General features: G+C 31.8%; 1 protein-coding gene across 2 annotated transcripts; it reads right to left on the bottom strand.

Annotated features, from left to right (window-relative positions):
• Nucleotides 1-21,419: 21,419 nt before the first annotated feature.
• Nucleotides 21,420-56,520, bottom strand: LOC132748255 (G-protein coupled receptor dmsr-1-like). Of its 2 annotated transcripts, none has more exons than XM_060737838.1 (2): nucleotides 56,484-56,520; nucleotides 21,420-27,667 (listed from the first exon to the last, which is right to left on the bottom strand). In XM_060737838.1, the coding sequence occupies exon 2, from the start codon at nucleotides 26,759-26,761 to the stop codon at nucleotides 25,568-25,570; it is 1,194 nt and encodes a 397-aa protein (XP_060593821.1). In that variant the 5' UTR covers nucleotides 26,762-27,667; nucleotides 56,484-56,520; the 3' UTR covers nucleotides 21,420-25,567. The 2 variants fall into 2 exon arrangements, with proteins under 2 accessions (XP_060593821.1, XP_060593814.1); XM_060737831.1 differs by lacking the exon at nucleotides 56,484-56,520 and adding an exon at nucleotides 37,477-38,061.
• Nucleotides 56,521-72,089: the final 15,569 nt, after the last annotated feature.

Here is a 72,089-nt window from a genome sequence, read left to right as displayed (position 1 = left end):
GGGCTTCAATAGTCTCAAAATGTGTACTTTGCTAATTCTAAATGGTATCTATGGGCAAAAACATTTGATCTACGGAAAACAAATACCGGTAGTGGAATACAGCGTCTGAATTATTTATAGGGGTTCTACGGCGCTTACACGAACAAAGAGATAGGCGGCCTGAAATCCCTCGCTTCAACGCTGCATGTTTTTTCAGTTAATTTTTACTCTAATTTACCGTTTTACTTACATATCTGGACCTGTTGCAGCCACGCAGAATAAAAGAATTGTTGCCCGCTACAATTATTTTCTCTACCTGCTGTTGCTCTTGCTATTAACCATAATAGACATCATATTTAGTTCCGCTCAGTCCATAAATTTCAACTGCGAATTTTCAAGACGTGACACACTCTTATTTTGTCGGGGAATAGACGCCCAAAAATTTGTATTTTTTATTAATTTGATTAAACTACGTACGGAGTTAGCAAAGGAGAAAGGTCCAACAGATTTTTTTATGTTGAATATGTAAATTATTTCAGGCATGTTAGGTTCACTGGCCATTTTTCTATTACTAATACACGACGAGCTGTCTCACTGAATGTTTTGGAGGGACGCGGCGTCAAGACGATACCTATTTGATTGTTGAAAAGTCCTCACGCTGCGATGCATTTTTTATCGCCTTTTACCACACTCATATTTTGTTAGTGGTGCAGCGCAATTAAGTTGATGGTCCGATTGTTCGCCTGGCGATAATCAATATCGATATATAGATATCGAGTGTCGGTGAAATTTAGCGTCGCGTCCCTCTAGTAATTCCGATTGTGGTCGAGACAGAAATCGAATTGTCCGTTAGTGTTAATTTTTGTTCCCTTTGTAGGTAGTTCGCGTTTTTCGGTATTTTTTTACGGCTCTCCTAGTGCTCGATAAATTCTGTGATATGCGCTGCACAACTCTTGCCAGGAAAGCCGAACTTGGAGTCATCGGTCGGAGGAAAACACCAGCCGCGCAGTATTTTTAATAAGTTCGTCAAAGCAAGTTGTATGTCTTTCCTAATACACATGGAAATAACATTCGCATCAAATGTCTGGAATCATTTTGGTTTCCACAAGCTGGTAATATTGAAGGGTACCCGCTACCCAAGGGAAGGGACGATGATAACTTGTGAGCATGGCTTTAAAGTTGAAGGATTTGTTTTTTTGTAATAATTATGTTAAATAGACACTTAAATAAAAACAAAACTTTAATTTTTGATTAAATAAGTAAATGCTGACAACATGGACATATAGATTTTTCTGAAATATGAAAATCATTACATGTATACTATGTAAACTGTGGTATGACTGAAGAATTTGTATTTTGTAAACTATGTTAAATAGACACTTAAATAAAAACTTTATTTTTGATTAAATAAGTAAACTGCTGGCAACATGGACACATGGATTTTTCTGAATATTGATAAGTTTAATGGTATGGTATAGAGATGTAGTTAAACACTTGGATGTACTGTCTATGTAGAATTTGTTTGTATTGATGAATATGTAATAAAATTCACTTATAGTTAGAACTACTTTTTTTGATTAATAGTATGCTGGCAACAAGCGGAACAAATTGATTTTTTCTGGAATAAAATACATTAACAATGTATGTGAAAGATATTCCTGTTATTTCTTGTATATTACATATTAAAACAACAACGTGAATAAATAAACGCGACTTAGGTATTTATTTGCTAATTAAAAAAACAGTTTATATATAAAGGGATGAAAATGTCATTTTCTATTTTCGTAGTGTTAGGTTAGTGAGCATGTGAGTAAACGCATTCAGAATATACGGAGAATTGATATCGAGGATTATTGAGTCACGGGAGAGCCCTGTCGAGTTCGCCGATATACCATCGATTACTGAGTTTGTCTCCGATTCCTCAACATAATGTACAAGTCAATTATTATGCAGATTACTGCCATGATATTGAGGTGACAAATCATGATTTGATGCATTTAGCTCAAACTTTCAACAGAAAATTTAAAATAAATTACTAATATATTTTGAGGCGTTCATTTTTATTGTTGTGACTGTACGTATGAAAATTGAGTCCACTAAAAATTTCCAAGTCAGAAATTAAAGTCTTCTTCAGGAGGTTATGTATATCAGTGTTTGCTTACTTTCTTTTAGTGCAATAGGGATGGTTCCTTCGTAGGATTCATGTTAATGACTTTTTGTGTTAACACTCGGTTACCGTCATATAGCTCTCTATTTTAAGTATGACCGATTAGACTTGGTAGAATGAACTCTTTGATTTTGCCAATTCTTTTTTATAATCTTTCTTTAAGATACAATTTACTGTTATTTGGAAAGTGTAAGTGTAGTCATTCTAGACTACAAGTTTAGATCGAATTCCGTACTTGGGATGGCGGGAATGAAACGGTGCAGAAAACATTTAATACAATTTTAAACCCTTGCAAGATGAAGGTATAACAAGACCTTAAAAAGTAATAAAATCTTACCTTTATTTATTCAGAAGAAATATCAATAATTGCAAAGAAAACTTACGGATAGCCAATGGAAATTATAATGTCTAAAATGACAGCAGTTAGGAAATAAAACGTGGATATTGGTACATTTTTTCCATAAAGGCTCTTACTAAACAAGTATATGTGTGGTTATTTAGTACAATATTGTCAATCGCTTTGACATCATGTTATCTCGTGACATTGTGCGGTTTAAATAATTTCAAAACCAATTATATCAAAGCGTTGACTGATCTTCACCGTTTACGAGTTACAACATTGCAATATAAAGTTGTCATATGACTGGGTGTGAATTTAAAAAATGCACCAGGAAGAAACATTACAGGCAATATATGCGTTTATACATCCTATCAATTTCAACTACAGTAAACTCCGCTTATAACGATATTCAGGGGACATACAAAACTATATCGATATATCCGAATATCGTTACAACCGAATTTTCGTTTTTCTGACATGTTCACTGTTTTAGCTACATGTACATGTATAACTTATTTACAACGAAAATTGTTATTGAAAGGAAACAATAAAAGGACAAAACCATGCTTTTATTTTTTGAGATGAATTCACCTGTATTGAGAACAAAACGGTAGTTACGTACGCACAGAACATGTTCCGCGTAATTGTATTTAATCGAGCAGATATTTATGCATTAAAACAAGCAGACCGAGACCGCTCTTCCACAACAAACTTGTGCAGCAAATTATCGTTTTAAGAGGTAATATATGTGCGTTGGGGTTGAAAATCCACATCGATATATCCGAAATATCGATACATGCGATATCGATATATGCGAGGATGCTTCCGTTAGGTTATAATGGAAGTTGGCAGGGACCAAGACAAACGTATCGATATAACCGATATATCATTACAAGCGATATCGATACAGTTGGAGTTTACTGTATGTGTAATCAAGTTTAATAGGTACAATGTACAAATGGTAGCATTGACGTATCTTGTAGTGCATTGTATAACTTCAGTTTCACAGTCTAACTATATAGTAACTTTTGATAGAACAAAACAAGTGATTAGCTTCTGGTCCTTCGGGATCATTGATGTCAGCACTATTAAGTTTTGACCGTTCCAAGGCGGCGCCCGTCTGTGTTCCACAGATCTTTGTTGTTTCATACTGTTTTCGCGACACTTTTGTTTCCCTTAATGTTTTCCCGTCTACGGTAAGTATCTTCCCTTTGCCCCCCTTTTTTTATTTCTGTTATTTACCCTCCCCCCTTCCCCGGGTCGCCTGTCACCTTCCCCTATGCCCCTTGACTTAAAGGGCCTATTATTCAATCAGTTATTTGTTTTTGTTTTTTTGAGTTCCTTATCAGTTACTTATTATTTCATCTTATGGATGATTTTAGTGATTAACCTGCCAATGCTCTGCCTTTTGACCCGTCCTGTTTTTGTTTGGGTCCTCCTGGGCTCCTTGCCACTAGCTCTTGTTGCTGGATCGTGTTCATTGAACGCTGCCTTTCCTTGTTGATCTTGTTTATCATATTTATGATGTCACTATATCATTATATGATGTGCATTTTGGAATATATTATGTGGAACCGTCCTTATATAAGGTCAAAATAACTAAATATTATGTCAGTCTGTCCTTATATGATGTCAGTCTTTCATTATATAATGAGGAATTACGAATATATTATTTTGAATCATTCATATATAGAGTCAATACAACACTATATTATTTAGAATCGTCTTTATATAGTCAACTTAACAATTCGTCAGCAATTTAGAACCTCCCGGGATTCCCTCAAGTCTAGGTTTTATCACGTGTACTTCAACTGTTGGGATATAGACAGTCCCCGACACGAACGGTGCATAGTGAGATATAACCCGGTAAATTTAACCCCATCAGTATAATGACAATAGCACATGATATAATTATGTTTGCACTCATATAAAGCAGCGGTCGTATAATAAAAGATTCAAATCTTATTATGAAAGATTGACACGATATATAATATTGATAAGATGACATTATACAATGATGCAACCACATAATATATTCATAAATGCACACAGTATAATGATTGGTCGGCATCTTATAAAGACACATGGACATAATATATTGTTCAGTTGAATTCATATAAGGATGCATCCACATAATATATTCATGGGTGCACCTTGTATAAAGAGTGACAAAACAACGTTCATTTTTTATAATCATAAGACAAGGCTTTCCATACTTCTTTCTACTTTTATGGTGACAAACAATTTTCAATGTGTTGTACACGAAATATGATAAACAAGATCAACAAGGAAAGGTGGCGCTCAATGAACGCAACCCCCACACGACCCAGCAGCAAGAACCAATGGCAAGGAGCCCAGGCAGACCCCAAACAAAAACAGGACAGGGCAAAGACAGAGCACGGACAGGTTAAACACTAAATGATAAATAATTTATAACTGATTAGGAATTCAAAGAAAATAATAATAATTTATAACTGATAAGGAATTCAAAGAAAATAATAAAAGGCCCACAAAGGGGAAGGAGACCGGGAGATGGGGGGGGGGGGGTAATCAAAGAAATAAAATCTAGAGGCAATGGGGAAGATACTTACCGTAGACGAGAAAACAACAAGGGACACAAGCAAAAGTGTCACCAAAACAGTATGAAACAAAGTCTTTCTCGTCAGTTCAATGTAAGATTATACCAAACAACATTACTGTGCCATTATGTCTGGGTAACGCGCTTTCTCGTTTGCATGACATAATATAGTACCAGTTGATCGTGTTTTTGTGTAAAAGTTACAAATTAACTTGTTAGAATGATAGGTTATTAAAGACATAAGATGTTTTCTCTAAGAAATAGAAATATCATTTTGTCAAAACAAATAATAATCAAAAACTATTTTCCTTTGTTTACCGTCCCTCCAATTATTTTTCCTACGATAGCCACCTAAAATACATATACAGGAAAACACCTTATGCAGTGCCTTCAAAATGTCTGGCATGTTAAAAAAGGTTAGAAAACCCAATTCTTTTGCATTTCATCTTCCTTTTATGAGGTAAATGTATGGATTAAAAAGGTTTTTCAAAATTTTACTATTTCATGTTTAAATGTTGAATTCTGCTTAAGCCGGTGCTAGGGGGCGTGGACGGTAACTTGCACTTTCCAGTACCGTCCATGAACAGGCTCAATCAAACCGAGCCTGCAACATTTTCAATTTTGTCGTGTTGGGGTTTCTTTAGGGATTCTGTTTTTTTTATCTAATTAATGAATAAATTAGTATTTTTTTCAGAAATACAACAAAAAGAACATTCACACCACAAATTTATGGTATCAGTAACTGTGTGAAACTTGTTTTCTCTATTTTACCTTGATAAATGGATTAATGATAGTGTACAAGACAATGTCTGACATTAAGCAAGGTTTTCCAAATAAAAGGGTAGACCTGATTCGTAACTTTATAAAAGAGTAGAGAGAAATAAGAATATTTAAAGAAAGCCCAACACGACAAAATTGAAAATGTTGCAGGCTCGGTTTGATTGAGTCTGTTCATGGACGGTACTGTCAAGTGCAAAATACCGTCCACTCTCCCTAGCACCGGCTTAAGCAGAATTCAACATTTAACATGAACTGGTAAAATTTAGAATTATTTAAACATCCGCAGATGTGTTCATATGGCGGTTATCATGGAACCTTCAATGCGACACGTTAGTGCCATTCCATGAAAAGCGGCATATGGTCCAAAATAAAACTAAAAATGTGTCCATAGGACACGGATGCCCCCACACGCCACTGTTCTGTCAATCTTATGACTCTAGGTCAAATATTTTTTGGACTACATGTGCCACAAGTTGAAAACTAAAAATCAACAAAGGGCCATAATTCTGTTAAATTTGGTCGCAGCAAAAATTCCTTACTTTAAAACCATCTACACATTAAGGTTGTTCATCCCTGGAAGTTTAAGCAAAATCTGCCATTTGGTTTAAGAGGAGTTGCATTCACAAAATTTCTACATAGTATATAGTGAAAAAATCAACAAAGGGCCATAATTCTGTAAAATTTGGTCGCATCAAAAATTCCTTCCTTTACTACCATCTACACCTTAAGGTTGTTCATCCCTGTAAGTTTAAGCAAAATCTGCCATCCGGTTTAAGAGGAGTTGCGGTCACAAAATTTCTACATAGTATATAGTGAAAAAATCAACAAAGGGCCATAATTCTGTTAAATTTGGTCGCAGCAAAAATTCCTTCCTTTACTACCATCTACACCTCAAGGTTGTTCATCCCTGTAAGTTTAAGCAAAATCTGCCATCCGGTTTAAGAGGAGTTGCGGTCACAAAATTTCTATATAGTATCTAGTAAAAAAATCAACAAAGGGCCATAATTCTGTTAAATTTGGTCGCAGCAAAAATTCCTTCCTTTACTACCATCTACATATTAAGGTTGTTCATCCCTGTAATTTTAAGCAAAATCTGCCATCCGGTTTAAGAGGAGTTGCGTTCACAAGATTTCGGGACGGACGGACAAGTGCAACGCTATATGCACCCACATTGTGGGGGCATAAAAATGCGTGTGCCCTAAACGAGAAAACAGTGGACGGAACTAAATACAACGAAATTTCTGAAGGGGATCTGAGGTTATGAAGCCTGCATATCACAGATATGACGTCAAAAGACAAATTTAAAAAGCAGGCCACATATCCCAAGTGTGATTTAAACCGGCTAAGCCGGTGCTAGGGGGAGTGAGGGATGTTGCACTTATACAGTACCCCTCATGTACAGACTCAATCAAACCGAGTCTGCAATTCTTATGTAATTTTGTTGTGATTAATGCTTCCGAGGGATCACTTTGTTTCTAGATTTTTATACTTCACAACAGCAGGTGTCAAGTGCTGTGTGGCAGCTGTAAAAAGTTGCCCCGTACTTCACTTCAGTGTTGTTATATTTTTCTGGTCTTCGGTATCATTGATGCCAGCACCTTTAAGTGTTGAGAACTGAGTACCGCTCAAGCCGGTGCTAGGGGGCGTGAGGGATGTTTCACTTATACAGTATCCCTCATGTACAGACTCAATCAAACTGAGTTTGCAATTCCTATGTAATTTTGTTGTGATTAATGCTTCCGAGGGATCACTTTGTTTCCAGATTTATATACTTCACAACAGAAGGTGTCAAGTGCTGTGTAGCAGCTGTAAAAAGTTGCCCCGTACTTCACTTCAGTGTTGTTATATTTTTCTGGTCCTTCGGGATCATTAATGCCAGCACTGTTAAGAATTGATTACCGCTCAAGCCGGTGCTAGGGGGCGTGAGGGATGTTACACTTATACAGTATCCCTCATGTACACACTCAATCAAACCGAGTCTGCAATTCTTATGTAATTTTGTTGTAATTAATGCTTCCGAGGGATCACTTTGTTTCCAGATTTTTTTAACAGTATTCAATTGAGGAATACTGGAACCACCCAACAAGAAAGATGCCGAATAGAAAGAACTTAAATACCACAAGCACAACAATAATGCCGTGCTGAACGATCTTTAAGGATCGGAAATATAACATCCCTGATTGAATGTACGGGGCAACTTTTTACAGCCTCCACACGGCACAAACAACGCTGATGTGGCAATAAAATAGAGAGAAATAAGAATCCTTAAAGAAAGCTCAACTCGGCAAAATTGAAAATGTTAACTCAGACAATGTTAACTCAGCAGTTGAAATAACAAGAATAAAGACCAACAAGGCAAATATGAAAAACAAGATCAACAAGGAAAGGCGGCGTTCAATGAACGCAACCCCCATATGACCCAGCAACAAGAACCAATGGCAAGGAGCCCAGGTGGACCCCAAACATAAAAAGGATAGGGCAACGACACGTTAATCATTAAATGATAAATAATTTGTAACTGATTAGGAATTCAAAGAAAATAATAATAGGCCCACAAAGGGGAAGGGGACAGGAGACCGGGGGAAGGGGGGGGGGTTAATCAAAGAAATCAAAGCTAGAGGCAATGGGGAAGATACTTACCGTAGACGAGAAAACAACAAGGGACACAAGCAAAAGTGTCACCAAAACAGTATGAAACAACATAGACATACATCTGAGGAACACAAAGGCAACGTTCACAGGACGCTGCCCCCGGACACACCCAAGCAGGACACCCAGAAGGCACCAAACAAAAACCTTGAGTGGACACAAGGGCGAAAGGAGTGGGACATGTAATGTGAAATAATATAGTTAATCCAACAAGACAGACATCAGAAAACATGTAAACATCCAAAAACAAGTAACAATACAGACAAGAAAAACACGTGAAGGAACACAAAAGGGTACCGCCTTGGAACGGTCAGTGGTAGTTAAATAGATAAATACAGAATCCCTAAAGAAAGCCCAACACGGCAAAATTGAAAATGTTGCAGGCTCGGTTTGATTGAGCCTGTTCATGGACGGAAACCACTGGGGAGTTTAAACCGGTAGATCGCCAGTATCATCGGCATTGCAAGGTAAAATATGATTAACAAGATCGACAAGGAAAGGTGGCATTCAATGAACGCAGCCCCCACCCGACCCAGCGGCAAGGAGCCCAGGAGGACCCAAAGAAAAACAGGACAGGGCACAAGGCAGAGCACGGACAGGCAAACCACTTCTTCAGAAAACATAATAAGTAACTGATAAGGAACTAAAAGAAAACAAATAAATGATTTAATATAAGGTCCATAATGTCAAAAGGCGCAAGGGAAGGGGACATGAGACACGGGGAAGGGGGGGGGGAATAAAATAAATAAAAACTAGGGACAAAGGGAAGATACTTACCGTAGACGAGAAACAACAAGAGACGCGAGCAAAAGCGCCACCAAAACAGTATAAAACAACAAAGACATACATCTGAGGAACACAGAGGGGCGCCGCCTTGGAACGGTCAGCAGCATAATAATGACTACTGGGGAGTTTAAACCGGTTAATGGTGCACCAAACCTCGCTCTTAGCCCCACCATGTTCCTATAAACGAGACAGTGTAAATAAAATGAATTTAAGTTGAGTTCTTTTTCACATTCCTAATTAGTAAATGTTCAAATACATTTTTCTTTAAATTTTTGTATTAAAATATCATTGAAAAATGTTTATTGCACTCATTTGTTTCCTATTTCTGAAACAAGATTGTCCTGTCCGTCTAGCTGGAAAAAAAAAACAAATCTGGAAAAAGTGAACTCTCGGAAGCATTTATCACAACAAAATTACAAATAAATTGAAGACTCGGTTTGATTGAGTCTGAACATGAGGAATAATAAACTAAGGCGATGTTTTCCTGCCGCGCGATTTCAATAAACTCAATGTGGCTATGTGTCCCATAGCCGTCGAAGATCAGGAGCTTGGGTTTTCACGTCCAATATGTTTCAGAAATGTTGGGTGTAAACCATAAGCGGACGATTTCCAGTCGGTTTCGGCGCAAAGTCAATGTCATACCCCTTCATGACTCTTTTTGACTTTCCAGGAAGAATAACATGAGAGGGTATGACCTTTGCTGGTTTCTAGCTTAAAGACAAACCTGTTTCGTCCATATTCCATATCCTTTCCGGATACATTTCAAATGCATTCTCTTGAAAAACACATGTCAAAGCTGCTAAGTATTAGCGAATTCCTTCTCTGGTCATGGCTGCGTGTCTGTCAGAGGTAGTTGCTTCCAGTACACGTGAGTTGAAATCTGTATGCCTTGATTTGAATCCACGCCAACACAATCTTAGAAAGTTAGATTTTCAATTTTGCCGTGTTGGGCTTTCTTTGGGGATTCTTATTTTTCTCAATTTTGTTAACCCAATGCCAGGATCGACCCTTTTCATAGCATGTTTAATGAGGTTCCTCTCCTCTTGGTAGGTGTAAATTGTCTTTCAAACCTATTTAGATCCTTCTTGTACTTTTCCTGTGTACCTATCACTTAATGATGATTTTGGTACGCCGTCCTTTTTTGCGGCAGCTCTGAGAGACAGGGTCTCAGAATTGACATCAATTAGAGCTTTTGACGTTGCATCATCTCAATACTTTTTTATCCAATTTTAGTAAAATCATTTAAAAGAAAATGAGAAAAAGTATGAAGACAGGTAGAAAGGTAAAGATAGAAAATAAACTATTTTTTTGTAAAGAAAAGTAAACTATTTTTTTGTAAAGAAAAGTAACAATTGCAATTTTTCAAACTTTTATTCCCTCAAAAAATCATCACCCTTTATTACTAAACTTATTTCCTGCAGACGTTTGATTTCAGGTACATTCAACACATCTTCTCTAGCAATCGTTCTTGCTAATAATACAATACTTTTTATTCCCCCTAAAATCAATGTCCCAATTGATATTCAACATTTTATTTCTAACATAAATGTTAAATAGAAGTAGTTCTCTAAGGATAATATAGATGTCAGTTATGAGATGGTGGTCAAAAAAACATCTTTCTCACATAAATAGTCTATTTCTGTCAATGTTTTGTAAATGGTAACACAGTTTCTTGATCCGACTTCTCGAAGCCATATCTGGTTAACAATGTTCTCTGTCATGCTGTAAATTAAATTTAAAGAGGAAGGTTTAGTCAGTCTTGTAGCATCTAACGATATTTACGTATAAAGATATTGATATCATTTAGAGTACAAGTAAATATAAAACCGAACGGGTGTAAAGCACATACTGAATTTATTGAACGAGTTGCATAAAATATCAATATAATAAAACAATTGAAGGTCGTTCAACACGATAAATTGTCATAGTTGCAGGCTTGGTATTATTGAGCTGGTTTATAGACGACATGACCACTGGAATATATTTAACTTCAGCATGTAATATAACAACAAAATGATACAAAAATGGCCGCATTAAACTTAATGCGATCACTTTGTTTCCAGAATTTTGTACTTCACAACAGCGATGTCAAGTGCCGTGTGGCAGCTGTAAAAAGTTGCCCCGTACTTCACTTCAGTGTTGTTATATTTTCTGGTCCTTCGGGATCATTGATGCCAGCACTATTAAGTGTTGAGAATTGAGTACCGCTCAAGCCGGTGCTAGGGGGCGTGAGGGATGTTGCACTTATTCATTATCTCTCATGTACAGACTCAATCAAACCGAGTCTGCATTTCTCATGTAATTTTGTTGTGATTAATGCTTCCGAGGGATTTTATTTGTTTCCAGAATTTTGTACTTCACAACAGCAGGTGTCAAGTGCCGTGTGGCAGCTGTAAAAAGTTGCCCCGTACTTCACTTCAGTGTTGTTATATTTTCTGGTCCTTCGGGATCATTGATGCCAGCACTATTAAGTGTTGAGAATTGAGTACCGCTCAAGCCGGTGCTAGGGGGCGTGAGGGATGTTGCACTTATTCATTATCTCTCATGTACAGACTCAATCAAACCGAGTCTGCATTTCTCATGTAATTTTGTTGTGATTAATGCTTCCGAGGGATCACTTTGTTTCCAGAATTAATGTAGACTTATGACTAGAAACATTTCCAGAAATTGGTATGCGGAAGTTATACATGTAATAGAAATTTCTTTTACATGAAACTGCAATTTTGTGTCATCTATCAAACTCAACGTTCACCTGTTTAAGTACTCTAAATGCACAGGAAATATAACTTTTAACATAACATTCCTATTTTACAAATCATGCTAACGGTCAATTTATGTCAAAAACCAAACATCTCTGCTTCTACGCAAGATAATTTCGACAAAATTATGCAACTTCCTTCATTTGAATCACGACATGTTTCTGTGTGATATTGCGTTGAAATAATTCAATATTTAAACTTGTAATGGTAAAATTTTGAATTAAGAAACATCCGCAGAAGTGTTCAAGGTTGTTGAGGACTTTTTCTGGGGAGGGGGGGGGTCTGTCTCTGCCCTTGATATGGGGGTCGTTGATATTTGCAAGAGAGAGGCAAGGTTTATTTTAACTTTCCCTTGAAATGATACGAAAATGAACTGCTTCACGATTTACATGAGATAAGCATTATTTTTATACCATTTATAAATGTAACAGGGTCAAGTATACATTGTCCGTATTGCCAAGTGCTGTATATTTTTGGTCTGTTCGTGACCATGCCTGTCTCTGTATATTTATATGTTAATGTCCATGTCCCTAATTGTTTTCCGTAGTTATTTCTTTAATTCATATACTCATAGCTCATATCCAATAGCCGTTACCTATACATAATAGTACTTGATAACCTTTTCAATATCTTGGATTAACTTTTCTCGCTAATATTTCAATTTCCCCGCTAATCTGCACAACGCATGCGCACTTGAATTGAGAAATTGTTGGCGCAGGCCACGGTTTTGTTGTAGGGAAGAATAAATATTTTGAGTAGCGCATACTTGTCTTTTTACAGGTAAATAGACTTTTGCAGATGATGCTATTATTATTCATATATATTTTGCCATTCATCGATTATTGTGATTTTCATATTTTGCACTTGAATTGAGAAATTGTTGGCGCAGGCCACGGTTTTGTTGTAGGGAAGAATAAATATTTTGAGTTGCGCATACTTGTCTTTTTACAGACCCCTCTACACCAGGTCCAGAACTCACAGCAGAGTCAACGACCCCTTTGTTTCGTTTGAGCTGCGACATAAATGTGCAAATAGCGACGTCACCTGGTATAGATAAACTTGCATAAGTTTGGTTTAATGAAAAATATATTTAAGTCAGCTTCGAGTCTGCTTCCTGAAGGTTATTATAACTGTCGTTCAAACGTAGACTTTACTATTGTTAGGGTTGAACTCACTACTTTTTGGTTGAAAGACGGACCCCAATTCGTAAACCATTTGCACATTAGAAACCATTATAACATGACTGACAGAAAAGCTACATTTAAATGGAAGAAATGTAATTAATATGGACGTAACATAATTTTATGGAAGTGATGAATTTTTTCAAAGTAGTCCATCAGTAAGTTTATACGGAATGTTTGTTATGTTTTATCATAAGGAACTTATAAAACTTTTGTATCCTTCTTTGTAATTGACTTGTACTAAGTTTCTTGCTTACGGCAAACAACGACATAACTACACTATTACAACTAATGGGCTGTCTCAATTAAACATAATCTTTGATGTTTTATTTACAATCTTTGAGATATATTGTTGGTAAATAAAAGATCTACATCATTTTGTTTTAATTGATACATGTGATTGTTGAACAAAGATTTTATTTAAAATGAAATAATTTTAATCACTTCCTAGGTATAAAAGTTGTATCTCTTGAACATCTATATAAATTAACATTAACTGCATATAATCTTCTCCGGCTGCTGTTATTATCAGTAATCATCGCATCTTCACCATCATTATTCCACATATTTAACATTTGAACATCTCAAAAGTAGTAGTTAGCACTTAAACTTAAAAGAATTCCGTCGCTGTCATTAGTTATCGTGTTCTACTTGTTACCTCAGGCAACCTTGGAAAAAGAAAATGATGGTGGGAACATATACTATATACTCGTACGGATTCTTCCAGCACAAATTGTGTCGTCTATTAGTGAGCAAGTATGTAATACTACTGCCGCATATGAACAGGCTCAATCAATCCGAGTCTGCAACATTTTCAATTTTGCCGTGTTGGGCTTTCTTTTGGGAATTTTGTTTTTCTCTATTTTATATTTGTATCATAGTTTGGGGACCTTTCTGTTGAAAATGTGTCAGAGTTAAATCGTTTACATATACATGCACAGTGCGTTAATTGGGAAGCAGGTATTAGTTACCCGCACTCCAGAGCATGCCCATTGATTGACTCATTTTTGCTGGGGTTTACTTATTGTGACTGCAGAGAAAAGGAAAGCTACATTCGGAAATGCCTCGGCTATTATCTATAATAACCTCGGAAACAATACAGATTGAAAGTAGTTCTACCACGTGGTTTCAGATGTAAACAGAAACAGAGATAATGTAAAACGCATGTATATATTTGCCATCTAATGTCTGTTCCGGTACTCTTATACTTGAAAATATGTCTGACAACAATTTGTAATTTAAATATGCCCACTGACGTTCAATTTTAAACAAATCCGACTATATGTCAATAGGTTGGTTTTTTGTACTTTCGGTTTCTACCGCATTAATAATAAATATATAAATAATGTATTGTTTTCTTTTTAACCTATGAATTTACTACATATATTGGAAATAACCTTGTCAACACCTCCCAGCATTAAATTACCATTTGTTTACATGTTTAGTTTCTTACATGTAGCGTAGGTTAAACCGAAATACCGCATCCGTTCTGTGTATTCATATTATTGTGTTCGAGGTCCTTATCCGAAGACTGACGGAAAGGGCCGAGTAATTGCGATTGGTAAAGCGATAGAAATATCAACTCCAGATACTCGTTCATTGGTTCCTTTTTTCTGGGGCTTGAAATTGTAACAACAGGGAACGTGTTTTTATGTTTGACTATGATACAAAAGAGAAATAACATCAAAACACTCGGCAATCTGATTAAAACTCTGGGGCTACGCCCCTTCGTACAAATCAGATAAAAAAGTAGCCTCGTGTTTCGATGCTCTTTCTATTACATAACTGTGGTTGTGATTATTGCTTCCGAGGAATCACTCTTTATTATGAAAAGTTTTGTTCTGGTTTAATCGCCGATTTTAACACATTTTGCAGTCGATCCACCTAACTGGTTTTCCTTGATGACTTACTAGTAACTTTCAATTCTTTTAAAGACGATCGACTACCAATCCCATATGATTACTTCATCAGCGATGAAACACATAAAATAACAAAATAAATAAAGGAATTCCTAAATAACGTCAAACATTGAAAATGTTGAAGGCTCGGTTTTATTGAGCGTGTTCATTGACGGTACTGGAAAGTGCAAGTAGTAAGGTTTTTATGCTTCCTCAAGTTCCAATATATTTTCTGGTGACAGGGTTTTACAAATTCACCACACATTCTGTCACCATAGTAATGAAGACAAAATATATTATTCCTTCATCAATTCTATAAGAAAATTTAAAAAATAACTAAAACTGTTATTATGTTCAAACATTGTTTTAAAATTTTTGTTTACTACTCAATTTTCAAAACCTAAACGTGATGGAATCAATAATACCGAAGGACCAGAACAAATATAACAACTCTGAAATGACGTCATTATTTGGCTTGAAGAATGACTTTAAATATTTGTTTTGATATGATCGGTATTCAAATAATAAAAATCAGACATTAAGATATATTTAAAATATTTAATGAATAACTTCAACGGGATGTTTGATAAAATCAGAGCTGAAAAATATATCATAACTTATATCATCCATGCTTAAATGTTTGCAAAATATGTCTTGTCCTCGGGTGCCCAGTAAACATATTCCTCCACCAGTAGTCATTTTGCAGTATCATCTAAGATTTTTTTATCAAAACTGTATTTTACAGCATTGTCTAAATCCAGTGAACGCCCTCCGACATGTATAATATTGATTGAATGCATGTAATTAAATTCTTTTTTCTTTTTTTTTCATATTCGTGATTTGATTCTCCGTATTTACATTGGTATTAAAATAAAAAATGAAATTATTCATATTATTCATATATGTTCATACATGCAGAACTGGCAATGGCATATCAATGTATAAAAATTATTTTTTAAATACAAACTTGTTTTTGCCGTAATACTTACATGAATCAGAAAAGATTATTCTTGCAATATAACTTGATTTGAAACACCCTTAAATCAGCACCTGACATGTACCTTGCTTGCTTTGAAAATGGCAATTTCAGTTTTTCTATCCCTTACTGATGAGAGATATTTAGGCAACCATTTGTACTTCTAAATGTTAAGATTGCGTGACAATCTCGAATATATTTTAAAGTCAATATGGACTTAATTACGCAGGAAGTACATCGAATTGGCAAAAGCACTGATTATAGGGTAAGAATATTTCGTAATTGTCGTGACATTTCATCCTTTTTTAAAATCTTTGAAGACATAATGCTTTCAGTGTGTAATCAGAGAAATGTCCCTTCTGAACAATTCATTTAGAACCACGCATTTTTATAAAGTTACACGAAAATGCTGCAATTAAATTGTTCAGTTTAATCCATTTTTTTATGATGTTCAGGTTTGACACTTACTTTTTATTTTTCAATGTTTTTTGCGCAAACGATTAAATCGACATATGCTAGTATAACTAAGTGAAAATACGGTTATTGTTATAATACGTTACTATGTTGAAAATGCTTAGCTGTGTATGGAACTGTATGTGAATCGTTATCCGAAAGAAGATATAAACACAAACTAATTATGTTTCACAATATGCAGTCGAACAAAACTCCAGATTATCTCTCATCATTAATACCAAATCCAGATCAATCCCGTTACAGCTTACGAAACTCTGAAGATATCAGAGGAATTACATCGAGGACTACTCTGTACCACAATTCTTTCTTGCCATCAGTTATTCGTGATTGGAACAACTTGCCTGTTATAATACGAAACAGCCATACAATATCTTCATTTAAAACTTTCTTAAACAAGGACAGAAAATATACACCAACATACTTTTATACAGGTAGTCGTAAACTGCAGGTCCTTCACACTCGGCTTCGAACGAACTGCAGCGCATTAAATCACCACCTGTTTTTGAAAAACATTTCTCTTACCCCTTTGTGTAATTGTGGGCAAATCGAAACTACCCAACATTTCTTTTTCGAGTGCTGTGCATACGATGCCGTCCGCAGAACACTCCTCCTTAACTTGCAAGACTTCAGCATAAACCTTCATAAACTTCTCTATGGTGACCCATCTCTTACATACCAGGACAACGTTATTATATTTACAAATGTACAAAATTATATAGAAAAAACGAAAAGATTTACTTAGATCCATTCTAATTGAGACTATAATCCTCTCTCACCCTTTTTCTTCTCTTTTCCACTATTTTGTTTTCTTCTTTTATATATATTCTTACATTTTAGACATCTACTTGTAGTTAATCTAATCTATAAAAGTTTATATATAAATATATACTTTTATGTGTGTATAATTAATACTTATTCCCTTGTCTAGTATATACTAATTATAAACTTATTTAAGACGAACCATATAGTTCGCCAAAGGAGAAGAATTCTATAAGACTTGTCTTTCATTCTCATCCTTTTCCATTGTGTAAAATGTTTTGTTTGTTATATATTTGTATGTATGTACATTATATATACTTTCGGGAATAAATATGTTTAAACTAACTGTATGTGCTTTTAACTTAAATAATTGGCTTAGGATAATCTGTGCTAACCGAAATATGAAAACAAAGATCAATAAGGTAGGGCAGCTACAATGGACCACCAGGAAGGAGCCTAGAATGGCACCAAACAAACACCGGGCAGGGAAAGCCTAGCAAAACTGATTAACTCTTAATATTTGGACAAACGTCCGTTATATTTAAGCCGCTTTGTACGAAATAATGAAGTAAAAATTACAGTTAAATAGCAATTAAATAGTAAAATAGAGAAAAACAGAATCCCTAAAGAAAGCCCAACACGGCAAAATTGAAAATGTTGCAGGCTCGGTTTGATTGAGCCTGTTCATGGACGGTACTGGAAAATGCAAGTTACCGTCCACGCCCCCTAGCACCGGCTTAAGCAGAATTCAACATTTAACATGAACTGGTAAAATTTAGAATTTTGAAACATCCGCAGATGTGTTCATATGGCGGTTATCATGGAACCTTCAATGTGACACTTCAGTGCCATTCCATGAAAAGCGACATATGGTCCCCAAGTAAAAAAATGCGTGTGCCCTAAACGAGAAAACAATGGGCGGAACTAAACAAAACGGAATCCCGAAAGGGGACCCGAGGCTATGAAGCCTGCGTATCACAGATAGCACGTCAAAAGACAAATTTAAAAAGCAGGCGACATATCCTAAGGGTGATTCAACATTATTCAAGTAGGAATATTGGAACCACCCAACTAGAAAGTGCCAAAAAGTTGAAACTAAAAATACCACAAGCACAACAATAATGTCGTGCTGAACGATCTTCAAGGATCGAAAATATAACATCATTGATTAAATGTACGGGGAGACTTTTTACGGCCGCCACACGGCACAAATAACACTTATGTGACCATAAAATAGAGAAAAACAGAATCCCTAAAGAAAGCCCAACACGGCAAAATTGAAAATGTTGCAGGCTCGGTTTGATTGAGCCTGTTCATGGACGGTACTGGAAAATGCAAGTTACCGTCCACGCCCCCTAGCACCTGAGTAAGTTTGATATATAAGATGTCGATGGAATCGGGAGGGGGATATTGTTTTGGCGTTGTCCGTCCTTCCGTCCGTCCGAATTTCGTTTCCGCACTAGGTCTCTGCAACTACTGGCTGGAATTCAACGAAACTTTATGGTAATCATCAATATCAAGAGGAGATGCGCATATCGTCGGCTTGTTCCAGTCAGACCCTTATGGCCCTTGATTAGTTATGCAGTATGCATATAGAGTAAAAATCGTTTCTGCGCTACTTCTCTGCAACTACTGGCTTGAATTCAACGAAACTTTATGGGAATCTCAATACCAAGAGGAGATGCGCATATCGTCGCCTTGTTCCGGTCAGACACTTTAACTCAGAGTTATGGCCCTTGATTAATTATGCAGTATGCTCATAGAGTAAAAATCGTTTCCGCGCTACTTCTCTGCAACTACGGGCTGGAATTCAACCAAACTTTATGGGAACCTTCAATACCAAGAGGAGATGCGCATATTGTCACCTTGTTCCGGTCTGACACTTAAACTCAATGGCCCTTGATTAATTATGCAGTATGCTCATAGAGTAAAAATCGTTTCCGCGCTACTTCTCTGCATATTCTGGCTGGAATTCAATGAAACTTTATGGGAACCTTCAATACCAAGAGGAGAAGCGAGATATCGTCGCCTTGTTCCGGTCAGACATTTTAACTTAGAGTTATGGCCCTTGATATACAACCAGAGCAATAATCGTTTCCGTGCTACTTCTATGTAACTACTCGCTGGAATTCAATGAAACTTTATGGGATTATGCAATACCAAGAGGAGATGCGCATATCATCGCATTGTTCCTGTTAGACACTTAAACTCATAGTTATGGCCCTTTATTAGTTATGCAGTATGCATACATCTCATGGGCATTTCCAGATATTACTATTTAACACAGAGTTATGACTCTGTTATTGTCCTGAATATTTATCAAGTACAAAGAATATTATTGTTTATGCCATGATAAATAAAGCCTTATGTCTTCAGATGTTGTGTTAGTAATAACCAGCACTGATATAAATTCAACGAATTTGCTTCTTGTTATACGATTTGCCAAAAAATTTAGTTTAATAAAAAATATTCTATTAACCTCTATGTGATAAATTATGTGAACGCTAATGCTTTTTGTTGAATATTCTATTTTATTTTTTGTATTGTTTTTTTCATTAGATTTAATTAAACGTTTTGAATGCATTTAAGTAGAAGTGCTCTTCTCAAGCAGTATCAAATTACTCGCTTTTTATTCAAAATATCGGCAAAAGAACAACAATCATTCGTCTCTCCGGAAAAATTAAACAATAAAATTGTTTTATAGATTTGAATGGAACACAGCACGCGACATCAATATCTTAATCTCTCTTTTTAAGTTACATTTTTACACCAAATGCCATAGAGAAAAATGAAACGTGTTTAGCTTTTTTTCACGAAATATTAAACCTAAATTTAGGGTATCTGGCTTAGAGCTTCGGACTAGTAATAGTTGCTAGTTCGATCTTCGGTCAGGGCAAAAGTTCTCCGTGACATTTAACCTCGAATAATATTGAGTCGTTTGTGTTTCTCAGCGGTGAATCAGAAATGAAAGTTACGTATTTACTGGTTACTTATCCTGAAAAAACGTGTAAGGTACAGTGTGTAAACTACTCGCCGAGATAAGACAAAAAATATATTAAATTCGGCGTATCAATCTAGGCAAATACAAACAAATAAAACAAAAAACCTTTTTTTATGGTGGCTGATTTGTGCCATTCGTGTTTTCGCCCCACGACCCCGACAAGCGAAAAGACAAGAATAACATGTTAAAATGGCGAGATGCGGAGCGAAAACACGCTAATAAGCGAGGGCGCGGGACGAAGTGTAATAGTGCGGAACGAAAAAATGGCAATAAGCAAGGCGCAGTTTAAAAGAAAAAAAAATCGTCCTGTGCTTCTGTTTTGTCGTCACGCGACCCCGCCGAGCAAAAAGTCGAGAATTAAAATGGCAGAGGCGCGGTGCGAAATCACGAATGGCACAAATCAGCCACCATATAATTCAGATTCATTATCATATATTGATTTTGTGATGCGTTTAATCGATATCTGTGCAGATAAAGTTTTATTTTTAGATAACGCTTATAAAATTTGAAATATTCTCTTACACAAATTTATACGGATAAAATAGAAAAAAAAATAAAACGTTTGATAAAGGAAGAAATTATAACAATGATATATTATAATCATGAGACAGCTTTGTCAATTATTTCTGCAATTTGAATCGTCTACATATAATGTATTGTTGCACTAAATATCGTTCAGTACAAATAATGTTGGACAAAAAGAAACGTTACGAACGTTTTTAAACGTATAAATAAACATTTTCTTTTTTTCTTACATAGCTCTATAACATATCAGATGTGTACAATTACTCTGAAGCCACTAAGATTCAACAGCTTCAAATCTTAGCTCGAAAATCAGTTTCATTTAACACGTGCTTTTCATAGACATTTCTATATCAAATTTATTTCAACACTTTTTGTTTAGCAGAAATATGTCCACAGAACACAGATGCCTTCACCACTTTCTACCATTTTGACAGGTTATGGACTGTAATATGACGGCACGGATGGCATATCTCAATGTAGAAAAACATGTCAATAGGATTATGCATGAAAATATAACAAATGAAAAAATGGAAACACAATAACAACAAGTTGTTTTATTTTACAACGTTTTTATTGTTTAATCTAATCACTAGATATGATGTTGTACTTACAGAATGTATGTGATGACACAAATAACAGTTAAAACAGTGATAAAATATACATTTTCGGAGAAGTGGTCAGCGATACTCTACATAAGGAAAGACTATCTCAAACAAATACAAAACAATTTGAGCCGCGTCACGACAAAACCAATGTAGTGAGTTTGTGACCAGCATGGATCCACACCAGCCTGCGCATTCTGATCAGGATCCATGCTGTTCGCTATCAGTTTCTATACTTGTTATAGGGTTTGTAAGCGAACACCATGGATACTGATCAGACTGCGCATCAGGCTGGTCTGGTTCCATGCTGGTCGCAAACGCACTATGTTGGTTTTGACATGGCACGGCTCAAATTTAGATGATATGCACATCTAGGCAACAGGACTATATCACCAGGAATTCATAATACTACGAAATATAACCACCACTATATAACACATAGTTTGCCATTATGCCATGTACTCATATATGATATATAATGTATGATACATAAACAAAATTATTCATAAATAGCAACACAACAATATTTATAACATTCGAGTTTAACGCATATTAAGACTATCGTCAGTATAACGAACCTGCAAAAGCAAAATCGTACGTAACTGAAATATGAATATGAATATTGCTAAAGTCTTGCACATAGCAAAAATGTATCACAATTTATCAACTTATCCACAAAATTAAATATCACTTCATAAGTATTTAACAAGAAAATAAAACGATGCAACCAAATCTTAAGATCTTTTGGCAAACGCTTACCGGTCATTTTTTGTACGTTTGCTTTTTTTCTAAAAATGTTTCAACATATAAAAGTCCTTTTTATTACCAATTATATATTTCTAATCGGTTAACATTTGAATTAATGATGTCATATTAAGAACAGAATAGCCCAGAAAAATACATTCGGACGAGATATAAACTCTTATAAGCAAAATGTCTGTACTATGACTTTTCACGGTAATATGAGCCGCGTCACGACAAAACCAACATAGTGCGTTTGTGACCAGCATGGATGCGCAGGTTGGTATCCATACTGGTCGCAAACGCACTATGTTGGTTTTGTCGTGACGCGGCTCTTAGGTGTTACTATGAACCTTAAGCTGGAGAGTAACCTAAATACAGTATGTATTTTAAATATTAAACCACACATAATATGTATATTTCCTACGGGATTTTTTCTTTTTTTTGTATAAACATTAATAGCTACAAGAAAAGAAGGTAAAACAAAAATCCGTTGAAAAAATGAATCGTTACAAACGCTTTACTTACAAAACATATTTAAGACAATTATTGAAATATTACAGAATATGACTTATTTGCTGTTCAGTCTCAACATAAAATAATCAAACATAAATTAATATAACTTAAGTATATAAAATAATACAGAACCAAATTTGCATAATCTAACGTATTAATGCTAGTATTACTTAAACAGCCCCAATTCAATACACACATGACAAGGTGATGTTAAGCAATAATAGAATAAATCGGTTATATAAAAAGATATGTTTTTGCTTTTAAATCTTTTACTGAATATTTATTAATAAAAACGCTAAACAAAACAACGCCGTCTAAATTCTTGTTTGAACAATAAGTAAAAAGGGGCGATCTCGTCGACATTGTCAACAATACAAACTTATGTTTCTTACTTTTCCGTCAAATTCAAATATTGTATCGAAATTTACGAATGTTCTGGGCAATCATTACACTGTTTGTATTTAATAAGTGTAAATTAAATGTATTTTTAAATTGAATTGGGATTTAAAAAATGCCTCATTCGCGGCCAATCTTTTTTTAAAATTTTCTTCAAATAATTTAATCTAAAAAAGGAAACACGTGATCACACACGACAAAAGCTAATACACGAGCATGATACTGTGCAAAGAAAGACTGTATGGGAGTAACAGATGTATTTGTAACGTGTTGTTATTATATAACACGTGTTGTTATTATATAACACTACGTCGTGTTGTTATTATATAACACGTGTTGTTATGATATAACAACTCTGTCAGACTGATTTGAAAATGATAATTGTTTACCGGTAGTTTCTTTTAACATATATCAATGTCTTTTTATGCAGAAAATTGTAATTCGAGATCTAAACATGAAATGATATATTATACCTTCAAATATATTAACAACACCACACGTTTTCCTCCATTAGAATCACACAAAACATGTATGTAAAACTAAATTATATAAAGTGACATTTTGCCTATGCGAGTGTAAATGGTGAGTGCAAGGGTTAATGTCAAAATTACTTTACATTTTGCCTTAATTGTTTTAAAATAATATTTTTTACTATGCAAAAATATCCAGGTGACCCACGGACATTTCTAGTATGAACTGGGCACATTCAATTTTTCCAAAGAGTGGTCAGTCTTTTTATAAGTTAGATAGTTTTTATATTCTATCATAAACTTTCTTCATAATCATTTAAAGGCCAAGTAAATATGTACGAGTATATACAAATAATTAATTCGAGTCAACTTGACAAGTGAAAACAATGTGCATAATGTCACTTTATTATTTATATACTTATAAATAAACATGAAACACACCCGAATTGTATTAACATGTACGACATCATAAGTTCGGCTTTTTACAAGGCATGGACGTTTTTCTTAATGGTCTTGAAAACTCCATAGAGCTATTATTTATGTTATTGCAGTTTTTTTGCACAACAAATCCAGAAAGAACATTTCCATACAAATAAATAAATAAATAAATAAAGATTTTTCCGAAAGTGTTATGTAAAATATTAAAATAACATGATTTTGAAATATTAAAACAAATTTAAGTACTATTAAATGTTTAATACTTTATGAAGTATGGTGCGTGTGAAAATGACAGTCTATTGAAAATAAAATGTTAAATTGAACAAGCATGTTAGTATAACAATATCACTCTACTCGCCTTAATTCATATATACATGTATACACTTACATCACTTAAAATATTGATTATGATGATTTTGTTTATGTTTATTTCGTTAGTCAAAATGATCAGAAAAATAAATACTACTAATTATAATGATTTTGACAGACTATATGGTGCTATTTTAATGGTTGTTTGTGTATATCACCCGCACCGTGGGGGCGAGGGTTGTATTCCAAATAACATTGTTTATAGGGTCATATAACATGTCAAGAATGTTTTTAACAATTTATAATCCTGCAAATTTCCTTAACTAATTTTAAAAAAGACAAGAAATTACTTCATAAATCAACTGCAGCCGTGAATATGATTATATTAACGTCACAATTATCCTATGAAAAAAACGTTAAACGTACAAAAATTCTTATTTTAAGTATTAAAATCGGGGCCATTATTCATTTTCCAGTCCGAGTATCATATTCCGGCCCTTACTTTATCGTGTATTAACCTCTAATTAATAGATAACGATATTATACAAACATAGCGTTTAAGCGCCCTAATGTCCTAATGTTAGCGTTACACCTTTGGTACGTCAACGAAAACGTTGACTTTTTAAACTGCAAACTTTCTTTACTTTGGCCGTTTAATAGTATTTAATCTACACTCATTTAATATTCTCTATAATATATAAACCCATACAATTCAACATTTATGCAATAAATCAGACATGCTTAACGATGTGATGATGATGTTACAGAACAGAACAGAACTATTCTGATGATGTTACAGTAAGTGCATTATATACAATTTCACTAGCGGTTTGGAGTGTGTTTAACCACACTTTGTTATTATAATGAATACCAATGCTTCAAAGTTCCAATGTATCTTTCTAGCCTGTTTAAGTTGGCAATAGGTACCACATGTTGCTATAAAAAGGTCCTAAATGTTACAAATGGTTACAATGCATCGTCTAACAGTATAGTATTTTCAGAGTAATTTTTATTACTGCTTAAATCAACAAACTTAACTGATCCCCAGAAATCATACCGTAAGTGTGTATTGAATTTGCACTCAAACCAGAAATAAACCTTTACGATGCGGGTCCTCAGTGTTAAAGTCTACCATTTGTTGAATTGGTATACATTTGTATTTAATTCTATGTTGAAAATATTCGCATATATACATATTATTGAAAAAAAGGCATAGCTGCTCTTACAGAAACTGAATTTATCATTATACATGGGTATGTTCCGTCATCATAGTATTGCCATTCTGTGTTGCCTTTGAATTTACAAGTTTCATTTTCATCCATCCCGGTTTTGACTTCGGGCAAAACCAACAGAACGTGGACACAAATGTATCACGGAACTGCCTTGACATAGTACAGTAAAGAACAAAATTTATTGCATTATTGCACAGTGCCATGATGTCAAGAATATCTCCAAGCGGTTGGTACACGTTTAAAAAGAACTTCTCCTCAATCAAGCCCATGATTGTTAGAATTCCTTGCGGTAACTCTGTCAGCAAAAACAGGACAACAACAGCTAAAAGCATAACGGTTGTCCTGTTATGTTCCCCGTGTCTGTCGGACTCTTCTCGTCGTCCTTGGTTCTTTAAGGCCATTCGTCTTTTGTACGCTCTATGCATAGCAACTACCAGCAAAATTGTTAACACAGTTAGTAAAAAGCAAGGAAGGATTTTAAAAAGGATAGCCTGTATCATTTTATTCAGCTTATCAATATGTAGATAAGCCCCGCCTTCTCTATAGACTGCATCGTACACAGTATCTTGTTTTGTAATATTTCCGTCCGATACATTGCTTTTCGTAGTCGCCATGTCATTAATGATCATGTTCGGAACACACAGTATCACAACAGAACAGAATATAATGGCCGCACACAGCCTTGCTTTCATCACTGTGCAGTATGTGCTACCGCGTGTTGGAAACCAAATACAAACAAATCGAAATGTAGCCAGCGCAATCGTCAGCCATATTGCACAAGAATGACAGACAACACTGAAATTTGCATGAAATAGAAGGTAGATTATCCACCCGTAACCGCGAGTTCTTGGAAATTGCAAGTCTTGGTCCTTTAAAATGTAAAAATGCATGGCGAATGGGAAATAATCTAACATTGTGAATAAGTCGGCAACAGCCAGCCACGTTAAAATGACGTTAGTTGACGTAATCATATTCTTTCGCGTTAACACGACTATATTAGCAATATTTGCTAAGAATCCGAACAAACATACGCACACACTTACGTAACCATGAATGCGAGCATATTTTTCTTGAAATTTCATTAGATCAGAAACGTCTTGGGTCGCACTGTCCGTCACATTTTCTATATGCATAAATGAATCTGAAGTATTTCCAAGAATAGTATTTACAGAAATTGGATAAGTCGTGTACTCCGGCGATCCCATCTCTATCCCTTTTGGTGTTAACGTCTACTTAAAAGCTTTAAATTTAACGTTAAATCCCTACAACAATTTTCTCTGGCGTGATAAAGAATCCTTAAGTCACCGTAATTACGCCATGGCTGTCAGAAATCCGTCTAAAGCAATTTAAAACAATGAAGCTGGCTTTCTCACCACTTTGCCTTTTCTTACAGAAAGCACTATTGGGTCTGTCGTTAATTAAACAATTTTGAGACGAAGGCGACAGAGCGGTGTTTGCTAAATTGCATCAATTAGGCGCGGTGATTTGTCTTCAAGGCAATGCAATTCCTCTAATGAAGCCGCAAATTCCCGGTTTAATTGAGGTCGTGCTGGGAATGGTTATATATGATAATAAATATCCTTATCCTTGACGGGTTTCAAGATAGCTAGAATGTTGATCACACTCACTTTAACGAAACGATCAGGTAATGAATATTCACCAGTTTCTATAAGTTTTTATCGAACAAACAGTTCCAAAGTAATTGCTCAGCAAAGCTCACATCGTTCTGCACAATAATTTCCGTAATAAAGAGATGTGTGAAATGCGGTGGAAATTCACAATTGGCCAACTTAGTAAAACCATTTATTATCCATGGATTTATCTAAATTAATTCAGCAATTCATATTCCACTTATATGCCTCATTAAAGGACGTTCCAATTACAGATGAATCGAAATCTTCATCTCCAAAGCACTATGCCCTTGATAATTACATAAGGTAAAGGTTCACGACACATTAAAAGAGAACGATTTGGAGGAAACGTCCTAAAATACAATAATCTATTAACGTTTTTCCAGGACTGTTAAGCTATTAACGTTTAAACGTCTCTTCTCTGGGCAAAATGTTAATTCCTCTTTCAGCGTTATCGGCAATCTCTCTCAAAACGTCTGCCTGTAAAAGAAGATGGAAACGTTCATGAATAATATTGAATAAATGTTTTATTTATGCAGTAGGGAAAACATCATACGAACGTGTCAACTCGTGACACGTGCGGTAAATTAAGCATACATGAATATCCTTACATCTAGAAGTTGGGAATAAATATAATCCATTATTCTTATTCATATGTTTGCCATAATTTAACCTTAATCTTAATTGTGTTTCAAATTATTGTACTTGAATTCCGTGGGCATCATTTATCTTTTCAAATTTTATGCTTTTGTTTTACATAAGATATACTCATTTGGTTATGTCCATTTACTTCAAAATGTATACGAGAATCATGTTGTAACTAAAACAACACATTTTGCTTGATTATCACCGTGTTTCCTTTTTGATCAAATCTAGTTTATCCGTAGCTCTTTTAGACTTCTGGTATAAAATGTATATATAAAAATACATCAAGTTCTCTTTTTGTCAGTGATAAATTCCGAGTGTTGAATAATTTTAAGTTCGATTTTAATCCTTAATAACTGGTAACGTTTTGGGGAAATTTAAAATTATTCCGTTTTCAGACATAATACAATTTCAATTTCAGTTACTCAGCTTTATTTACGATATATCAAAAAGTGTGCACGTCCAGAGTTGGTTATTAGATTGATATAATGTTCGTTAAAACTTAAGTAAGCAGTACACGTTCAGATAATAATGTAATGTTCACGAACTGCTCTGGCCAACACTGTTATTTTAAATAAAGAACTGAATTTTGCATCATCTATTTCCAGATAATGAGAAAAATTGATTAAATGAAAATGTTTCTTTTCGTAAAAACATGCAAACACGCAAATATGTGATATAAAACAATAGTATTCTTTATTTTATGTCTGTATAACACGGTAAGATGCAATAGTTTTTCAAACACTGAAAGCATTTAGATGTTTCAACTCTAATAATGAGGACGAATTTTATGATCATGCAATTACTAAACTAATTGAACGTCGGTTCATTTGAATCAAGAATATATAATGAACTTTCAGATATTTCGTTTTAGTTTATATCGGAAAGGTTTTAATAGTCAAAAGTCGAAGGACAAATGAATAATTGAGACATTTTAATGTTAAAACAACATCTTAATTAAAGTGAAAATAGTCAATAACAACTATTCGTTTTTATAACAATCTTTCGAGTAAAACAACTTTCCGGATATTAATATATTTCGATACTTTAAACTGACATCATCAAATATTATGAAATCTGTTGACAGTCATAATACCGAGATAAAATTTACAGCTTCGTTAACAATATTTTTTACGCCTAGTGATTACGAGTATGTATTGATATAAACTTTCAAAGCATCGGTGTGCTTAATTGCTTATCATACAAATATGTAACAGAACACTAGTTTTAAATATTTCACCAGTTTATTGATAAATATCATAAATCCCTCCCATAACGACCTAAACATTTTCTTAAATCTTTTACATATCATTTAATCATTATAATTTAGAAGTAATGGTAAGGAAAATGACTATTGTTCAAATATTGGAGGCTATATTCCATAAACAATAACATGATTTCCCATTGATATCTGGGCTTTCCTACGTTTTAATATATGAGCATTTCGGTGCGTTTACCTCATAAATGATTATAGGTATGATTCTGTGTCGAAACAATTCTTAAACTTATCATTATTATAATTATAAATGCTAAGTAATCTTGCTCACATTTGAATCACTGAAGATGTTATTGCAATTAATCAAACTAATACATCAAATCTAATTTCTAAACTAATACCATTACATTGTACACATCAAAAAGTTGACTTCTGGTTAAGGCGGTGCTAGCGTGTTTGGATTGTAGCTTGCATTTACCAATACTATCTCAGAACTGAGTAACTGGAACAGAGTCTGCAGCATTTTATATTTTGCCATTGTGGACGTTAATTCAGATTTGAATTCAATCTGTTCTATTCTTGCATATCATACAAAATTCTCTCCAGTTTACACAGGTGCTAGAAAACCCTGTCTTACACCCTGTAAGACAAATCACGTGTTTCAAATGACTTCGTCCCCGATCGCCTTTTATGAATGAATTTCCAAATGATGTCAATTTAAAATGATTGTCATTTGCCGTTAATGCATACGTTACAAAAAAAACGAAAAAGATGCTTTATGAATATATTAGTTTTCGTTACTTCTTCCCAAATTATAATAAATATGTAATATGCAAGAAAAATGAAGTCAACACCAGCGTTGCATATTTTGCTCTATGGTAATGTTTAACAAAAACTCAACAGAGCCTTGTTACCGCCGTTAATAGTTACCATCAAGCTAGATATTCCGGTCTGTACCGGAAGCCGGTGCAAGATCCTTATATTCTTCTTATACACCTGTATTGGATCTAAAAGATTCTTCCAAATTTTAAGTTCTACTTTGTAATACACTAATGCTGTACGGCAAGTTTGCATATATACGTAGATTCTTATATAGCAAAACAGAAAAAAACTGTAAAAAAGTGCGTAATTACGTTATTGTTTTAAGCCATTTATGCAAATATCTATTAATATTTCCTCTGTAAACAATTGTTATTGAAATAATTTTACTGATTTGTGGTTTATAAACCTTTCTGGACTATCTATTCCTGTAATAGAACAATATATTGATTCCGTTTGTAATCAATATATTCAAAAGTTGAAAATAGACATATAAAAACGTATTTGATAATTAATCAAACAGTATTTTTCAAATTTCTATTGTAGTATCGATAATCAATACATTATTTTAAACATTACTAAAGCGAAACATTACCATGTGCACACACAGTTGAAGTGACTTAATTCTCAGTATTTCACTTTCAAGTTGAGTTGAATTAGTAATATTATTTCAAGCGATTGACTTTTATTATGGTAGCTAATTAATAATTGATAATGAAAAATGTTGACTAGAAAAATAAAAAACTGATCCACTTTTTTTTAAAAAGAATGAACGTTACAAATACATTCCGAACGGTATTTATAAAAATATACGCGGTTCCCGCAGATTACTGTTATTTTTGTACAGTCTAATACAAAATTTAACACATTTATTGAAAAAAAGAATGTCAACTTCTTTTGACCTGTGCATCCACCATTTACATCTTAATGCGCATAATGCCACTTCAATTTTTAACTGGACGCACACTCCTTTACACTGTATGCTTCTGATGTGAAATAAACATGCTTTTGCATTGATATCACAAACTGACATGAGCTATTATTAAAAATGGCACTGAAAAGACATTTGATATAGAATCATTGCGAACTGTTACAAAACTTAATGGCGTCTCATTCATGTTCAAACCCTGTGGGGAGTATTGGTTTAACATGGCACGGCAATAGCTATATTTGCAACTTTTGAACTGATAGCATACTAAGAGCATTGTTGCACTTGGGTGCAGACTTTTAAACTCGACGCATTTTAAAATAAAGCGGTATTGATTGAATAAATGTAATGACTATCTTTTTGCCCTTTTAATCGAAGAATTTGTCGTTATGTGCTTAAAAATAAAAAGTGTGTTTTTACAACGATACATTTTGATTCAATATTAATATCCCCAAATGGCATTGATTAATAATGAACATGTGATAATATCTCGTATATAGCGTGTCTCGGTAGGTTTTTATTCAGTTCATTTTACAAATTTTCTAACCCTTATTCTGCCACCGTCAGTGGCATTTATCCTATGCGAGAATTGTAGAAAAAGATTAATCCTATGCGAGAAGTGTAGAAAAAGATCCACCGGTCTTGTCATGGTCTACACTGTTCGAAATTTAAGTCAGTACTTATATTGTAAGTGTTAATGAAATAAAACATATTTGACGAGTCAAATTAAAGATTTTTAGCGTGGTAATGATAAAAAAAGTAATCACATTCTAATTTATTTAATAATTTAACTCATTAGCTTCCAGAACTACTTCTTTGTCATATATGTAATTAGGTCGTATTTGGTACCCTTGCGGGACTATTTTTCTCCTATTTTCGATGAATATAATGTAATTAAAAGATATACAGATATTGGCATCATAAAATATCGACCACAGATCATAACTGCCAACTTACCATTATCACAACGCAATTAAAACAAATTATGGAAAAATATGATGATTAAGTTGAACGAAACAACTTCCCCCGGGATTTTGCTAATTTGTAAAACGGTTCGTGTAAAATCGGCAAATGCTTGTTTAACTGTCGTTTATATCAGTTTGTGTCGTTAGATAAAAGTAAATAAATGATTAAGCTTTTAGAACATATAAATACGTTTGAATTAAGAGCATAAAAGTCATCATTTCCATTTTGTATTAAATTGACATTAAAAATAGTTTGACCTTTTATAAAAATTAATTGTGGTCAAAACATAGTCCACAGTTTATATAGATAGAACAATCTTAAAAAATGTACTTACAAGAAAATGAAATTAATATGTAAGTAAATGAAATTAATAAAGTATAAATATTTTCAATGGTATAAGTTTTCAATTTCGAAAGAAATGACACAACGGTAGCAAATTATCTTATTTAAACCACGCAAAAATATACACACGTTAAAATATAAATAAATAAATAAATAAATAAATAAATAAATAAAGAATTATAATAATAATAATAATACATGTTATAATAATAATAATGAAAAAAAAGAAACACATGATAAGGGACGAAATATTGTTTTGAAGAATCTGAGATAATGAAATTTGCTATTTTTTATCTTTAAGTACTGGCCATACTTTCGAAAAACGATAAAAATCTATAAAAAAAATCCGGTATGAAAGAAATTGCATCTCTTCTCTAGGAAATAAAAAAAAACACTTGAATGAGAGAATATATGTGTTTTATCCATAAAACAATATAATTTGATTTCACTTCTTGAACGTCTCAGTTCTTTAAACAATGAAATTGAAGCTGAGTAAATACAAATGCCATGTCATTCAACAAACTTTCATTTACAGACAATCTCGTACATGTTTACACACTGTTATATATATTGTAACATAAAATAGTTTTAAAAGAAGTGTTATTTTCATTTCCTGCTTTCAAGTTCAAGAAATAGATACAAAACGGTCTCGAGGGGGAACTGAATGAGTTTTCTTAATTTGATTAAATCTTGTAGTATCGAAGACATTTCCGGGAATTTTAATACGTTCAAACCATCTTCCAGCTTTTAAATTAATCAGAAAAAAATCGCAATTCTTGAGAGTTTAAAGTCACGGGAAGAAACTCGAGTACACCATAAAGTTAAAATATAACAGCGATCGAGAGTAATGATTTTGTGTATTTACTTTGATTCATTAAATTACGAATATGCCTCGTACAGCAAGATAAAGTGTCTAAAAGTGACTATGCCTATAGAAAGGGAGACTCTCCCCTACGCGAAAAACTAAGCTTTGGTAACTATTTCTTTAGATACCATTTTTTTCTGATATGATAATATACAATTTCTTTGAATTACGTAAAGTGATTTTAACACAAAGAAAACGAAATTCCCGAAAAAATAGAAAATCGAGTGTTTGTTATTAAAACTATTGTCAGATATGTGTTCTTCATGTTCATTTATATTTCAAAAGGATAATATACTGTGCCTTTTAAGATTTATTTAAGAAACAATTTATCTTATATTGTACAAAAAGGGCATAATAAAAACAATAACAAAAATATACAAAAATGAAAAAAATGAAATGGGAATAAACTCACTAAAACAAATGGACAATAACGGACAAGCAAACGCAAAAGGGGCATTTTATTATATTGATATTGTAATCCATACAACAATCGTAACAATTTTAAAACTTAAAAACCTGTTATACAAATAAGTTTGACTCTACAAGGGGTAAAAACCATACACTTTTCATCAATGTATAAGTTCATTTTCTTATACAAGAATTTGTTTCTATATTGAATCTACAAGTGGATTCTGCATTCAGTATATGTGATAAATAAATACGATTGCCCGGAAACTTGATTGATGATAAATTGGTTATTTGAGCTTATTGTTTATAGAACCGAAGCGAATTCCTTGAATATTATTAGGATAAACTAATCTAGAAGTCTTTATGTATGTTTATACTAAGTTAATTCTCTAATATACTGACCAGTTATAAAGATTAGGGCCAAAACATCTTAAGATAGAAGTTTATTTATGAGATAAACAAAGTCTGATAACCACCGGCTGTGGAACACCTGTCATGATTCTGATAGCTTTCTAAAATATCAAAGTTTATTACAAGACATGATTGTTTGATAGTTTCAAATATATTAAATGCTTCCTGCAGCTCACTATGGGTTTTTCAAAAAAAAATAATGATGATAAAAATATTAAATAATAATAATAATAATTATAAATATTACAATAATAATAATAATAATACAAATACATGTAATTATTATTATAATTATTATAATAAATATAATAATAATAATAATAAAAATAAAAACAACTGTTGATAGAATATACTAGCAATTTACATATAATGTTCTTATGAAAATAGACAGAAACCAATGCGAGAAAAGGGTGGTTAAATACCCCAAATTTTAAAAATATTTTACCATTTTATTGTATTCTTATTTCTAAAGCATTTTTCTATCAATAATATATGTAAACTTTAATTGCATGAAATTTAGTCATATATATGCACAACATTTAATGCTAAATCGGAAATGAATAGTGTGCTTACAACCTTTACTGGGTAATGCGCTTATAATAAGTTAATCAAATTTTCTAATCGGCGGCCGGTATCCAGTGTCTAAGGCGTGCTTTTACCTGCGCGAAAACATGAACCTTTGGCATAAGGTGGGCAGGCTTAAGTATCAAAACAACTAGGTACACAAATATGCAAAACACTAAAAGTTAATATACAAGATAAAATCAGCCGACTTATGTTTATCTGCCCGGATATTGATCATTATTCCAATGTTAACATAAAATATGAACTTAATCAGTGCTTTTTTATAACATGATAGTTTTTCACTAATTTTCAAATAAAGTTCCATTCTTATTTTTTAACTTTAATTATCGAAATTCAAAATAATAAACAAAATGGTTTTATTATTAATTTGATCCATAGTCTTAGCAGTTGATTAAAATTTGAAGACTAATTGAGAATCACTCAGTAAACAAAAGTAACATTTAAGAGTAAAAAGAAAATATATTTACAGTGCATTCTTGTGAGATAGTATTATTAATCATTATTTTAATTCCAGAATTAAGATGGATTGTGAGGAAGGCATCAGTCAAGCTTATTAAGACACTCCCTTTGAAACCGCCCCCTGGCCTTAGGTGTACCAACTCAGGACACAAATACACAAAATGTACATGTAAGGGATCGAACACACAAACCCTGGGTTAGAAAACAACATTGTGTGTGTGTTTTTGAATGGGTTTAAATACACGTTCAACTTGCTTTGTAACGACAATGCATCTTAGCTATTATTGTAATATGAGAGACAGGTTCTTTTACCTTTATCTTAAATCAATTATTGTATTAAATCTGTCATGTTGCTAGGGGCTCTAGATAAGTGTATGTACGGATGATATCAAGCTGGTGTTTCTACAGAGCTTTTCGCTCGTGAATATATAATAATCAACAGATATTATCAATGCATATATTGGTGTGCATAAAAATATTAAATTTTCATTAATTTATTTAACAGGTAAAAAGTTTGTGCTTTAAAGGCGCATTATGCCTCGAAAATCCATATTTTTCTAATTCATTAGAAATGTCAAAACAACTGTAAAACAATGTTTTGACTAAGGATTAAGAGCATGTTAGATGTTTAACAACTGAAGAAGTAGCGCTGAATATGCAGTAATGTGTTGTATAGGAATCAAAATGTAAACTAAGTAGTATTTTGACTGCCATAAAAATACTAATTCACTATAATTAAAACATAAAAGAATCAGCAGCAGATAGTTTACGTATATGGCAAAATACTACTTTTGGAAACTGTAACAAGATACTAAAAATAAAAAAGTTTTTGAAAAATAAAAATGATAGCATTTCTGAGGCATATCGGGTATTGAACAGAAAAATCTAAATGTACTGACTGCGACACTACGATCAAAATATACAAGAAGATATTATGATACTAGTACTGAAAAATAAATATAATAAAAGTAGCGATTTAAACAAAAGAAAGCAGAAAATAATATAATTTTAAAGAAAACAAAAACAAATAAAAAAAACACAACAATAACATTTTATAGATAAGACTATTATTAAAATTTTGTATGTGATTCATATATATAACGTCATTAAAGATGTACGAGTATAATTGTTTTTATAAAACAATTGATTTCGAAATATCGTTGTATTCCATTTTCTATTCAGTTTCATACCAATGTCTAGACTTGCTTCTATTCCTAAAATATTTGCAAAAGACACGATTCATCATGCATCCAGGTCGTAAAATCAAATAAATTGAGCTCTTTTTATTATTTAATGAAGCTTTGTTCCATCTAAATGTACCGAAATAATATTTTTATATTGAAATAAATCTGACTTTATGATGAATGTAAAATCAATGAAATTAGATTCTAAAATTTTATAATGTTCATTTTTTTGAATATGATACTAAATTATGTAAAACAGTATGAAGAGGCGTCTTAAGCAAACAAAAAATCATACATATTTCATTACATATAAATTTTACTTATCTGAAAGTATAGCTTTAATACTAATGTAAATATATCAAAGCGCGTCTAACATCTGTTTTTCAATAATTAAATAGTGTATACCAAAGTATAGCTGCAAGATACAATGATTTTTTCACTTATTTATTTTCTTGATGTGTACAGCGTTATCAGTCGGTAAAATGTGTAAGTTTGATATTTTATCTGGAGTATTTTTATTTGATAAGTGTATGTATATATCAAATGTGTCATGTTGCGGAACAGTAAATTAAATTCTTCTAACAAAGTTGATATAAATATTTATAGAAAGGTATACATGAAAAGCAAAAGAAAGACATTGCTTTTATTTAACTGTTTAACATTCACAATTTCTGAAGAGCATCTAAAATTGACTAAAATTATCTAGTTTCTACTCAAAAGCATGATATATGAATTTACATAAATTTTGCACAGTTCTCCGGATAGTTTCATTTAGTTTGTATATTTATTTTATTTATTTATTATCTTTACTGTAAAATTCTCTATTTCTATTTCTTTCCAATGAAGATGCTTTCGAATTTAATAATTTATGCAAATACCCAAACTTATGTATCTATTTGAAAATAATAAACGTGACAAATAATTCTTGATTAAAGATTTATTCTTATTTCTGTTGATTACCGTCTTATGTTTCCAGTCTGTGTTTTTTTAAGTAAATCAATGTCCATAGGAATAACTCAGGTTAGGTGTCTTAAAGAAAAAAAATAAATAAAATAAATAAATAAAAAAATGGAAAGTCTAGATTTAAAAAAATGGCACCATTTTCCCGATTTAATGTTCAAGTTTGCTTAAGTCGGCTCCAGGGGTCTTGCAATTACCCCTACCATTCATGACCAGGCTCAATCAAACTGAGCCTGCAATATTTTCAATTTTAGGAATACTCTAGGGATTCCGTTTTAATCTATTTTATCAAAACGTAACGTTCATAAAAAGTAAAGAAAAATTAAGACTTGTTCGGACCATTTATTTCATTTCAATTCATCATAAATCAGTATATTTTTACATTTTGTCTTTAATGTTTAATGTTTTACAGCTATTTAATAACATTTACTTAAAATTATTCCAAAGACATAATTATTTAAACTTATTAATTACCGTAAGTAACAAAAAATCAAAACTCACATTAAATTAATCCTAAGTAAAGCATTTACATATCCCGTGAATTTAGTAACTCAATAAATCACTGAGAGCGCGGCATGTGGCATCCGGAGAGCTCAAGATAACAGAATTGATTGATCTAGGCACCGTTTAATACTCCAACATGATCACGATGTATTTAATTCCGAATTTCCTTTCGATAAAGCACATTCATCACAAATTACACTAGTGAACGCAGTTCCGACAAATTTAGATCTGACGATTTCACTCTGGAAACGATCATTTTCAGCCTTGCGTAACGTTAATGTTTCTGATCCACGCAATAATTTCTATCAGATATCAAAGTCTGTTTAACAATATTCCTCCTCTTGCCTTTCGGTCTTCAACTGAATATTATATGTATTCTGCATGTAATTCATAGCTGGTTAATTTCCCATATGTTTTAAATTGTCAGCTTTAAATGTAAAATCGATTTGAGAGAATGGCCTTTAACGTAAATTCGTTACACTGATAATTGAATCCAAGACCTTTGATCACAATAACAGTTTAAGATATTATGTTGTTTTTAATTTCATTATTCTATCGATATTTTTCCAGTGATTTCTAAACAAATGGATTACGATATTTGCGATAAATTATGATGTTCTTAAGTCAGTTAGTATACTGTCAACTATTTCTACATCTACCATAAAGCAAATGATATTGATTGAAGAGTCCCTTGGGCATTTCACGATGATTTCAAAGTAGGATATTGCAAGGTGACAACATTTGATTCTCAGGTAATGTTAAGTTATAAGACAATGTTGCAATTAATTTAAAATTACGTTATTTGACCGGTCACATGGGTGGAATCTTTTACTGCCCAGCAGGCTTAGTTGTAAGAGCTACTTTAGCACGCGGTTAGTGAATTTATCATCTTTAAAAAGGCAGTCTGGTAAAAAGGTTATATTGCTTAGTGAACATACATGTTTGTATTTTCGTAAAAAGGAAGCCTCGATGTAATACCCCTATAGTTATGGCACAACATACACGATCATGAAGAAATAAATTCAAAGCCATGAAAATGGGAATTATTTATAGTCATTTTTACACTGTAATAATATATTAGTTTGGTTTACAATAAATGCAATCTTATAGATTGTTTAATCACTTACGCCACGTTATATCAGTTACAATTCTTACTTCATATCCGCACAAATATGTCACTTTATACCATTATCTAGAAACTTATAGTAATTTTCTCATCAATACTTTGATAAACCATTTCCATTAATCACTTTATTACATGAATTGTTAATGTCCATTTAAAATTTTCATTTCATATAATTAGCAGACATACGGAGATTAAGCGATAAATCTGTAATTTTAAACACTTATGGCAATATGAGACACACTTACAAAGTATGCGTAGCAATTGTGGGAAATAAAAAAACCCTGAAAATAATGTTAGGTCTGAACAGTTTCAGCTGACTATTTGAGCATGTTTAGCATGTTAATATTTTATGAATGTGGCATGTACTTCACCGAGAGATGAACCGGGAAATGCTTTTGGTCAAATGATATTCCTATTTCAATATCGAAATGTGTGATGTCACAAAAAATATTATATATGAGTAGCTTAAGTTTAAAGTAACTCGGTGCAACCAATCAAATTTCTTGAATTATATAATTTAATGCATGTATATCCAGCAACCGGCGTCTTGGTTTCATTAAATGTTAAAAAGGAAAAAAAGTATTCTATTACGCCATTTGACTCCGTTTTATTTTATTTAAAACATAACTTTATTATTTTGGTATATCCATTAATTGTATATATGCATTTCGTTTTAAAAAAAGTATTTCAATACCTTTTTTTTAAGAATCAAGCCATAGTTTTGTTTTAAAGAATCGTACTGAGCATGTTATGTTTTGACCGGTGCCTTATTCAGTCTTTATTTTGGGACTTCAGTTGTCCAAATATATGTTTAGTTATCCAAATATATGTTTTCATTAATTTACAATTTTGTACCGTCAAATATCAAAACTATTAAAAACAAACGTATCCGAGTGAAACCCGAAATGATATCGAATGCGTTTGAGAAGTAGATATTATTTTGCCACGTTTAGCATTTCATTTCTCTGAAAATAATTTGGACATAAAGTAATAAATTTTACTTCATCACATCACGGGTTATTTTCAAACTCGTTGAATGCAGACGGGCTGCAACTCTCGAGCAGTTTACGGGTCTAAATATTCTGCCTGTCACATTGTTTAGTTCATGTTAAATAGCCGGTAGATTGTATATCATGTGCACATGTAGACGCCATCCTTATAATCTATAAATAGCATATAATGTAATAGGCAATAACCTAATTACAATCTATATGCCAAAATATTTTTTAACACAAAAGATTTTGAATGGAGACGAAAGAAAGAATATTTTTAATGCATTCGACGCTAGGGTGTAACATGAAAATGTTTATGTTTTGAGTCATTGTGCGTTGAGGATATTTTTCTTTCCGTCCTAATAAAGACAAATAAATGTCATGCTATCTTTTGCTTAAATGTTTTCCTCAACTTTTGAACAAATCTGCTAGAATTCAAAACACTATTGATGCATTCCCAGGAGAAAATCAGCGCAAATACTGAATAATGTCGAGGATTTTGGAAATCGGAGTCAGGAGTGATTGATGAATATAAAATGTTTTTTTAACAATAAACATTAAATTCCTATTCGTCTTAAGTTTTTACAATTTCACACACGACTTTCTAATGAAATGTTAGTTTAGTATCCTCGTTTCTACATGTATAATCATATTATATTTTCGTTGCATTTCCGAAATAAAAATATAGTTATGTCGGCGATGTGAAAATGAACTGGATGTATGTCTTTATTTGATAGTTCGTCTTTTTTTAACAACGTAACAATGACAACGATTTTTGGAGACCCGATGAAATTTAGACTTATATACGTAACACGTTAACATAAAAATTGTGTACAGATTTAAAAAAAAAATGTAAGTATATTTATAAATGGCGGAGGTTCGGCAAAGCCAATTAAGAGTTGAACATAATAATTATTTTGTCTAGAATGATAAAACAGGTAGTCATTCTAAGATGAAATCTTTTAAAACTCTTTCTTTATTCTTTATTTCTGATTTAAACGGATTCAGAGCTTAATTAACCTGGCATGAAAACAACTTGTGTGCTAAATAAATGAACACATCAATCATTTATATTAATGAATTTGTCAACTAATAATCATACAATTCACTGTGATCATTCGAAAGTGATTAATATATCAAATGTCGACCTACAGACGCCTACAACATTCACAGTTTTACATCTCTCTTGTATTTCAGTATTACTGTGAAAAGCATTTTCCCGAGGAAAAAAAGACAAGCTTTGTTTGATTAATTTGAGCTTAAAATAAAAATATTGAACTCGGAAATGACAGCCCTTTTATCCACTCACCATTCTTACATTGAACACATCGCCATCAGGAAACAGGACTAAAATAGTCCCTTATTAGAAATGTCAATATGCCTCATTTAAAGTGGAAATGGTCTGCAAATAAAACATTTAATTAGACGACACATGACATGAAATTCCTTTTTATGTCAAAAGTCATTCTCAAATTACTTCTCGTTATAGTAATGTGGTTTATATTATAAGAACACCGGGATTCGACTGCAGACATTTAAATTATCCATTATACTAACTAAATGTCAACAAATTGAAATAAATCTTTTGAAATACTATATATTCATAATTGCAGTTACTTAAAAGGATACTTTGCTGAATAATTAGCTGTCAATGATAAACGACTTGTAAATTTATATCTCCTTTGAAACACTGATGAGCCGTACACTCCAAAACATGTTTGTAATAAAAGTATAATTGCTCGTTTCACTTTCCCAACTATTCAACATGCTAGCCAATATATCGACAAGGTATATTACATGCCATTGTGGGTTGGAAGGGTATGTAACAAATGCATTTGAGTAGAGTTGAATCACTTTGTTTCCAGATTTGTGTATAACAATACATGACACCTTTCAAATAAGGCTCTGTCTACGAAAATATAGATATTAAATTATTTTTGATATCGAAGGATATCTAGAACCGAGTTTTTTTTCAGATGTGCATCTCAGTTGTGTTTTTATTTCATTAATCATAATGGAGATTGATTTCTTATTGTAAATATGATAAATTGTCTTTAGATTAAGCTTTTGTTGTAATCCGAGAAACACATTTCTAGAATTTGAATCAGCCAAGCCATAATTCAATTCACTTTTAAGCGCTGAGCAAGCAAACGAATATTTAATTCATATTAAGCACACATATGAATTATATTTTGAATCGTTATTAAATAACTGGAAAAGGATTATCAGTCCAGATACGATTAATCTTTAATTACTTGGTCTTCATTTAAAATGGTTGTCATTTAACTCGTAACCTTAGTGCAACACCCAATTAACACCTACAAAATTGTAGAGTAGTTAATGCATAACTGCTCTGACATAACTATAAGAGGGCAATAATGTGACGACAGAAAATGGAACGTTTTTTGCTTTGTCGATAAATTGTTTACTAACTGTGTAATGAAAGTAATGGATTTCCACTTTAGAATTTATGCCGCCCAGTAAAAGTCTGTTTTCGTCATTGCAAATCATAATTGAATTTTATTCTTCGTTCCTTGCAGACATAAAGCCAAGAATAGAATGTAGACGCATTTTATTGACGACAAAACAAGAAGAGGAAGGGCATACCCTATTCTTACATAAAACAAACGAACAAACAAAAAATAAATAAATAAAAAAGCTTTACATTTTTAAATCTAATAAATAATGATAAATATAGAAGGTTGGATATTAAAACTTTTCGGATACTACATATATGGCGTTAAACACGTAGAAGCTTACGGTCAACGGGTGAAGTTCAATAAAAATAAAGAATATTTATGCACATGAACAATTTACATAATATTAAGTCTTATATTTATCAAACACAAAAAAATGTAAAATTATTTCTTCCTTCTCGTATAACAACATAATTTGCTAAAAATATACTAATAACTTAAATTATTTACATGGATATAGTAAGCAGGGGTGTTCAGGTCAGATAAATCAAATAATCCTTTTACATTATTCGTTTCTTACACCGTATAAATTGTTATGTACGCAAGCGTGTGACATGACAATTCAGTACTTGCTTTTACATAAATTATGCGTTACATAACACAAACATTATTATGACCGGTCATAGGGGGCGTTAACAGTTGCTTGTAATTACAACGTCCATCACACGTTCAAATAAAACGAGCTTGCAACATTTTCAAGTTTGACGTTTTTATTTTCTTTTGAATATCTTTTTTGTTCAACTTTGTGAAGACTTACCTTTTTTTTCGGAATATGGTAATTTCTGGCAAGATTTTACAAGCAATATTTGAAAACAGGATGGTTGAAAACCTGACTTACACCATCGAAAGCCGAATGTCTTTTTAATACATATACTTATGTCTTTTTAGGTCAGACGGCCAAAAACATATGATATAATTCAGAAACTTCAGGCATGCTTTTTAACCATTTTGACAGACACTGAATAGTTGAAGCATTCAACCAAAAATATTTCTGAATAAAGTACATAAAATTGGATAGTTTATAACACTGTATTTTGTGACGGTGGAAAAAGATTTTTGTTTGTTGTCGTAACATGCACAGACCGAGGTGACATGGTGGAGAAAGATAAAATGAGCCGTGTCATGACAAAACCAACATAGTGGGTTTCCGAGCAGCATGGATCAAGACCAGCCTGCGCCTCCGCGCAGTCTGATCAGGATCCATGCTGCTCGCTATCAGTTTCTCTACTTGTAATATAGGGTTGGTAAGCGAACAGCATGGATCCTGATCAGACTGCGCGGATGCGCAGGCTGGTCTGGATCCATGCTGGTCGCAAACCCATTATGTAGGTTTTGTCGTGACGCGGGTCAAATGAAATATTTCACTGTTTGTTCAGAAGTTGACATGGACCAAGTTTTTTTTTAATTACTAATAATTAATCATTTTGGATTCATCAACAGAACATGGAAGTTCATATTGAAAGGACCTTCATTTCAGAAGAAAAAATTCTCGGGTCATACTTGTTTGTTGAATGTTTATATTGAATTATGCTTAATTTCAGATTAAGCGTCGATGGGAATTGCGCAATGCTATTTGTTTTTAAAAATCTACAGCAAACAAGAGGACGGTTAAAAATATAACAAATGAATTTATCAGCGTTGATAAGGGTTGACATTTGAAGTGTGCTGAATCGATGATTTGAAATGCCAGTGTGCTTGAAAGAGCATTAAAATGTTTTTATCTGGTAAAATATGCGATTTATTGGTAATTATGTGAAGTGTAAATGCGTTTTAGATAAAGCATGAAATACTTTCGTGCAGTTTGTTTTATCATTTTGAATTGTTGACGGAAACAAATAAGAGGAAATCTGTTAACATTACACATCAATATCTGCTGTAAATATGGTAAAACTTTTACTATGTTTACGGTCTCATATTTTGATAAGTACCACGAACCAAGCAACTATGATTGTTGAATCAAGTTGGACATATGGTTTTATTTACAGGCATAACAATACAATAAATATCCCATACCTCTTTATCACAACAAGTTTTAAAAGTGTTTGCGAAAGAGTGATAGATTTGTATTGTTAAATGAACCACAATACTTTAGTTTAATCTACGGGTAGTGCATGTTTACGGTATGAAATTTTGAAATGCTGTTCAGTTAACGAAAGCTATTAGGATATCTTGTTTATGTCCTTATTTGCAAAGTAATTAACTATAAAATAAAGATATTTAGTTAAAACAATGTCAATTGATAATATTCGATTAAGAATAATGCATATGATAATGAAGAAAACTGTTGTATCTTAGAAGGACTTATATAAATTTCCGTTTGTAAATAAAGGAATTATCACAGTCATATTGTAAGTTCATATAAGATTATTATCTGTGTGAACGCTGTCTGTCTTATTGTCATTTGTGAATAGGTCAGTAACGTATTTACCCCGATCTTATTCTCCATAGACGGTTGTAGTGCATGTAGTATTCTAAACACCATGTGAAATATGAATAATACAGTTAACACATTAATTAATGCGCGTATTCGTAAGCAATAAACATGCAACGTTACCGTAGATCCAAACATAATTGTATTGAAAAAATATAAATATGTCGGTTGAAAAAGATTACCCAGCATGTGGTTCTCAGTAACATATTAAATTATTTACACTTTCCTTGTAAATGCGGCGTCTGCTTTGAAATAATGTCATTAATGCATCAACTCTTGACAATACAAATTCAAAGGTAGAAATTATTACGGTTAATCATGAAAGATGTATCTCCAGGTTTCACTTTTTACACGTACATTTTAATGAAAAAGGCATTGTATAAAGTGATATTAATAAATGTCTAGCTGTTTTCTCGTGTTGGAACGATCTTACAGTGATATTTGTTTTATTTATTAACTTAACACCATTGTGTTTTAATACGAGGGGGACTATATTTTCAAATCAGATATTTTATAATTCACAGATGCTTAACTCATAAGACCTATTATGAAATATTAACTAAGTAGTAAAATTTAGTTTAATATTTATGCTCATTCACGTAAGTTCGAAAATATACTATTTTATATTACTTACAAAGTATGTATCGCCTTTCAAATCGCATCCTTTACTATCCCTAGATATCAAACTATTATTTAAAGTTCTTGGTCTTTGTTACCGCCAACATATATCTGCTGTTACTTCATCAAGTAAAAATATTTTTTCGGTTTTACAAGAAGAACTGAATTATACCACTTAGACTGTTGTTGAAGCCTTTACCTTTATGCATGAATTATAAGTAATTATGCTAGAACATATTTGCACGGTTGGTTCTTATTAAAGTTTAAGAGTTTAGTTAGATATTTTTATAATTAAAAGATATCCTTTAGTAAAATTTGTTTTCAATACGGAAACTGCAATTTCTAATGAGAGTTATTAGCGCAAAACAAAAAGCCTACTGACTGACTCTATTTACGTGCAAAACATATCATCTAATTTATACCTGCACCTGCATCACATAATATATTCTAAAATTATATAAAAACCTTAATGAAAAATTCTGAACTTAAGTTTTAAACTTATGACAACCAAAACACATTTCATAAAATATAAAATATTATCTTCATATCTTTGAATTAATTTTTGAATTATTTCCTGAAGATATATTGCCTTATGAAATGAAATTTTCACTTAACTATTAAAATCTACTAAAGAAATACATTCAGTCAGACCCCTTGTCTGATTTGTCAATAAATTCTATGAAAATTTAAATTGGTTGTTGAAGATATATCACTATAATCACAATATATCTTTGACAAACACCAAAAACATGTAACCTTAATATCGCCAACCATTATTACACTTTTAAAATGTTTAAGTTTTATTATTTTATTTATTATCAAGGAAATAGATTGATGTCGGTAAGCTGATTTGTAACGCAAATTTTAAATGTATTTTTTAAAGTCTCATTCCGTATTTTCGATGAAAACTGTGTTTAGGGTCTTTCTCAACATACACAGAGCCTGCAACGATTTCATTTTTGTTGTTTTGGGCGTTCTTTAGGGATTCTGATTTTAGCTGTCCTATTGAATGACAGACGTCTATGTATCTCTAAGCTCCATTAGATGAGGTTGTTTTGACCCGTGGTGTTCAAGATTGTCACATCCAATGTTAACCAAAAATCTTTCATATGAACACTTTAAACAGTTGTTGCACTATAAACTATTGATGCTGAAATTAAATGATCTAAAATCATACTGATAAAATTGGTATTATATTCTGTGTAATGTATTAAACAAAAAGCCTTTTCTTGTAAAAAGATTTAGATATTGTCTTTTTTTATTTAAGCTTGATTCCATCACGTCGAATTGTCAGTTCAAACGTCGTACTTTATCACAGAAAGTAGAAGATTACATTTTAAAATTACAATAGTCTAGAGTTTTCTTACGTTATCAAGCCATTTATTTTGTAGACAACAATTAATTACTTGCAATAAAAGTTTCTTTACATGCTCCAATGTGTCTTTTTGACACATCACAAGACATTTTATTACTAACGTTAACCAGACATTGAGATATTACACATCCCTAGACGAATTGAATGGTAAACAGGTTGTAGGAATAGAAACAGAAAAGTTAAATTAGCTGCTTTCTATGTATGTTGCAGAAAGAGTTAGACATTCTGTTTTGAACAAACAGGTACAATGTTGCAATTTTTCATTATCCGCCATATACAGACTCAATCAAACCGAATGTGCAATTTTCAATTTTGATGTTGTTAATGCTTTCGAAGGATAACTCTTTTCCAGTTTTTTTCTTACATAAAAATGGCGTTTCAATAAACAATTATCAATAAGACCGATTTCATCATCAATGAAATAAGTGTTGCAATTTGGCACTGGTAACTAGACACCATTAACAAAATTGTTCAACAGTGATTGATAGCACAAAACATAGTTGCAACAAAGGAACAACAATATGGCAAGCAAGATTTATAATAAGCAGGATTTCTTTGCGCTGTTGGATTTTTAAATGCTATCATTCGAAACTATTTTCACCGAATGAAAAAAAAGGTTATATATAATGCTATGTACAGATGTGCAAATTATCTAAATTTTAAATAATCTTTTCGACGTGTTTTTATTAAACAAAGAAGAATATATACTTAAGGTTAAACTTTTCGGATAACATGTTGAATGAATAGTTAAAATACGGTTATTGTTATATTTCAAGGTAATTTTAATTAGGGTGAATATTCTCGAAAAACGTTTTTGTTTTCAAACCTTTAAATGAATTTCAGTTTCTGTAACTAAGATAAAAATGTACATGTATTAGTTAAATGTTACACTAAAGCTTATAGATATGAATATAAAATATATTTTTCCATTTTTTGTACCTTACTTATGTGCTGTGTGCTGATTGCTGAAATAAAAGTGAATTCGTAATGCAACAGACGAATGAATATTCTGTTGCAAAATTTAAAAAATAAATCTGTTATAAAAAAAACTCACTTTCGTTGCTTTAATTAGAGTTTCGCGGTTGATGTTTACCATTTGGTAATAACATATATTGAATGAATTTATGTCAGGGGTGATTGATAACTCCTCAAATAATTAAGATTGAAACTCGAGACGCATGTTAACAAATGACACATTTATAAATTTGAAGCAAAGTTTTACACGCATGCATTTTGGAATGGCTATCATTTTCCTGTCAAATTTGCGCCTATTTTCCATTACAAACAGAATTTTAAGACATAATGCGCAAAGATTATTGTTGGTAGTGTTAAATAAAAGTAACCGAGTGAGAAAACAGCATAAGTGTTGCATTTCAATGAAACTTATCAGGTTTGTTTGAGTATAGAGGAAATTTATTTCGTTTTTGGTGTCGTTAAGAACTAAAATGAAAATAAAATACGTGCTGCCATTAAATAAGTGTAAAGATTTTAACACTTTAAGTCCGGGTATATATATATCTTAAATGCTCTTTAAAAAAATCTTATATCGATTCAATTGATTAGTTTTATCAGCGTTTTGTCAGCGTACTATTTACGGGGCTAAGAAACTTATACCAGTTGCTGACAGGACGGGATATACGGGTGAATATAGCCTGGACGATATAAATTTGACCCGAGGCGATAACTTGAACCAATAATTATAATAATAATAATAATAATAATGATTATTGTTGTGATAATAATTACAGTAAGGTTGGCAATATTCATACCTGACATGACGTATAATCGGTTGTGTTGATCTGTAGGACATAAACTGATCGAGTCAATTTTATTGGTTACCTATATGATGATGTTAACCCTGGATCACATTAAACCAGTGACTTCAACCGAGTATATGGTCAATGAATAAAACACCACAATCAGATGTTCAATGTTACAAAACCATTTCATTTTTAACCCGATTACATAGACCCGATTTAACATCGCGGTATTCCAAATGATTTAATATCAGTCAGTAAATAATGTACGATTCGATTGGACGATGGTGATCTATTTGTATCAAGAAGTGTGTATGTCTGATATTAAGATAGAGAAAAACAGAATCCCTAAAGAAAGTCCAACACAAAATTGAAAATGTTGCAGGCTCGGTTTGATTGAGCCTGCTCATGGACGGTACTGGAAAGTGCAAGTTATCGTCCACGCCCCCTAGCACCGGCTTAAGCAGAATACAACATTTAACACAAAAATGGTGAAATTTTGAATTTAGAAACATCCGCAGAACTTTCAATGTGACACAGTAGTGCCATTCCATAAAAAGCGGCGTATGGTCCCCAAGTAAAAGAATGCATGCAGATACTCATTACCTTTAAAGAAGGGCATAAAGAGATGCAGTTTACATTCATGCATTGATATTAGTCGTAACGTTTTGCTGTAAATTACTTTAATCAAATTACTGCAATGACAGCAATTACTTATATATCTTCTTGTCTATATGTGGCTCTTCAATCATATTATTTTTAAACATTTTAAGATATTAGTATACTTGACTTACTGACAACTTATATGAGGTAAAGGATTTGCAAGCATTGCATTTTGAAAATTTGTTTAATCTATCAAAATAACAATTATATTTATAAAGTATCTGTCTGTATTTATCCATTTGTCTTAAAGCATAAATTCACACTGTTTCAAGATTTTATCACGTGATAAACGTTCAGGAAGTTATAACTGATCATTTATCGTTTGAATCGTATTCTTTTATATCAAGCGTCATTGATTATAACTATAGATAAATCATTACAAAAACCTACGCATATGTAATAGTTTTTTAGATATATATTTTGTAGAATTTGTTATTCAGTTATACGAATACGAATATGTTGTCTGAATGGACATAACGAGAGGAAAGAACTTCACGCTAGAGAAATAGTCAGCGAATATTAAATCAGTGTTTATATAATATGTTACATTGTGAAACATTTTTGGCATTGTTGCTTAAGCAATATTTAAGCTTCAAACTTTTACAAAAAGTGTTTTTTCTTTCGAAAATATTATTTGCAAAACTAGAAGGATGCGCATGAATACATGAACAATTATGTTGTAGCATAACTATTTCTGATAAAAGCGTCATCAAAATATTATGGTGGAAAGATAACTATTTTCAAAAGAGTCCGGTACAAACACTATTATTTGCCAAACAATAATGAAAAATTGCTGATAAGTACTGGTATTTGAAGTATGTTACATCGATTATTTGAGATGTCATCGTGCTATCAAGACCATAAAAACACTTTTTTATCAAGTTGAACATGAGATTCTTTGGAAAGATGTTGAGTGTCAATGCTTTTTAGATAAACCATGAAATATTCCGAAAAGTTATATCATTTGTTTTTTATGACAAAAAATTACAACAACAAAAAAAAAAAAACAACAAAGAAACAACACGCAACAAAGTTGTATTTTATTACGTCTATTCTCAAGAATACCTAGTTACCCTTAATCATTTTAATCAAGAAAGCCATATGGTCATGTTTTTATCAATCATTATAACGTCCATGAGACTCGTTGAGTCAATGATCATTTCTTTAAGGAAAAGGTTTTGCTAACAATTGGAAACAGTAGTAGTTTGAGCATTAAATTTACCGATTTCTATCATTTCTTATCTCAAATACCTTTTTTGTTATACTGACTGTATTTGCCTTGCTTTCAAATCATGACTTATGGTCAATAAAACGTCATAAACACTTCCTCTAAACTATATGAAGTTCACAAACGTAATTGTTTTGAGTTGACGGATATATCTTTTGTTTGAATACTGTATTTTTTCCAGCCTAACGTACGCAATTTTGTTTTGAAACAATACCAAACTAAGTATGTTTGTCTTGAAAATTAACATCAAGTAGACCCTTGATCAGCCAATAAGAAGGCAAGTTCAAAATCCAGAAAGACAAATAATTAAGTTCCGTCGAGTGATTGTATTCAAATCTCATGTTCAGATGAAAAAGAAGAAAGATTTTTTCAAGGAGCTCATTTAAGGTTTCAAAAAACTTAAACATATAAATTTGAAAAAAAGAATTTAGAATTAATGGCGCACATAAAAACGGAAAAAAATGTGAACGAGTTCTTGAAAGCAAAACGTATTGAATAAATAAAGCTTTTCAACTTTTCATTACTTAAAACTGTATGTTAGAAACAAACTTATATTTGTACATGGACACATTTTGTAGGCCTGAAAACAAGGTACAATGTTCACTGTGAGTTTCACCTAAATGATAAGGCAGCTTCTTATAATCTACCCCTAACGTTTAAGGTATTGGATGGCTAATGCAGTACCTCCTTTCTGAAAAGTATTCATTTTCAATGAAGAGACAGAGTTTCGATAGGGCATGGGTTAAAACCCCAGAAGATGCATTTTTTTTTAAAATTTTGTCTTTTTTCTTCTTTTTATTTTGTAAGATTGTTATTTTCTTTCTTAATTTAAAATTAAGAAACAATTGAAGTTTTATGTAAAATTCTTACTATAAAATGTATGAAATTGAACAGCATAACGAATTAAAATGATTTTTATTTTAAATAAACATGGTAAACGTTCTTTATATTTTTTGCACAAATATTAAACACAGTTTCCAGATAATTAGTCTTAAAAATATTTGATGCCCCGATTACATTTAACAAAATCTGACAGTTTTTCGCATCCTACCCTCTACTTATTTGATGTAAAATGCAGGTACCTGTCTTAATAAACAAACAAAAAATAAATCTCCTCACATACATTTTACATTGAATTATTTGAAGTTATTTAAAAATTATAGCTCATTATAATCACTTCTCAAGTAAGAAAAATATCAAATAAGTGAAGCGTTTCTACAGATAATGAAAACATAATTGTTGTTGTTGTTTAAAGCCCATACAAAAGTATAACTTTATTTGTCCATATTTTTTAAACAAGATGGTATTTTTTTGTATTGTTTTGTTTTTATGTCATGAATATAGTAAAGTTTAATTATATAAAGTTTTAAAAACCTTTTGAAAAAGTGTCATTTATACATCTAATACTTTAAATAAACATCTTATATTCAAGATTGTTCGTATAAAGGGCATGTATTTGTTACTATTCCAATAAAGTCTGAATATTGTATATCTAATAAGTGCACGATCATTTTAGTATGCTTTGCGGTGGTTTAACACAAAATTTCTATATGACCGTCTTCATAATTAAGCCTTTAAATTAATGTTTACAGTGTTGCCGGACAGAGTAAGTAATAAAAAGAAAATACCTAAAATACACCTAGAGAAAACGGGTGGAACTGTTCGCTTTTCTGCAAACCCTAATGAATTGTTATATAGCATAGCTAGCGTGTAAAATTGTTTGGTGCATGAAAATTATAAAATGCAGTTAACAAATCTAAAACTTATAAATGATGAACAATCTTTCTTATAATGCTAAATTTTACATGTGTTTTATTTGACATTTCCATTTGATAAAAGTAATTATGAAGCTGTTCAGAGTACAATAAGGTTTTCGTAAGCCTATTGAAAACAATCAGTTATATTCATCTTGATACCTTAAACTATTGTGTTGACGAGAGACTGGGTGATAGATTCAAAGAGTCGGCTTGAATATTGAACATTTTATAAGATAGATTTAGGCAATACTCTTGTCTGACTATCAATAGCTTCTATTAAAATTGGTCTGTGAAAAAGCCCTTTCAATCTCTTGATAGACACCTAGACGTACACAATTATTTTCTTAGCAATTTCTAAAGTTTCTATATATACGACTCTCAATCACTCATCGAAAATAGTTTTTTTTCAGTAGTAGTAATGTCCATGACATGCACTTGTTGAGAATTATCACTCATGTCAGATAGGCAAATTCAAGTGTAGGCCTTGACGTAGATTACTATCACGAATAATTGGTCAGTGACATCGGGAGTAGAGTATCGTTACAAAAGTAAAGCGGTGCACTAGGTTTTTGGATTATGGGTTTAATACGATTGACGACCATGCCCGTCTTAATTGAACCCACCTTGTTTGTACAAGAGAACTTGTTATCCCACTGAAATACATGGAAAGGTCTAATTTCAGTCAGACAGGTCCAAGAAGTGCCTGATAACCTTCTTATTGAAAGAATAGAACTCGATTTCACAAGCGGTGATAGGAAACCTAATATTTAATATGCAACGACAGTGTCAGGTTGCCATCGGCAGATTCATGTGCAAAACATACATAAAACCTTTTAAGGTATACACAAACGTAGAGTCGCATACAAGGAGGTCCGAAATGGTGTGTATACGTAACTTAAACATCTTAAGTTCATTTAAAATTTTAAGTAAAATGTACACGTTTGTGTTGAGAATCGCCGATTTGAAGATCGACGGATACACTTCTAAAGGTGCTTTTTTCAACAAAAAATGAAAAAAGGAAAATGAAAGATTAGGATATTTCTGAATTAGGAACACCTTTGACCAGATTCTGTATGGAAATTATTTGTTTAATGCTTTTTGTCGTAAAAATAAAAACAAATAAATGATCTCTCTTGCACGCTTTCAATAAATCAAAAAGCATTTTCGTGTTTGGACTTTAATTTGTAGTGTTAAATATAATGCTGATCGTAAAAGAGTAGACAAATATATTTGCATTCGACAATTTTATGAGGTTACGAAAAATATGTTCTTTCTTAATCAAACATATCATTCGTATACAGACAACAATTAATGCCGTGCAGTAAAAGATTCTTTACATGTTGTAATATCTCTCCGTCAAACATCCCTGTTTTGTTATTATTTGAGCCGCGTCACGACAAAACCAACATAATTGGTTTGCGACCAGCATGGATCCAGACCAGCCTGAGCATCCGCGCAGTCTGATCAGAATCCATGCTGTTCGCTTACAAACCCTATAACAAGTAGAGAAACTGATAGCGAGCAGCATGGATCCTGATCAGACTGCGCGGATGCTTAGGCTGGTCTGGATCCATGCTGGTCGCAAACCCATTATGTTGGTTTTGTCGTGACGCGGCTCATTTGCATTAACACGAGTTTGAGTTATTACATATTTCCAGACAAAAGAGACAAAACAAATGAACACCAAACTGAAACAATAACTGTTAGATGTTGTTCACATGTACGCTGATAATAATGTGACAAGATGGTCTGATTATATTGATGGGGACAATAATGTGTGCAATACACGATATATTCATTACTGGCAATAATAAAGGAACAATAAATGTTAAACTAAAACTGTGAAATTAATCTAGGAGTCATTATGACTGTTATTTTGAACAAAATAGAAGATTCATTTGGGAAATAAGCGACGAAATTATGCAACGTAAATCCGACATATTACGTAATTGTCAAGGATAAAAGCTGGCTATGAGATAATCTGCCTAGTAACATATTAGACCTTCTGAAACAACCTAAACAAAACATTAAAGCATACATAAGAAAAGTTCATGTTTTCGTTATCATTTTAACATTTATTTGTGAGAAATAATACTAAAAATTATTATTTAAGTTTTCCATATAGTCTGATAATTATAACTCGAAACATGACAATGTTAATGTTTGCAGCTTATGATATTCACTGTGTGAAGGGTAATAAATTGTTTGATGGTTTGCACATATTTAATATTGAAACATATTCTTTGTACTATAATTTTAAATACTTTTCTATGTTAAGAAATTATTCTTTAAGTTCCATAATGCTCATTTTTTCGTTGTCAAGTAGAGATTAATTTGTAATTTATTTCAAAAGGTTGACAATTATAATGGTCCTTGACCAGAAATTGATAATAGAAAAAGGCTAGGATAGAATAAAAAAACTTGCCTATAAGTAAAACAAAATGCCACACTCTTTTTATCAGTTGAACTTTACAGATATTAGCTGAAGGACATTTTAAAATTTTCCAAGAGTTAATAGATTATTTTTGTGAAGTAGAATAAATTTACACTTGGAAGGGTATAATGTAATTTTAACTTTTAATTCTTCAGATGAGACAAAACTTATGTGCTTGCGTCAAACCAAAGCAGGAAACTTCGTTTCTGAACATAATTATATATTACAATAACACTTGTTATTTCAGATTACGTAAAGAAATTAAAGCAGAAATAGATCCTATTGAAGGAATGTCTGATTCTTTCTTCAGTTTCCATAGTGCCATACTATGTTCTCTGTACTAAATGCGCTGCAGAGGATTTTTAAAAGAGACGACATTTATGACAGATCTATGGTGGCTGATTTGTGCCATTCGTGTTTTCGCCCCGCGACCCCGCCAAGAGAAAAGTCAAAAATTAACAAATTTAAATGGCGAGGGCGCGGGCGAAGTTTAAGAAATCTCGCTCTGCGCCCCCCGCGTGGCGAAGTTTTATTTCTTAAACTACGCCGGCGCCCTCGCTTATTAGCGTGTTTTCTCTCCGCGTCCCCGCCATTTTAACTTGTTAATTTTTGACTTTTCGCTTGGCGGGGTCGCGGGGCGAAAACACGAATGGCACAAATCAACCACGATACAGATCTTTAAAAGTGATATCAATACAGCTGACTTTATAATTCAAACGTTAAATAAAAAATCTTTCTTTTGTGAAATAGATAATTCTTTTATTTTACATACTATACAACAAAAAAGCATCATTATTTTCTATAAGAAGAGACATAGAACATTAGTAATTGCAGTAGTTATTCTTTCTTTATTTCAAGCCTTTTGTATTTTAAAATAAACAAGAGATTTTATTTACCAGTTCCTGACCCGAAGAAAAACGCAATGATTTTTTTCCATAACAAATAATACTATAATTAGGCCAAAGAGCAATGTTCGCTTCAGATAAATTTAAGCTTTTTGGAATACAAATTATAGTAAATTCATTTCATAATGTAATTTTAAAGCAGTTCCACAAAATAATAGAATTATAAAAGCTGATAAGCAAAGGTAATTCAAGTATGTTGAATCGATTCCTTGAAATGTCATTGTACTTGAAAGTCCATTAAAATTTTATTTAGAAAAATATGTAATTCTGTGAAGTGGAAATGCTTCTTAGATAAGGAATGCACTTATGGTTTTCAAGTGCTATCTTTCTGACGTGTTATCGGGTATAAAAAGGAAACACAAATGACATTATTTTACTGTAATCAAGACCATTCTTTGCGATCTTCAAAATATCAATTATCTTGAATGTATGTGTTAGCAAGGAGGTACATCGTTTAAGCTAAGTAGGGCACTTCCTGTTCTTGACATTTACAAACACGCTTCAAATGTGGATATGTTTTTTAACCAGAAAAGCACGGCATTATGATTATTTCTGATAGAGAAACACACATTTTATACATAGGTAGATTTACGCACAAGACTATCTCTTATCCGTGACATTATGTAAAATTGTTTTTTTAGATAATTTTTTTTTCACACCTTGTGTATTAATGTAACAAATAAACTTCTAGCTATGAACCATGTTAAGTTTCAATTTGAAGAAATGCCGACTCTATACTCTAGATCTGGGAAGCAATCTTGCATTTCAATTCAAGAAAATACAAGCTAAGCAAGATAGGTTTCAAGCTATTGTAAAAAGTAAACATTCAAATATACACTAGTAAAGTAATACGCGATGAAGCTGTAATGCTTCTTAGAAAAGAAATTGACCAAATTTCAATTTTCAAGCAAAATATGTAATTAAAAGCAGGCATATCAGTTGAATATCCCTAAAATATTCATGACATTTAAATCAAGCTAAATGTTAACAGTCTTTTGCATCTTTATCTCACCAAACCTTAATTTCTGTCCAATATTATGGCATTTTTATTCAGAACACAGTTCAAAATATTAGAAACAAGATCAACAAGAAAAAGCGGCATTCATAAAAGAATTCCCTAAACACAAGACCAATGGCAAGGAACCCAGTAGGACGCCAAACAGGACAAAGGACAAAATTTTCAAGATTCAAGTCTATCGTATTTGATATGATAAATAAAATATTCAAATACTTTTACTTACTTATTTTGTTTAATTCCTCAACGGTGTTTCACAATCTGAAATACATTAAAGTAAATATGCAATATACTCAATGGTTACATGTATATGTAAAGTAGAATTTGAAGATATCTGTTTTTATTTCTTCATAAAGACGCAGTAACATCTCTGGTATTATAAGAATAAAATTTGAAATTTGAAAGAGGATGAAATTAATATTTAATCATCGGCAGAGCATTATTGAATTGTGTAATTCTCAGTTCCAAAATTGTACTTTTCTCGCAGTGCCATGAAAACACATTATTTTTAAAATATCGTTCTTTTAAATCTTCAAAATCTTAAATGAGTTACAAAAACTATTTAAAAAACTGCCAAGACTAAACCTGATATCCTACACTGTTTCCTCGAAAAGTGTCTGTTTGATATATTGAAAATGTTCTCTAAACTATTGAAATCTACTTAGTAAATTGATTCAGTCAATCGTCTGGTCTAAGTTGTCAATAGAAATTGAAATCTGTCTGAAGGAAAAGATATTCAATCATCTGATAGGTTTCATTTACATTTACCGTAAATCTGTTTTGTACTGAAATCTCAATTACGATGGTTTTACCGCTTTACTTTATCATTACACACCCCTTCCTTGAATATAGACTGCATAATCCTGATATTAATCACAGTTGTGTGTTAAGGCCGGTGAAAGGTGTGCGTGAGAGATGTTGCACTTTTCTATTGTACCTTATGTTCGGACTCGGTCAGGCTGGGTGGGCAGTTCTCGTGTAATTTTGTTGTGATTAAAGCTTCTTAAGGGAAACACCCTTTTTCCAGAATTTTAATAATTTTAGAATATAAAGAAAACAAAATCGTTAAAGTTATACCGTTTTGTAATAAAAAATATCAACTATTTTCTTTTATTCAAACATATTATTAAAAATATAGTCCTACAGTTATTACAATATATAACATAAAATAGTGAATAACCAAATCTGAAAGGGGAATGTTAAAATTATATTAAGCACTTCAGGGACTGTTTGTTTGGAGAAATAAACTACTTATTTTATTATACAAATATATTTGTACTTAAAACAGCAAGCCTCAAGATTCAAGCTAATTCTCATAAAAATATATTTAAAATTAAAACGTTGGGAAGTAAACAAAGAAAGTTGTAATCTTTACATTGCAAACGACACTTAAAATAAATACAAAAACCCTTACTGCGTTAGTAACACAACCCACCCCAATCATTTCTAAATGAACTTACAAGAATCTTATTTTTAAAACATACTGGTATAGTGAGATTTGAATATCAAAAATGTTGTAAAATATACGTATTCACTTTTTTTCCTTATGAATTAGAAGTTTTTTTTCAAAATTGCTAATCTGTAACACAAACAATAACTCATTTAACTGCATCCAGCCCTTAATTTTGTAGCCAACTCTTTCTGTATTACCGGTATGTCTCTCGGAACAAACGCATTAGTGTTATTTCTAGTATCAACAAGACAAATGGCGATAATTATGGATGAGTATTGCCTTCTCCTTTTTTAATAAGCGAGTGTTTTCTCAAATAATCTTTCCTTATTTTACTTAAATCTGTTAAGACGTAAACCATATATATAAATATTAACTATTTCCTTTTTTTTAAAATATATTGTTAAAGTATAGTCCTACAGTTAGTTCAATATAAAATAGAGAATAAACAAATCTGAAAGGGGTATCTTAAAATTATATTAAGCACTTCAGGACTGTTTGTTTGGAGAAATGAAATACTTCTTTATTATAGAAATATATTTGTAATTAAAGCAGCAAACCTCAAGATTCAAACTAATTCTCAAAGCAATATATTTAAAATTAAAACATAGGGAAGTGAACAAAGAAAGTTGTAATTTACACATTTCAAACGACACTTAAAATAAAGTTAAAAAAAACTTTACTGCGTTAGTAACGCAACCCATTCCAAATCATTTCTAAATGAACTTACAAGAATCTTATTTTTAAAACATACTTGAATATCAAAAATGTTGTAAAATATATACAATTCTTTTCCTTATGAATTAGACAGAAAATCTTTCAAAATTGCTAATTTGTAACACAAACAATAACTCATTTAACAGCATCCAGCCCTCGATTGTGTAGTCAACTATTTCTGTATTACCGGTCTCTCGGAACAAAAGCATGAGTGTTATTACTAATATCAACAAGACATTGAGTTATTACAAATGTCTTGACAAAACAAGTAAAACAAGCGATATATGAAGCTGTACAGTTATGTTGTCTATTTTAGCACAAATGGCGATAATTATGGAAGAGTACAGTCATCTCCTATGTTTTATTAAGCGAGTGTTGTCTCAAATACTCTTTCATTATTTTACAATAATCGTAGGCTAAAACGGTGAGATAGAACTTAACTCTCTTAATTTTTATATAGGCGTCGGATAGCCTGATGTTTCCATATATACCTTTTGAATATTACTTATTAGTTTTTCAATACATTAACGTAATAGTCGATATATACATAATCAAATATTTTTGTTCTCAATAAACTAACTCAGAAAACGTATCTTGTCGTACATTATTAAGAGGTTAATACACGGCAGGAGAGGGCCGGAAGGTGATAATCGGCCCTGAATGAATAATGGCCCTCGGGCTAAAGCCCTCGGGTCCATTATTCATTTTGCGGGCCGATTATCACCTCCCGGCCCTACTCTGACGTGTATTAATGTCTTTAATACACTTTGTAGATCTAATAGTAGCATTTTTTTTAAAAATACAACAACAAAGTTCTTTCGTTGAAATTCTTGTCTACGGTACTCTTCTACTGTTCTGTACAGAGATGTTTACTGTTTGTGTGTTGAAAGCAGTAGAATCTAGAAGCAAGTTTTATTTATTTTTTTTTCAGAATGAATTTGTCATATTATTTCTTCAAATTTCAATAGTAACACAAATGTGTTTGTACTAAATACGCTTAAGCTCTCATAATAAAAATAAAGCAATTCGTGCTGACAACCTGCTTTCACTTTTACAGTTAAATGTTTGATGACGTAAAATATGACGTCATTGTTTCAGTTTGTGCACGTGCACATTTTCTGCGGGCTGATAACTAGTTCTCGGTCCCGGGCCGCAAACTCATAATAGGTCACGTGACACTCATAATCAGTTGAAATCATAGGCAATTTTGTTACTATATATAGTAACAAGTGTATTAAATTAAGAGTTGGTATGAATTATTTTTCAAGCAGTCTCAACTAAAGACTCATTCGCAAACAAATGCCACTTTATGTAACAAATTGCATAGAATCTGAAGTTTATATTTGACAGAATGTTACAGATGCTTTTCTTTGAAGATGAAAAAATAATCCTAAACCATTGGGCACAATTAACGAAACTTGGCATGAAAATCTCGGTTGATTGATGAACAATGAAAAAAAAACAAAAAACATTGTGCTCAATAATGAACAGTCCCTTCCTAGCTGTCTTAAATGTTTCCTCCACATTCACACAAACAAATACACTTCTAATTAATATAAAGTTTTTACCATCATTTAAAAGTAACAAATCATTCCTAATACTGAATTTTAGACATTTGAACTAGTCAGTTACCGTTAAAGTATTTAATGATTTTCGTTCAAAACGAAATTCAAAGTCAGTTTTCTTCGAAAGAAATTATTAGTTTAAATAGACATGTTTGAAAATCTTAACTATTTGAAAAGCTAGTTCGTTATTTCTATTTTTTATATTTAAAAAGAAATGAAATTAAAAAACTTTTACGCTTCCATGAAAGAACAAAGCAAAATTGGTGAAAGGCCTTTTTATGTTCAAGTACGTGTTCTTTTATTTGGCGTGAAATTTTGTTAATGTACCAATTTTTCCAAACCTATAACTAAACATTCATAACAACACGAATGTTGGATCTCATAACTTTTCTCTACAGATAGTACATCGTAAAAAACCTTCTTTATTATATTGGTCCTGAAAATCTATTTTTGCCAATCCAAATAATAAATGAGCAGTATTCCTTCTATTTATGAAGGTATAAAATCAGAAATAGATTATTTATCATTTTAATGACGACAATCTATCATTAACAGAAAATCAATACTTATACATTAAATAACTATAAATAAACAACAACAGCTAATGTAACAATGTAATATCCATCTTCATATGTGGTTTTTATAAGTTTTAACAAAATCAATGGACCTTAAAGGGTGACATTCAGCGGTTCTAATAGTCGCAAACAAACGGAAATCATATGTTGAAATATACAAACTGTTTCTTATAAGCCCATTTTACCCAAGAAACGCTTATATTTATAATTTGCAAAAGCTTTGTATTTTTTTCGTTCTTGGAAACACAAGTAACATACAGTGTGACAATGCTGCATTCCCTTGTTGATCATTACAGTCATATTTTCAGAATCAATTAGAACACGTGTCATTGTTGACATTGTTCAAAAGGGTATTAAAATAAAATGACTGTTGGTCAGATATTTAAGGAAGTGATCCAGAAAATGTATTAGCTTAAAGGAGACAAATATTTACAGTTGTAAATAACAACAACATCACGTCCACTTAATAACTATCTTAACTTATCTTAACAACTGCGAACCATTGACATTCCTTGTTAATATGTATTTATATTATGACATATTTACAAGTACCGAGCAGAAAGCAGACACCAGGTTGAATAGTTTAATGTTTTTGTTTATTGTTTTTCCGGCGAAAAACCATTACAATTAAGCTTTTTTAGATTTATTTTAAATTCAAAAAATTTTAAAGCATTGGCCCCGATCCCTCGGCTGCGTATGTTATTGGGTTAAAAGGTCGTATTGATCTTCAAATCACCCACCTTGCCCTCACCGCTGTGGGTTAGAGTCCCGACAGGAACTTTGGATACTTTCATGTGAGGAAGCTATCAAGCTAGCTTACGGAACGTCGGTGGTTCTACTCAGGTGCCTGTTTGTGCCTGAAATAATGCACTGAAAGGCACCTGAGGTCTTCATGTACCAGTAAAGCTGGTACGTCGCCAAATGACCTGTACTGTGTCGGTGTGATGTCAAACCAAATTTAACAAACAATAAACAAAACAAATTTTAATAGATGTAAATCATGAGAAAGTGTTTGTCTGTTATTGTCCAAAATGGCAGTTTTTAACCAAAACAAAGGAACCAGGTAAACCTCAATGTTCAGAATAAATTGCGCAGATTATAGAATTCCAATGCATGGCAGGTTTATTCGGGACGACTTGCTTGAATTAATTGCGTTTTAACATATAACGCTTCCATGATTGGTTTTACCTTGTCTTATGAAATATATTCATTACTAATCAAAAATAACAAAAAAATAAATAATGTCAATTTCATGTTCAATTTTATTAACCAACTGTTACACAGATGAATTGTTCACAATTTCTTGAGAAAACACATCAGAAATAACGTTTACGCCTTTTAGTGTTACAAAATAATTGAAGCATTTTCTCCTTCAAAGAATAAATGTTGCACTTTTATTAGGTAAAGAAAAGTTACAATAATAATGATGAAAATGGGTGAGTAAAAACACCCAGACTCAATAAACACGCAAATGTTCTCTTCTTTGAAGAAAATCTATTGAAAATATAAAAGTATCAGTAATAAAAAGATAACACAGCATGTGGCCTTCAGTTACATATTCAATTATTTACATCTTCATTGTTAAATAGAGCGCATGCTCTGTTTATGGACGAGGTAGAGTCGTTAATGCATCAAGCCATGGCATGGAGGTATTGATAAGGGCAAAACATGAAAGATCTACCACCAAGGCGTATTTTACCCGTACAGCAAAACAATTTAATTAGTGTATAAATGGATTATTAAAGATATGATTATTGCGTACTTCAGGAAACCTCATGCAAGGGCTTTAACATTAAGAGAAAAACTGAAATGGTTAACTGTTAGTTACACTTGAAGTTTAATCTGTTATTCTTATACAATTCTATTTTGAAAATAGAAATTGAATAACAAAAAAAAACAAAAAAAAAAAAAAACAAACAACAAAAACAAACTAGACTAGAAACAACTAGTAACAGAAAACTGCTTCGATACAAATCTGCCTTGTGGAAAATTTAGTGACCTCCTGAGAAAGATCATAATTATTTTAAGGAAAAACACATGCAACTCGAAACAACGAAAACACGAAATTACGATTGAGAAAAGTCAGAACAACGTAACCACGATGGTGAAAAGTCTTTGTATAAATAACATTACATCAACTTTTCTTTCGAGCACTTTGTTTCATAGTCAATACTTGCTCACTTGTAATAATACTGTCGTTTTATTATGATTATATCAGCAATATTCGACTTTTTAATATCTAATTACAGTTTTTATATTTCATTCGGAAAATAAGCTTCTACCAGCCAGAAAAGGACAAGAGAGAAACTAGACTGTAATCAGTTGTTTATTCATATATTCATTTATTGATATTCTAAACATGTAAGTCGAAATTAAAAGTTCTTTAAAAAATTAACCTTGAGATATGGACGAGAAAATTTGCAATAGTAAACCGAAATATATTACAAATTTAAGATCATGATAAAAAATATTAGCGTATTAATATTCTAAATTTAAAGAGTCCAAACGGCTTTCATTCAATACTATACCTACTCCACGAATATAGAGCAAGTAAGAGTAACATTTCTTTTTTTCTGTTTTTGTTGTGTTTTTTTTTTTATTCCTTTCACAGAATATACATAACAATAAATCTCAAGTATGATTCCATAACAGTTATTATGGTAACATGCAAAATAATACCATCTTTTAAATGAATCAATATGAAAGAATGAAGAAGTAAATACATTTTGACACAGCCATCACTTTGTTTTAGATACAAAACAATTCAACTATAAGGATGGTTTATAAAAGCTACTGCAAAACTTAAATATCTTTACGTTTTTGCAAAGTTATATAAAAAAACACGAAAAAAAACTACTTATTAAGTTTCGCTCCGATCAAAGGAAAGTTATACATATTTGCTTTATATAAAAAGTTTTTCTAGAAACATCAATAAATTATTTATTATACCATATACTGGATATTTACGGAATGCTGTTTACAGTTCCCCGAGAGTTTTTAATAATTAGAATACTTTTAATAATTAAAAAAGCAAAATATTTCATTTGTTGTTAAACACCAGTTGTATTTGAAAGTCAGTCAGTTGTAACTATCGACAGTTTCAAATATAAAAGTTTATTCAGCATGACGCTTTCTTTTACATACTTAATAGTTAATTTGATAATTAATTTGGTCGTAAAAGTTGCAGGTTGCCCGGATCACGCTGAGAATAAGTTGAATAATCTATCAAAATAAGACAATTCTCCTAAAACAGAATCTTTGGTGATAGTGAACATGAAAGGTTTTTCAGTTGGTCTCAAGCTATGCCTGGAATTTAATCAATAGATTGTTATTATAACTGAAACATTATTATCCACGTGACCATTGATTAGGAAGTCTACTTTACTCATCATCAGAAAATAACATTTTCTAAGAGGTGTTTAACCCTTTGACCATGCAATCACTGTTCTGTTCGTGTATGCCAAGTAATATAATAAGGGGATAGGCATGCCTTCTTTCTATCCGTATATTTAACTGTTAAAAAGAACACACCAAAAGCGTTTCAAAAGTACAACAGTTGCTCCATCAAAAAGATTTTTAACTAATTCCTTTAACGACGCTCGTGGAATGTATACGGACAAGTGCGATAACAAGTAGATAGTTTTATTTCATGTTTAGATGTAAAAATTCTTCTTTGATGAGCTTTCACGTTTTATATTTTACGGGAAGTTAGGCGTCTCTAACAAATTAATATATGTATATCATGTTACGGGTTTTGTCTGTCTTCAATATGCTATATCCACATTCAGTAGACATTTAAAGCATTTTTGGTGATAAAACCACTTATCGTAAATATTTTTATAATCAACTGTATTAACAAACACTACAAAGTGGATCATAATAATTCTATCAGACGTGATAAACCTGGATTAGGGTTCCTTTTGAAATCCTCGATCCAGAGATCTTTGTTCAGGACTTGAGTTCGTGCACAGTATGTTGTAACTATATTTAAGTTATGGAACATCAAATTGCACTTTGTTGCTTCAGTCATACGCGGGAATGTGAGACAAAAAAAATGCAAAAGCCAAAAAAAAAAAAAAAAAAAAAAAAAATAAATAAATAAATAAAAAATATATAATAATAATAGTAATAATAATAATAAGGATACTTATAAGAATATTAATAATGATAAATAAATGAATACATTAATTACAAAAAATAGGTATATAATTGTTTACCTCATATACAGAAGATCTTCAACAGTATGAACAGAATTATATTAAAAAAATAAATTAGTACTATTGTGAATTATTACTTGCAATACGGCTCAATAGAGTTTAACTTCTTGCAACAACTTAGATACCAAAAAATATCAAATATGCAACATTTATAATTATTTGTAGAACTTTAAGCCGTATTTAATGGGTTTTCAGGGGGTTCTTTTGTAAATATATAATTTATTGTTTTCGTATAAAATAATATTATCGTAAACAATCAAATTTTGTTTGTATATTTATGAAAGGAAACGCTTACATTCCCTCAAAAGTGGATGCACATGCTCACTTAAATTAAATTTGTGTTTTTACACTTTCTCCAAACCTTCAAGTGTTATAGAAGCATGGTTTTTGTATATCCTCATATTGTCTATTTGTATACTATAGAAATGCTTTCAGGATCTACTGTTTACAAGTCTTGTTTTGAGACTAATGATGATTGAATTTGTAAGAAAATGATATTCTACATTCAATTCCATATTGCTAAATGTTTGCAGTGTCAGCATAAATCAAACAAAGAATATATGTTTTAGTTCCAAATATAATACTTTATAACAGACTTCACAGTGTTCCAAGGTCAGTCTTATTTCACTACTGAATCGATTACAGCAAATTACATTGATTTCCTTTTAATTTATATGTCTACAATCATAGGTACTTTGCATGGTGTAATGAGAATAACAAAGTATAGCTACAGGCGGCTACAACGTGGTTACATATTTTAATTATTTCTATAATATATACATGTTGTTCAGTACATTGTATCTTTTTTATCTTATTCTTAATTCGAAAATAATGTTACAGAAATTCAGATAGTTAAAGGTCAATAATGTACTATCTATATTTTAGCCAGAAATCTTTTACCAACTTTTTTTTCTGTTACACAGACTACGATTGCCATTAGATAATTTTATTTTATTTTCAATTACAAAAATAAGAATACAAACTTTAGAATCGTTGAATTTATCAATATATTTATCATCATGTACTTATAAAATAACATCAACTAGAATCGACTCTAAAATATTCATGTAAACATTATTGTCTTTGAAATAAACTACGAGATAACATAAGAATGTGACAAAAAGGTACACACTTGTTTCGCTTTTTCGTTCTCCAACTATTTGATATTGCAGTCTTAGAACAATTAAGCTTTGATTGATGTATGTCTACAACATATTATAACTAATTTCGTTACGCCTTTAACAAAAGTGTGGGAGGTTTTAATAGCCTGCAATAATTCTGTTATGACAATGTGTGTCTGTACAATAATTGATCATAAATATTTAGGCGATGAGTGAGACATACTCAATTGCACGGATTGTTTGATTGATTTATATACTTTTATCAAAAAAGATTTTTTATTTAATTTTACCCATAAAATATGTTGCTATATCAGTCAAATATATTTCATATCTTTTAAAAATAAATATGAAATATAAATATGAAAGTGGGCGGAGTCAAAACGCATATTTATATTATGGGACTACTTTCGCCATTTTGTTTGAAAAATCTGATAAATACAAAACAACATTTTGTTGAATTTTGTTTTGAAAACTATCTAGAGTAATAGAAAATGGTCTGATTAAGAAAATAAATCCGAACACAAACATATTTGATTCAGTCATTAACGCTGTACAGTTGTTTACGTGACGTCACAATGTAGGGCTAAATAACGCGTGCAAAACAAGACATTCATTATATTACTGCGCGCTGTACAATTGCAATTAATAATTGCGTAGCAAGCAAGGTGGTTCGTAACCAATTTTCTTTGATGATGAAATTAAATAAAAAGGTTATTTTTTCGTTTTTCGTGAAATATGGTATATATTTTCACTCAACATGATAAACTGCCACATATTTTAACACGCCGTCCCGGCTCAAGAAAATATGTGGCATTTTATCATGTTTCGAGGAAATATATTCCATATTTCACTCAAACGAAAAAATATCCTCTTATTATTGTGAGCAAAGAAAGATATATATTACAACTCCGCTGCATACAATATATAGTTTGAGCTCATTATTATTGACTTATTATATAATTATATACATAAGTAATATGTTAAAATGTCAGCTACTTTACATTCTATGACCAACATATAAAAAAATACTATTTTACTTTAAAACTTTTATTAACATTTAAACACTGTCTTTTCTGATATGGACATACCTTAACTTTCCAAAGTGTATGGATGGTCACATGTTTCTTATGTGTTTATCTGTGTCTTAAAGAAAAGATAAATGTGATGGTTTGTAAAACAAGGAATTGTAAAGAAATAAAAAAAAGAAGAAATAATAAGAAAAACAACAACATGCAATCAGTATGGTGCTTCTGTATCGTACATGGTTTTCCGGGTTCTTTGATTTTCTTTAGTGTATATTACGATAAACATGATAAATAAACACGTTACACAGCAAATTAAGTTACACAAGTTTAAATAACTTCATTATTCGAAATAATTCAACCAGTCTGAGGGCTAAAAAATTGACAAGAGAGCGTATTTTGCTCAATAATCAAGGTACATGAAGTTAATATATAGTTCTGGGGATGTTTTTTTTTTAAATATTTCAATCAATAGTTCTTCTGGAATACACATGGTATTTGTTTGGGTGGGGTTAGGTTGCACGTCTCAACATCATAATATAGGTCATATGGTGACTTTCCAGTTTTCCTATTGTAGGAAGATCTCAGGTAGGTACATGTACCCTTCTGTGCATTATTTTAGGCACAAACGGGCACCTAAGAATTACTACCAAAATTTCGTAAGCTAGCTTTATAACTTCATTACATGAAAGAACCCAAAGTCCCTGGTGTGATTCGAACCTACAGCGGTGAGGTGCAAATGGTTTGGAAAACATTTAATAATTTAGATGTTCCAATTGTAATCAACATGGCATAGTGTTATATGATATAAAATGTATAATATCATAAACAAGGAAAGCATTGTATTGTTCAGTAAACAATCAGACTAACAAATGTCTTCTTTGCAAACCGACAATATTCTTCTTGATAATCCCGACAATGATTGTTTGTTATTCTATTGAAACTTTTGACTTGTGTATTGCACTTTATTTTGGAAAATGATTCAGACCATACCTCTGTTATTCCTTTCAAATCTAAGTATTGAAATGAAATATGTCTGTGTAGTAAAATAAACGAAGAAAAACACTTCAAGCTCCAGACAGAAAACATGTAACCTAAAACATATTCTTTCTTTTACATTAATGCAAAGGAAATTGTTATTGTCAAGAGCAATTTGTTATTATAGTTTCATTGCAATTTTTTGTTGGTTTGGTTTTAAAGATTTTACAACACTCCAATACTGCAACAGTCATTTGGGGGCTTTACAGCTTAACTATTGGGGGGGGGGGGTTAGACCTCAGACACCCCTGTCTGCATTACTTTTGGCACAAATAAATATAACCACTAAGTAAGTGTATTATTGCAGATACGGGCATGAACCTCAATAGATCGGTAATATCAATTACATCGACATTCCGTAAGTTCCGTAAGCTAGCTGGATAGCTTGCTGACACGTAAGAGTCCAAAGTCCTTTCCGGAATTCGAACATATTAGGTTCGGAGTAAATGCTTGATTCGTTGTATCTTGATTATGTAAACAAGGATAAACATTTAAATATCAAACGGTAAGAATACAAACACACGAAACAGGTGTGTAGTTTTTGTAATATTTTCATTTTAAGTGAGTAATTATCTTTTCTGAAACAAAACTTTTGAATTAAATGTATTTATCATTTGTCATTGGCAATGATTCAATCTAAAACCATAGATAAATTTACTCTCAAAGTCTCTTTTAAAATTTCAAAAAGGTTGATATATATCCCATAAATTACGCAAACACATTTGAAAATATCACAGACTTCAAGATATTGAAACAAATGTGCGCAATGTATCTAGTTATTTATTTTGCAGACATCAAATTAAATAAATGCAATAAAACCTTCTTTACTTGCACAAATTTGCTTCGCTGAAACATCATCGTTGTTCATTACTTACGTTAACACAATTTGAATTATTACAAACTTCTAGACAAACGAATGGAATAACCAGGTTGTAAAAAATAAAAGCATTTAGTTAGATTAGCTGTTTTCATCAGAACGCTGTTGATAATATATTTGAATTGTCCATTAGCATTTGAATAGAAACATTTATGCAAACATAAAATATATATGAATTACGTTTCAAATAGAAGGAATTATACATGATTTACTTTTATAAGAGATTGATGTTAAAATAATTGCTCTTGGAATGTGGCAAAAAATAATAATTTGTGCCAAGGTACATTTGATAAATTGATGCAAAACATTATCATAAAAGTTGCAACTAATATAGTTCTTAAACAAAATCGAGTCACCGGGAAGGCTTTGTTAGACCTGAAACACATTGATGCATTTATCTTTAATTGCAAAATGGCAGAGAGAGTAAGGAGTCCATATATTATCATGTCGTATTGACATAAACAAACTGGAAATCCAAGTGTCACAATGAATACATATATTGAAACAATAGAAGTTTTCAAATATTAAGTAGTTTTTCCTATCCTATAATGGTCTTTTTTTAAAAAAAAAATAATAAAATGCAGATATTCAATTTAAAGACCTTGTATGTTTTGATCAAATTGGTTAACCACACTAAGTGAAATTATAATTATTTGCAAATAAAACAATTTTCAAACATTCAATAATATGTAAAATACATACTGCAAATATTTGTGCATATAATATGTTATCATTAAAATATATAATTATGCATTCATTTCTTATTGTACAAGTTGATTAAAATTTATAGAATTTTTTTTATTACCTCCCTTTATTTACATGAAATGTTAAATTCGGTAATATCTTTTAAAAGAATGTTTTTTTGGAACCTACAATATTGATCTTAATTTGAGCATCATATTTATGATTTAAAACTATAAGAAAATGTGTTACAGGATTTTTTAACATATCTTTTGTTAAAGAGACTCCACTGAGGTTTTTTGACATGATGGGACTGAAAATATTTTTTTCCAGATAAATGTACCATTTGATGTAGGTGAAGACACTTCGTTTTTCCATAATAATTATTCAAATTGTAAAAAAAATGACCCAAAATGAAAAGCGTTTAAACGCTTTTCACTCAAATTAGACTAAGAAAAGCATAAAACTACGATTTTCGATTTATTTTAAAGTATATTTCTTAACTATCTTTGCATATATTTCTGTTTAAAGCGCCCCAGTTCATTTATGTAAGAAATTCTAATGTTATGTTTTTAGGCTTTTAAACCTCAGTGGAGTCCCTTTAAATTCCTCAACGACGTGTCACAATCTGAAATACATTAAAGTTAATATGCAATATACTCAATGGTTACATGTATATGTTAAGTAGAATTTGAAGATATCTGGTTTTATTTCTTCATAAAGACCGAGTATTATCTCTGGTATTACAAGTATATTATTGGAAATTTGAAAGAGGATGACATTAATATTTAATCATCGGCAGAGGATTATTGAATTATGTAAATCATCAGTTCCAAAATTGTACTTTCCTCGCAGTGCCGTGAAAACACATTATTTTGAAAAATATCATTCTTCATGGTTAAAATCTTAAATGAGTTACTAAAACTATTTTAAAAACTGCCAAGACTAATCCTGTTTCCTCGAAAAGTGTCTATTTGATATATTGAAAATGTTCTCTAAACTATTGAACTCTACTTAGTAAATTGATTCAGTCAATCGTCTGGTCTAAGTTGTCAATAGAAATTGAAATCTGTCTGAAGTAAAAGATATTCAATCATCTGACAGGCTTCATAAACATTTACCGTAAATCTGTTTTGTACTAAAATCTCAATCACAATGGTTTGTCAAATCTCTTAACTTTATCATACTAGTATACTCCTATACCCCCTTTCCTTGAATATAGACTGCACATTTCTGATATTAATCACAGTGGTGTATTAAGGCCGGTGATGGGGGTGCGTGAGAGATGTTGCACTTTTCTATTGTACCTTATGTACGGACTCGGTCAGGATGGGTCTGCGGTTTTCGTGTTATTTTGTTGTGATAAAAGCTTCCAAGGGACCACCCTTTTTCCAGAATTTAAATCATTTTAGAATAAAAAGAAAACAAAATCTTTATTGTAATACCGTTTTGTAATAAAAATATCAACTATTTCCTTTTATTAAAATATATTGTTAAAGTATAGTCCTACAGTTAGTTCAATATAAAATCTAAAACAGTGAATAAACAAATCTGAATGGGGTATGTTAAAATTATATTAAGCACTTCAGGACTGTTTGTTTGGAGAAATGAAATACTTATTTTATTTTAAAAATATATTTGTATTTAAAACAGCAAGCATCAAGATTCAAGCTAATTCTCATTAAAATATATTTAAAATTAAAACATTAGGAAGTGAACAAAGAAAGTTGTAATTTACACATTGCAAACGACACTTAAAATAAATACAAAAAAAAAACTTTACTGGGTTAGTAACGCAACCCATTCCCAATCATTTCTAAATGAACTTATAAGAATCTTATTTTTAAAACATACTGGTATAATGAGATTTGAATATCAAAATGTTGTAAAATATATTCACTTTGATCCTAATGAATTAATTGTTAAGCTGTATAATTTAACTGCATCTAGCCCTTAATTTTGTAGCCAACTATTTCTGTATTTTGTCTCTTGGAACAAACACATGAATGTAATTTCTTATATCAACAAGACATTGAGTTATTACAAATGTCTTGACAAAAAAGTAAAACAAGCGATATATGAAGCTGTACAGTTAGGTTGTCTATTTTAGCACAAATGGCGATAATTATGGAAGAGTACTGTCATCTCCTTTTTTTTAATAAGCGAGTGTTGTCTCAAATACTCTTTCATTATTTTACAATAATCGAGGGACAAAATGTTTTGCTAAAACTCAACTCTCTTAAGACTTAAAACCTCCTCATATAGGCGTCGGATAGACTGATGTTTCCATATGTACCTTTTGAATATTTCTTATTAGTTTTTCAATACATTAACGTAATATTCGATAGATACATAATCAAATATTTTTGTTCTCCTTAAAGGGAGACACTGGCAAAATTTTCATTTCTTAGTTTTTAATTTTTCATTTATTATTCTGTAAATGCCCTCAAAATAAATACATAAGACAGTCAAAGGAACAATTGTTTTTCCATATAAAGAATAAAATAGTAGTTTCCTAACTTGACCCGCGTGGGTCAGGTTAGAGAGCTAGGATTTCATAATAGTCGTC

Source organism: Ruditapes philippinarum, unplaced genomic scaffold, assembly GCF_026571515.1.
Source record: "Ruditapes philippinarum isolate M1 unplaced genomic scaffold, ASM2657151v2 ctg2636_1_1_1_1, whole genome shotgun sequence".
NCBI classification, from domain to species: domain Eukaryota; kingdom Metazoa; phylum Mollusca; class Bivalvia; order Venerida; family Veneridae; genus Ruditapes; species Ruditapes philippinarum.
Note: the sequence above shows the minus strand (reverse complement) of the source record. Positions and strands in the feature narration are given on the sequence as shown.

Coding starts and splice junctions, on each gene's coding strand:
- LOC132748255 (XM_060737838.1), bottom strand. CDS start 26,761: ATGGGATCGCCGGAGTACACGACTTATCCAATTTCTGTAAATACTATT.